General features: G+C 48.2%; 1 protein-coding gene across 1 annotated transcript; it reads left to right on the top strand.

Moving 5' to 3' along the window:
- Positions 1–21,626: 21,626 nt before the first annotated feature.
- On the top strand, positions 21,627–35,800 carry LOC120947920 (BCL2/adenovirus E1B 19 kDa protein-interacting protein 3). The gene is made up of 5 exons (XM_040363750.2): positions 21,627–22,833; positions 32,196–32,590; positions 33,439–33,509; positions 33,600–33,773; positions 33,862–35,800. The coding sequence occupies exons 1-5, from the start codon at positions 22,713–22,715 to the stop codon at positions 33,911–33,913; spliced, it is 813 nt and encodes a 270-aa protein (XP_040219684.2). The 5' UTR covers positions 21,627–22,712; the 3' UTR covers positions 33,914–35,800.
- Positions 35,801–72,089: the final 36,289 nt, after the last annotated feature.

Raw genomic sequence — 72,089 nt, 5'->3', positions numbered from 1 at the left:
GAAAGCCGTGGGATTTGCTGCTACTGTAAGTTTGCGATAAGTTGAGAGCCAGGCGCATGAAAATGAGAGAGATAAATCTGGCAATTCAAAGATAAAGTTTTGAAGATTTTTGAATCTCGATCACAAGTAGCAACATTGTAAAAATGGTTCCAAAAGGCAACAATGTTACATAATGTTTATGCTCTTTGGAAGATTGCAAACAATCGCTGTTCAAATACTCTTAACACTTATGGTAGCAATAACTATAAACTGCAATCGCTTCGATGCCATAATAAGTACTAGTACAAGCAATAAATACTCCCTAATCTTTAATACTAATAAGTACTAAAAGGTTTAATTTAATATCAAATAAACCATCGAGTACATTTTTTCTCGGAAGGTTCGCAACGCCATCTAGTATCAATAGTTCGTAAAAGGTGTCATTAGTGTCACACACACACTCAAACATATCTTACCAACTTGCCATCACGTTTTCAACTGTCCGATGATCCATCGCTTAACCGGTATCTTGCCGTTTAGCCGTTTAGGGACAGCCGAGAGAATGAGAGAGAAAGAGAGAGAGATAGAGCGAGAGAGAGAGAGAGAGAGAAAGAGAGAGAGAGAGAGAGAGAGAAAAGGGAGAAGAGAGCTTTCGCGAAGGTGATAGATGACTTGCCGCGGGTGACCGACGACCGATTGATAAGTTCAACAATTGCCCGCAATGTCGCACGTCCGGGGTGTGTCAGATTATACAATCTCGCGAAACGGTAAGTCAAGCCCCACTCCGCATACCGCCCCTGTACGTGCAGGAATTATGTCAGTGCAGCAGAATGCCATACCATTTACACACCCGAGAAATGTCACCGAACTGAGCTGAAGTGCACATTGCACAAAACCGTTGCATCGCGAACATCTCACCGAACATTCATCGCGCGTAGCTCGTTTCCGGGAACGGGGAGCGCAGATAAGCGGACGGCGAATGAGTCGCACCAAACTGTGCGAATCTTGATGGTGGCCTATTGCCGATCCGAGTTCAATGGATCCGGCAGTATGAGGCCCGGCATGGTTGCACGTTCCAATAACGCTGCCTGAAGCTGGAAGGTGAACGAGCTCACTCCCATCGAGCTCACCCGTCATCGGCTGACGTCATACGCGCGTCGCGATAACAGCAAACCTCTCCCCCCGGGGGCAGGTGTTGCTTGTTCCGGGGCGAGCGGTTGCTTACGACAATCACCACCGGCTTACCGGTAACATGGAACCCCACCCCAAACACGGCCCAATGTGCTACTTTTCACGCCTAACATTTCCAGCTAAATTGAACAAGAGCCTTGTTTTGGTGTACCACTTTGCCGATTAGATGATGCCGAGCGGAAATAAGAGTAACGAGGGCACAAATACTGTGCAAACACTGAGGTACGGTGCACGGTGCAAGCTGCATGCCCACCCCACGATCATCGCCTTCCACCCAAACCCAAAGCCGATCGCTTGCGAAGGTATCACATTTCGCTGCCCATTCACAGAGCGACTAATTTGCTCGCCGTTAAATGATCCTAATAAATTATTGTCCCTTCCTTCGGACTACTTCTTCGGTGTTGCTGGCAAAAAAGCACACCCCGAGGGACCCCTTTTTCAAGCCCGCTCGGCCACGCTACAAAACTAATGACCATGGTGCTGCCCAGGCCCCGATGCTGGCGTGTGTGTCACTCGATACGAATTATATTCAAATTAGCGAAATCATAAAAATTAATCAAATCAAGATAAAGCTGCCCGCAGGCAGCCCCGCGAAGGCATGCAATCGGCATGCACGGTTAATCTGCCGGCTTTATCATCCTCGTCGTCCGTCCGACCGACCGACCGTCCGGGAGGACACGGTGCTGCATGCTCCCTGGAAGGAATGGAAGATAAACTTCATTCCGTGCGGTTCCGTGCTTCGCGTTCGTCGCCATCATTATGACACTTTTGCACGCAGCTCCCTGCACGTTGGCGGCCTCCCGTTTCGGGGGAAATCTATTCCGCTGACTAGCGAACATTACGCCCGCTTGGGTGTCGTTGGATGTCGCGCAAAAGCAGCAGCAGCAGCAGCATCCGGCGATGCAGAATGGTCAACAAATTTGCACATTATTATAGAAAGAGCCCATCAGGCAAAGCCTAACCTTCGACCAAGGAAAGATTCGATTCCGACTCTTCCGATTGTGTGCGAAATTTGGATTCAAAATAAAAAAAACGGCTTCCAACCGCCACAGCCACGGGCATAAAAATAAAACAAATCACCCCGCAAAGAGCAGCGCTTGGGTCGTCACACCAGCAGCACAACAAGTCCTGAGTGTGATCGCAAAAGATCGCAACCGCTGCAGTTGACGGTGGAAGACGGTGAACAACGACCAGGAGTTGGATGGCTGAAGGTTTGCCGATGGGCCATAAAAACTCACCTTGCCTTGTGGTGGAAGATGTTTTACGGGCCCCTCTTTTGTTGTGTGGCTTCCCGTTTCTGGCGGTGCAGATTTGCGAAGGCAGATAATTTAGTACTCGCGAGCGTCACGGCGTTAATCGAGTTGGGCGAATTTTGGCGCGTTGAGTCGAATCCTTGCTTCTCCTGGATTGCCCTCACCGCGGGGCTGCATTAATCATGTCACGGGAGGGCCTGCGGAAGAGAGTCCAGGTTTGGTGGAAACAGTTCAGTGTGTGTGTGTACATTTGGGAAGTTTTCATTTACGTTGTTTTTGAGCGAAATGTTTTAATGGGATGCAATCATTTCGTACATTGAATGCTGATGACGTGACCAGGATACGGAACTCTTGAACTAAACTGTCTCTGTGAATGTGAGTAATGTTCAAATATTACGCCGACCTCACCTCCAAACAAACTAAAACAAATCGCCACAACATGAGTTTTATTATGCAAAACATGACATTTACAGCATGCACTAACAACGCCAACTCTAATTCCACCAAATGTATAGCAATCTTCATGGTGAACCCTTCGCACCAGAGCCCATCCTCGAATGACCTCCTGTAAATCTTGCTCAACCTTTCCCATAATGTGCTCAGGCTTTGGTCGCAGACCAGTGTGCAAGGGCGAGATGTCCTTACGACCTCTTCTGGGAAGCCATTATCCTTCAGTAACATTAGCAGCTAACAATGACGCAGCTAACAACTGCCCGAGCAGCAGCAGCAGCAACAACAGAGCAACAACAGAGCAACGTTTGCCAACACAGCCGGCTACCGGTTGTGAGGCTGGATGGCATAATGTCTTTACGGCACGGCTGCACCTCTCAAGGATGCCGCATCCCGATGCCTGTGGACGCAAGGGGAAACGGCCCACCAGGAGCCCACCTTCCGTTTATGGTGGTTCCCGAGCCCGACAGTAGCCCCGAGGTGCCCGACAAGGTCATTGTCATCGTTAAAAAGCCAACGATTGTTCTGCCTTCTGCGTCGCTGCTGGCTGCGATTCGTTCACGCGCACTAATCTCCACCGACTCCGGGCCGGTTCACGGAACTGCTGGACTACCGCGTGACTACCGACTACCGGAGCCCAAGGAAGAGACAGAGAGAGAGAGAGAGAGAGGGAGAGAGAGAGAGAGAGAGAGAGTGGAGCAGACAAAGAGCAATCCATTGGATTGGACATCGAATGTATCGTATCGTCTGTAGGCCTCTGCAAGCGCTGTAACGCGCACCAAGAACGCCGGTCAAGAGCTAATTCTACCGAAAGCAGCTTAACATCCACGGTACACGGTAGCACCGGTGAGCAATGTTTTGGTGGGCTGGTGTTTTGAGTGTCGTGCCTTCAACCTGTCGTGTTTTTGTTATCGTTTCCAGGCCTGTTTACGCCTGCGGTTCCCGAGAACGCCAAGAAAGGTCACCGGCTGTCCGACAGTCCCGGCTGCTCGTAACTTCTCACATTACGTCGGGTTGGTTGGTTGGTGGATGCCAAGGCTCGATCCAACTCGACACGGTTCTGTGCGGTTGGTGTGCGTTAATCGTTGCACTGTCGGATGACAAGTGCATCCGGCTAAACAGAGATGATGATGTGCTTGTGGTGTGACGCACTGTGGATACGGACAGGCGATTTGTCGGAGTAGCCTTAACCAAGGGAAAGACAACGCAAACATCAACCAGGAATTCCACAAACTGTTTTTGTTTGATGCAAAACATTGCTAAATAGCCCAAGACGTATGGGATAGCATTGACCTCAAATTCTCATTCAACAGTTTAACCACTCTTCTCCATCGATTTGTCCACTCTGTCCAACAAATTCTCCCTACGTCCCAGACGGGTTTTCAGCATTCCCAAGACATACAGACTGAGCATGCCGTCTGCATCTGCTGGTCTAGACTCACGCTCCCCCAAGACCCCAGGAGCTCCCGGTGAGACTCCCAGAAGAGGGCCAAGATGACAAGATGAAATGATAAAACATAAAATGTTCAAGCACATTGCCGCATTAATCTTCGTCGCCGGTCCATCCATTGCCTATTAATTTATCGTCAACGATTTGCATATTGGCATGTTTGCCCATACACAGCTGCTACCATGTCCCCAAGCCCTTGCGGGGGGGGGGGGGGGGGGGTTTTGCGACGGGGAATAGTGTCACCACACCATCGCATTACATCGCAACCGGAACGGAATACCGGAACGCTTTCGTCTTGAATTTCCTTTTCGTTGCCGTCACTAACGTGGCCCCCAGCGCCTGCAGGCCCGAGGCACCCATCGGGCGGTGTTTGAGGAGTTTTGCTTTTTGTCTTTCTCTGCTTTTCTTTCCCATGGGGCGCGTACGAGCCGGAGTGTTATTGAACATTTCCATAAACAAACAAGCGCCACTTAGCGAGTGTCAGAAGAAGTTTGCGGTTTGATAGTACACCATTACACGGTGGTAATTGTTGTTTTTATGGGGTTGCACTCGCGTTCGCACCGTACCGTACCGTACGATGGGAACGATCGGAACAAAATCGGAATGGCACCATCGTGCAGACCAAGGTGCGTGATCTAGCCCGAGGACGGTGGGTTTATTTATTAATGAAACATCTACGAGTGGCTTCACCGCGTCGAGAGGTTGGCTTCTTTCGGGTAAGCCACGGCACGGTAACATTGTTTCACAGCGGCAATGTTCATGCTCGCCCCCAAACTGGTGGTCCCTCTCTCGACGGAGGTCCTCTCCTGCTGCTGAAGAAGCTACTCCTCGACACACCTGCACAGCATCTGCTGCACACTGAGCCGTACCAAAGGTGCAACAAGTGGTCCTCGTGGTGTGTCGCATCTGCATCAGGGCCTGTGAAAAGGTAGCTTGAACCGCAGTGTAGTGGCGCCTCTATTTGCTTAACATCGGACCCCGTGTGGACAAGTTGTTTTACATTTACAGTGAACTCCTCGAAACGGACCATCGGAATCCCACACAGGACGCCGTAGCCTATCCGCTGTTAGTCATCTCACTCTCCCGATGCCTTACCCTTTCTTTCCAACAGTCACACACACGCACACACTCGTACTGGGAGATGAAATATGTAAGGAGGTATCTAATTTATTACTCTATTAAATTAATTGGAATTATATCAACTGTTTCTGATCGCAAGTGCCTACCAATTTTTATTATTTCCTCCTTGTGCCTCGTGGAAGATCCCACGTACCACCGTGCGCACACCGAACGCGTCCGCTTCACACGTCGGCATTTGTCGTGGGCTATTTTATCTTTCACCCTCCAAAACGGAACCGCAGCTCCGCTCGAGAGATCGGTTGTGGATCGGTTCGGACAATCTTTCAAACTGCCCCCGGGTTGGCTGGCGTAGGCCGCGCCTCGGGGAAACGAGTTGCAGAGGCAATCCTCAGCAAAGCTACAAGCCAAAGGAGCGGATCAGAGAGAGGGAGAGAGAGCACACCCAAAACCAGTCAAACGTATAAACACACAAACACGATTTGTTAATCAATCTTATCTTAATGTGTTCGCTATATAGCCTTTTTTCCACTTGCCAGTCCGTTCGGGGTTTGCTGAGCTGCAGCGAGCGAGGTTACATGCAGCGGCCTGGGCGGGTTGCTCGAAAGGTCGAGCTTTCGAGTATCAAGTCCCTCCGGTCCGTGTTTTGCCATCTTCTTAAGAAGCATCCGTTGCATATGTGTGTGTGTGTGTGCCATGTATGTGCCTTTTGGTTATTTATTTAGATTCTTCTGGTTTGCCACTTATGCCGCCTTCACTCGCGTCACATTCCTGCCCGTTGGGGACATGGTTCAAGACGGCTCCCGTAGGATTATTCGCGATCACACTGCTTCGGGGTGATGTAACGGGGAACGCTCATCGGCATACCAGTGAGATCACTGAGTCTGGCACATTTTGGCACAAAATAGCGATACAATTATCTCGCATTTACGATACCGTCCGATAAGCGCTTCCCCTGTTTAGGATGCGGAGGTGAACGTTCCTCTTTTTCTTAAATGACTTCCATCTGCTTGCTGCTGCTCCGGTGTGAGTGGCTTCTCGGAATCCGGAATCTTGTCGAGTGCGGGCTTAGAGGGCGGATTCCTAGAGAGGATGATTCCCACTTATGTTTTCACCCATCACTCATCCACGCATCATGTCCCGATCGAACTCGTCGATCCTTGCAGCGGCGTTGGAGTGGAATCTGTGGCCGTGGTGATTTATTATTAATTCCCAGTCCGGTGTTTGACTTGATCTTCTCTGCATCCCACTGCACTGCAGGCGTCTTCGTTTCGATCACTTCGTTTTTCCCCTGACCCCTTGTACGTCCTCCCCGGCATCAAAAAACCAAAAACCGTCCGTTCGAGGTCAGCATCTTGAAGCATTTTGTTTTGAGCTTCTCTCTCTCTCTCTCTCCGCCAAATCGGGGTAATCGGCTCGTACCGGCTCTGGGCAGGTAATCCACCCAGAAGCCCACTGAAGTTGGTTAATATTCGGTAGTCAACCAACTGTCAGATTCGAACAAAAGCGCAACCAGACGAAGAATAACGTGTGCGAACGTGTGGTCGGGCATAATACCCAATGTGCGCGTTCGTGGCGTTTGGCGTTCACCCGTTCGGGGTGTAATGTGCCTACGCAAATGTGCCTTTTCGACTGCCATCAGAACGGTCAGAGGACGTGGGCCGTGCAGCACGATGCCTTCGGACCATGCCGTGTTTGGACCTGCCACTCGTTTGCCAAAACGAGGCGAAGGCAAAAAATATACACCGCGGATCCGCGGATATAATTCGCCCATTCGTGGCGTTCCAATGGAGCGTGCGCGCGCACGACCCGAGCGCTTGAGCGTCGACCCTGCCAGCAGGGGGTGAAGGAGGTTTGGATTTATTTTTTACGACGCTGGTTGGTTGGTCTTTACACAAATTAGTCATCATCACATTACGACAAATATTTATTGCCCGGCGCATGGGATCGTTGCCTCCCGGTTGGATCTCGCGACTGCGAGGATCGCGTCCCAAAATGCGAACCCATCCCAGCCACGGAATGCTTAGGAGCGGTCGGAAATGACGTGATAATTTCCTATCCTAGTCTGATGATGGTGGTGGAAAGTGGTGGCAGTGGCTGGCGCACGGGTGAGTGGATGAGCTTCGACGCCTTGGTGGAATTTTATGATCGACTGCACGTTTAAGGGTGCACATCGTGGACATCGATGCGCTTGCCTGGCATTTCCAGTGGAACATTCCGGCATTGGTGGTAAGTCGAAGCTGCGCCGGCGTTTACTGAACTGCGGACCACAAGTGCCCTCGACGTGCTTGCGATTGGGTTGAAGAATCGGCACTGTTTGGATAAACGTGGAGCTCGATGTCATGCGTGGTAATTACAAGAGAACAGATAACTTGAAGCTGCTGGTGCATCGTTTTTTAAGTCGATGTCATGGCTAACTACATTTCCTCATATAAATCATCAATTGTTGGAATATTGCACTTTTTGGACATTGTTCGAAGGTGTGTTTGGTCTTTATGGTAGGAAAAGTAATCTAAAAATTTCATTTTTTGATTATCCACTAGCATAACGCGATCTGGGTAGCTCAGGATATACAAAACAGTTCACATAAAAACTAAAACAGTTCTTCATGATACTAAAAGTGTTTCGTGAATTCGTCTCGCTATCTCACTTCAATACTGTTTTTTTGGTTTGTTTTGTTTTTCCCCAGCTTGGGGCCTTTGTTGGTCACGGTATGCCTATATACCGTGCCACAAACAAAACCAAACAACGGTGGCGTGAAGACAAACGCGCCATAACGCATGTCCGAACCGATTGCGTCTCTCCACTCGAAACGCCGTAACCGAAAGGAATACCGCGGCAAACGCTAACCGGCCCAGAAGGCCGCACGGTCAATATTTGCCCGGTAATCGATGCGCATGGTCGCCAGCGGATCGTCTGGCGGAACGATCTTCAGCGTAAGAGCGGCGGAACGGGCTCGGTAAGCAAACGCCTGTAAGCCGAACGATCCAAAGCCACATCGAAGATTGAAGAATGTTTTGAGAAATGGTATAAAACTAGTGACAATGAAGTAAAGTGTATTTCGTTTTCTTAACCTTCTTATTGATATTACTTCAAGTTAGTAGAATGGTTGTCTTCACACGAGCTAAACTAATAAAATGATGAGAAACGATCGAATCATTCCCAATAATAAGCTGTGTTCTCTAAAGAATAATCAGAAACATTTAGCACCTTTCATCATCCGAAAGTTTGTTGTCTTGTTAGGAAAAAAAGCATTCTTAAAATGACTGCAAACAACCAGCCAGCAAAGGAAGACTTCCAACCTTGGGAGAGAAACAACATCCACTAAGCGGGTCTTATTTGTTAGTTAGAGCAAGGATGTTCTCCCTCGGCACGGCGACTACTGTACCTTGTTTGCGCAGCCTCCGAAGAAGCCTCCAAAGTTCTAAGGACAAACCGCCAACAGCTTTGATCGTGCTTCCTAATGAGTTGTTTGTGGTATCCTTCAAGTGTGAACCAACAGTGGCATTCTTTCCCGTGTACACATACACTGCGCTCAACTGCTTCGAAAAGCCAACCAGTAGAGTTTGCGGCTAGATCGTGGCGATCAGTTTGGTCCTAAAGGAGAATCATACCAGCGGACCTATCTTCTCCGGTGGTAATCCTATTGTGCGATCATATCAAAGCGGCTTGCGGGACTCCCTTTGTTGGTCTGGGAGGACGAAAGGAACAACAAATTGATAGGAATCTTGTTTCTAGGTCTTGTTGATGATGTCTCGCTTGGTAGTTTGGTTGAGAATGAGGTGGTCTCAGCTGCTGCTTCTAGGGTAAACCACTGGAGGTAGGTTCATCCATACCTCGGCATGTCTTCCTTTCATGTTCAACGCCAACATACTCCTGGTGCTCGGTTTGTGCTCACTTTACTTTCCATTTCTCTGTGTGGCATGCTGTGCACTGCACACAAAAGGATCTCGATGAATGAAAGGAATGCTCAGCTGCAGCGCCTTCCAATGTTGTGGTTTAAACGGCCACATACACAAATAATTAACTTCGTTGCGTACTGGTAAATAGTAAAATTAACTTCAATTGCAGTCGAACACGAGGAGAAACTTGGGACTTTCATTCATAAGGAGGATTCCACCAACATTCAACCATCCTTAAATAATCCAATCAAACAAGCCACAGCTCTGCCCTTTTGTGGTTCGGCCGGTGCAAAGTCAACAAAGCTAACCATCCTTGGCCGTTTGGTGGGTTGGTCGGTTGGTATCCCTGTTTAGTGAAAACGGGCCTGGCCCGGGGTCATGCCGCAAAACATCAATCAGGATCCGGATCCGAGGGGTCTGGGCTGTGTTCGAGATCTCACGGAGCCAGGTACGCCACCCGGTCCGTCCGTATTACTTGTTCTTGAGGCGTGCAAACAAAGCCGCAACTGCCTAGGCGAAAAACGACATTCAACCCGGCTACACTCCGAACAGTGCCCACCGGGGGAAAAAGGGACAATAAATCCACACACACACACACACATACGCAGAGGAAGGCAATGCCAATGGCAATAAAAATCAATCGATGTAAATCTCCCTGCGGGCTCTCTCGTTGCAAGTAGCGAGAGAATCGTTTCGGTGCGCTTTTCACCGTCCCTCTGGCCGTGCAGCATCCGGCGCGTCTCGGGCGGATGAATGAAGAAGCCTCCGAACCGAAACCGGGCGAAAGCGTTTGGCCCAAAGCGCAGGCCAAGTGATACTCGACCCCAGAGAGGGGCATTAAAAAGTAAACCAAGATAAACAAACACGACTCCTCGATGGCTCCTAGTGCTGAGCCACGGCCGAGCGGCGTTATAAAACTATGTGTGAGGTATTTTTCTGACCGTTTTTTGCCTTCCATCCCGCACCATAGCACTGATGTGTGTGTGTGTACTTGAGGCTATGTTTCGGATGCCCTTTGGACAACCGTTGTACACCGTTTAGGTACCGGAAGATAGGCCGCTTCCCAAGCGCACTCTCGAGATCGCCCATATCAACCTCGCATCGTTTCGTTTTATGGGGTAGAAAATTCGAACATAAAACACGGGCGCTTGAAACAAAAGCTTCCCAATCGTTCCGAGCCCCGTTCCATGCTCGATGATGATGATGATGATGGCGGTAATGATGATCGGATAGGCTACCTATCCACAGCCCCCAAAACTCAGACGCCCGGTACGCCCGGGTGTGGCTGACGGTGTGTGTGTGTGTGTTTGTGGAGCGGTAAAACTGTCACTTGGCCTCGGCGATGCGAAGGTGCGTTTCTTTGTTGTCCACTCGACACCCGATGACAACATCTTATCTTTTTAGCCCCGATTGCCCCGAAGCTTATTGACACTCGGAGCAGCCAAGAGTGCTGCTGAAGAGGTGCGTTAGGTTTTTTTTTCGTCGTTTTTGTTTCCCTCGCGCCTGTTTATCACTCGGCAGGGCGTGTAAAGAGGGCCCTATGAAAGGAAATTGGCTCACTGGCGGGGTGCGGGAGCTCAGGTTGTTGGATGATGTGGGTTTGATTCCGGATCTCTTTTTAATTGCTCCCATTACTCCAAAGTCGATGAGGCATTTGTCGCATCAAGTCGCACTCGAGAAGTGACGGACGAGGATCCGAGGTCCGAGATCGGTTCGTCATCGTCATCGAGGTATCAGTGAACAACAACACTCTAATGCTGTGGATGCTACAGGGGATTTTCGATTGGTGATTTATATTGCTCGTTGAGGTTTGTCTGCTGTGCGACGTTATTAGAAGTTAAGCTTTTGGTAAACTCTTATGTCATCTTGGTGCAGTAACCCACAAACTGGTCTTGCTTGCATCATCGCAATCCAACCAAAAGCATGCAATTTGTTGATTAGGATTACTTATTTGTAAGCTTTCAATCACTGCAAAGCAACAACGAGCAATAAATGGAGCATCGTCATTCTGATCGTCTCATTAATTGTTAATCATTATCACAGAAAATATTCCCTTTTTCGCAAAAAGACCAAACAAAAAAACCAACGTTCATTAATTTGCTCCTTGTGATTGAGACGTTTTTAACCCATAAATTATGAGCCAGCCCTCATGTTTGTGACCACAACTTACAGCTTCCCCTGGGCCCCGTCAGTTGCCGTAAAAGTCAGGACCTCATCTGCGCCGTGAGATGGCTTTGTGATGGATTCCGGGAAGAGGGCAACAATCAATTCGCAATCGACTGTGTGTGTGTGTGTGTGTGTGTGTGTGTGTGTGTGTGTGTGTGTTCGTCTTCCTCTATTGTTGTTCAATGCTGCGGTTTGCCTGCAAACAACAGCGTGCTTGACTTCTGGCCTGGTAGCATCCTCCGACAGCATCACGAGATTCGTCAGTAGTTTTCTGCGTGAAAGTTCGATGGAAATTTGGCCCTTCTCAATGACTTCCTAATTCCTGGTAAACAGTTACCACAAAGCTCTGGCGAAGTCTCAGCGGTCCTCCCGGGAAACACCGGGCATTTTCATTCATTCACACCGGGATGGCAGACTTCCCGTTGATTCCCGATGCTGCATTGCTACCGGTGCTCCATGATTCCTTCAGTGTGTTTTGAGCTTTTTTTTCGTGCGTTTTGCCTTACAAATCGGCGACCACAGAGAGACACGAAGCTAGATAAAGCGACATAAAAGAACCCAACTGGCGAATACCGTACCGACTGGCGAATTGTCACCCTCGGCACTCTGTTGTAGCTCTAATTTTGATCGTATTGTTATCTCGGCACCCTATCGAATTGACGTTTCCTTCACCGTTCGACGATGGTGGAGAATAGGGCATTGAAAATTGGCCAAAGAAAAAAAGCAATACACAGATCCCCGGTTCGTTCGCAAGGATCCGTTGGTTAATCTCGGTCCAGGTGCTCGAGTAGAGCTCACAGAGGACGGCGACACCTGGAAACCAATTGCTGCCAGGCAAGCTGGTTCAACACCGATCACCAATCGTACCTTTATCCCCCGGAGGGTGTACAAAAGACAACGAGACAGCCAATGTGCCATAAATATTTGTAAACACCGGTGCCGCCTTGTCATCGTCGTTGTCTCTGTCGGGTTTTCTGTCTTTCTGCCTTCGAGCGCGACGTCCGGCCGGGATCCACAGCGCCGGGAATTTGTTGTGCCAGCGCATTCACACATTCTCCCGCCTCCATCCAGTGCGGAGGTTTATCGCGCCGGAGATACTTTCTTCCCAAGCCGCGCCACTGGACCGGAGGCATTGCTACTTGCTCCGGTGCCTTTTGGAGACGGTTGTAGAGCGCATCATCAACGCGCGACCAGAACGTCTCGGTCGACGCTTTTGTTATTAAATATTTGGATAATTTAAATAAAATAATCATTAAGGCCGTGAGCTTTATTGGCAATCGTTTAGCGGGTTCAATGGTCACACAGTCACACACATACTTTGATCTGTGGATGGAGATCTTGAGGTCCAACGAGGGCCAGGGATCCAGATAAAGTCCCAACACGGTGCACCATTCTGTTTGTATTTGTAGGTTGGAGCTATGGTGGCACCATAAAATGGAACGAGGTGTGTAAAATGAAGAAGAACTATGGGTGCAGCAGGCAGTAGCATTCCTTACAAAATATGTTCAAGTTTTCAAGTAAACACAGAAAACGTTGCGCATTGGCTCAAAAGTTATGTGATACGCTTCAAATTTAAATAAAATACGAACGATACTATTTGTGTGCAAAATCTCTCCAATCACTATTCTGGACCATCATATGCAAAAGATCCATTCGATACGATTTACTTTTACAAAAAGACGTTCGATAAATTAGCAAACACCTTCACTCAAAAGCCTTGAGCAGCAGCACAACTCTCACCCGCTGTGCTGGTGCGGTAACACGATCACGATGCCGTAAGCGCTCGACATTTGCCTAAATATCGTTCTAATCGACCTATTCGGGGGCGTCCGTACCATCGACAAGTTCGATCATAAAACCACAGGTATCGTACGCTCTACCACACTCTCCATCCTTCCAAAGAAAGCGGAAGGAGTCGGGAGCACCGATCGACAGTTTCACCAAGTTAGTGAGACGACCCAAAACTGAACCCACAGTGCCTGAGAAGATCTCCGATGATCCGATGATCATAAACCGCGCGATCTTCGAGACGCTGCGTGCGCACTGCTCGGGCCAAACAGGGCGAAGTTAGCGGAATGATATACGTATCGAGATGTTCGTAGGTTTCGTATAGTTTCTCTCACCCCCTTTTACCCCCTTACGCGATTATGAATGGTGCCGTGTTAACAACCGGTCACACCATCGGCTAGAAACACGCACACAGCGAGCGAGCTAGACGAGATGGAAGATCTAAAACGAAACCAAAGAAACGGCGCACCATACCATCGGTCGGCAAAAGAAACGGGGCCGACCTTTCTCGACTGAAGTCTTCGGCGTCTTTGGGGGAAAGCAATGGAGCGGGAGGGAGGGAGAAAAATGGCCCAATAAAAGCACCCCCAGTGCTTTGAACCTGATGCGCTGCAGGACTTTTGGAGGTGATGAGGCATTTAAATTGATTTTAATTGTGCACCGTTTTGAGGCTCGTTTGAAAACGTTTCTTGTTAACACATTAGTTTGTGGGAAGCAGTTCCTTGATGTGTCTGCGCGTGTTAAGACAGACAGGAAGAAGGACGCATATTTTGCTGAAGGATCTGAGACGCGCCTTACAAATCGAACGCTCCACAACATGCCCACGCGTCCACGATGTACCGGCCATTGTTGTTTGTGGTCTAGCTTTATGGACGCATCCTTCGGCGCACTTCAACCACAGCACATCCGTTCCGTTCTTGCGCTATTCGAACGCCATTCGGACCCACGATACCGCAATAAAACTGTAAAACCTTGGGAAAACCGCACAGGAAACGGGCGAAGCCTTATCGGGGCCCGAGGCTCAGCGCTCCCTATCCCGACCGCCGTGTGTTCCAGAAAGGGGCGGAAGGGCTCTTTCTCAACAACAACAAAAAATCGACAATATTTACCCCCAATTAGCCATTTGCCGACACCGGAGCACATGCTGCGCCCGGTGCTGGAGGTTGACCTGCCCCGCGGGTCACAAAGCCTACGCCCAGAGCTCATTAAACCAAGGATGCCTGTGGTTGTTTTAGGGTGGAGTGCTGTTGTTTTTTCGTTCTATTTGTTGGTGCTGCTTTTTTGCATTGTCTTGCTTTGTGCGCGGAGCCCTTTAAACCTAACCAGCGAGCCCACCGTCGTAGTGGGAAAGCGGGAACTTACTCAATACATTTGCCAAAACTAGGAACCCAACCTGCAACAGCAACAAAAAATCATCCTACACACACACAGCCCTCAACATCAACAAATCACACGAACCCGAACACAAAGGCAACACACAAAGGGAGCGTCACGAACGATCGCAAAAATCAAACGCTCGACACCGGCAGCCGCCCAACCTGACCCCGGGCGGAAAGGACGACACAAAGGGAGGGACGGGGCGCGCAGCAGGAGCGGGCACTATCCTGAATGGTTGAAGCCTGCACAACCTGACAGGACCACCGAGGCAGCCAGCGGCCCAAGCGATCAGCGATTTGCGTGCGCGCGGCCAACGTCGAACGCTTTTGACAATTTGCCGCCCCGTTCTCACAGGATGCAGGCAGGCAGGCAAGCAGGCAGCCTGACGGGCAGTGGCGTCTATTTTGACACATTTCTTTTTCCCGTTTAAAGTGGACGGGTGTGTGTGTGTGTGGGTAGGAAAATGGTGGTATCAATGTTTTGACACACAGCTATCTTTTCGGGATCGGTAAGTGGCCGCAAAGGGCGGTTGGATGAAATTGGTGCGGACTGGCTTGGCCTTTGTTGCCTTCCTCTTTTGCTTGGGCGGTTGTGGGAAAGGGATAGGGAAATGCTTGGGAGTTTTGGGTTATAACACATAATGTTGCAGTTATATTTTATGCTTAACTTAATGAAAGTCCTTCTTTAAAACGATGCAAATAATTAACTTTAAGCACACATGACTTCAGACAACATTTAAAGAAGGAAGGCTTAGCGACCTCAGCGACCTAAAGTAACATTAAGCAACAGTATTTTCACCTTCCACTGCTTGAAACATTCAACGCAAAGGCGCCAGCAAGCGAATTAAATTGGAATGTCTCACCAGTTTCGGGTAGCACCAAACACGAAACGCGGAAAACAACCAAGAAACCAGACAGGGCCGCAAAAGGGGTGCCCAAAAATCAATTACCTTATTAAAACAGTCCCGAGAAAAAAGAGAAAAAAAAACTGTCCGGGACGATGGCATGAGGTACGGAAATAAAACATGCGAACAGACACTCACCCACGGGCCATCAACGGGCCCCCGTCGTCTCGGAGGGAGTGGGCAAGCGAACGGGCCAGGGCAGGGATAGCGTCAGGTTAATAATCAGTTAAGCGACGCTGACGCAGTTTTAGGGGTGTGAGATTTCGGACGAAAACGGAACTTTAGGGCGCAACGGAAGGGACGACAGAAAGAGAGAAACAGCACAGAGACGGACTGAGAAAGCGAAAGGGAGGGAATAAGAAAAAATGACTCCGTAGACAACCGTATCGATGCTTAGTTTAAAGTTCATAAATAAAACACCTTAAAGAGCGGACGCAGCTCCCATTGCCCGGTTGCCGGCCTAGTAGCCGCAACTATGTGGTCGTGTATTGGTTGGGCTTGCCGTGGCCGACTAGCCTTGCAGTACGCCCGACCGTAACAAATCGAGATCGACATCCCTGACAAGAGGATGCAGCAGTGCTTTGCGCGAATTTTGCGCGAATCGCTCCAGCGCAGAAGGCTCCAAACAAATTCACCAGAAATGAATCTTCCGTCTCCGCTGGCCGGGGACGGAGCTGCACATTCGCTGGACGCAACGCTGTCGTCCCTCCTTCCCTCCTCTGTGGAAGCTGAGCCGTACCGTGCCGTACAGGTATCGGTTCGATCGCAAACGTCGGCCGGTCGGTTGGTCCACTTGTGCCGTTTTGCCCAAGAGAGAGAGAGCAGCCTTTAAAGCGGGACAGTACGTTAAAGTGAAACGAAAAGTCACAATTCTGCTGACGTTGGGGATGTGAATAAGTTGAAATTATTCTAGAAATAGGCTTCTACATTATTCTGCAAACATTACGATCACTTAGCTATCTGTAAGTGACCAATATGAAGGTAGCATTTTTGTAACACAACTTATCTTTCGTCATCTTTTCGTAATGCTAACGCTTCCTTCCACCATATAAGCCTATCTTTTAATTAGATTAAGCTTCCAACAGTGTTTGCTCTGACAGTTAACCCCCTTGAAACGCTTATTTGCATTCGCTCTGTAACACTTCCTTTTACATCCAACGGCGTAATTTGCCGTAATTGCTCAACAGAACCGACGATCGTTGATCTTCAGCTCTTCCCAGCGCAGCGGTATCGCAGAAACATCTTCCACGCAGCTCCCATCTATGCGGCCTGCCTTCTTTGGAGCGAGTGTCAAACGGAAGATAATAAGCGTGCCAATTAGCATCATTTAGATAGGCTCTAACTGAAAACTGGAAAACTAGGTCCAACCAAAATCACTGCTAATGAAGAGAGCGGGACATACGATCGAGGGAGTGCGGTTTTTGGGCATCGCACTGGCTCGGCACCTTTCCGATCCACCTACACGGGACGGTGCCTGGGCTGGACAAACTGGCGGGCGTATCATTTAGCATGGTTGGCTTCCGTCCTTCCTGCCCGCCTTCCGCATGCCTGCAGTTGCTCCTGCAGACTCCCCTTCTTCGCTGTCCATCTCGACGATCACACCGTGTAGTGGTGTGTTTGTGTGTGTTTGTGTGCGGGTGCGGGAGCAAACCACCAGCGGACGGATACTGTCCGATCGATTTTGCTGTTCCTGTTGTTTTGTTGCGTTTGCTGTTGTATGTTGCTTGTGTTGTTTTTTTGTTTTCATTTTATTTTCATTTTATCTTTAGTTTTATTCTCTCTCTCTTTCTCTCTCTCGTTCTCTGTGTCTTTCTTCTCTTTGTTTCACTCTCCCTATGTTGCTTGTTTGCTGCGGGTGTTTGTGTTTTGTACCTTTTTTTCTCTTTGTTGTTGCTTTCATACTTCATATCTCTTCTTTTCTTCTCCCACATTATCTCTCTCTCTCTCTCTCTCTCTCTCTCTCTCTCTCTTTCTCTCTCTCTGGCTCTTTCTTTCACTTTACCTTTTCGCCCTTTCTTCTTTCCGTGTGTTTGTTTCGTGGTTTTTTTTTGTTTTCTTCGCCTCTCTTAAACTGCTGTTACTGTTACACACAAACACGCACACACACACACACCGTCTTTCCTTCCTTTCTGTGTGCCGGGTTTGTCGGGGTTTCCTTCGCAGCTTTATCTTGTTCACCTTTACTTTCCCGCTCCCGCTACTACACGGTGTGCATGTTGCCCCGGTCTGCCCTTCTTTTACTGCCATGCCCTGCCGCCCTTCGGGCCTCATCTTCCCACCGTCTTCGGGTCCGGGCGTCGTTCGGGTTCCCGCTGTTTCATGTTTTCCCATTCTTCACCGCTTCACACACAACACTAATATTCAATTTAAAATATTTTGAAAGGCCCATCTCGCAGGCAGAGGGTTACGGGCGAGGGGCGGCCAACTGCCGACATTCCTGTGGCCCAGCGCACCACCACCACCATCACACGCCGATACACAGAGCCCGGGCCAGGGGGTTTCGGCACAGGTTGACCCCTTGGTTGGTTAGCAGGGGAACCGTGCGGGAAGGGGGAGGAGCAGCGATGATGCTGGCGGGTGCAGGACCGTGGAAGGCCGTGTGCGACGCCAGGGGGAAGGGGGCGTGAGCAGTGGGCAGCAAATGATCTCAACGGGGATGAACGAGCGAAGAGCGGGAACAAAAGCGAATCAGCAAGAAAGACGGGGTCGAAGCGAAGGGAAGTGATCAAAAAAAGCGTACCGACGACGGTGATCGCGACTGACAGGACCACACACATACAGGCACGCGCGAAACCGGCTTCTCTTCACACCGCAGGCAGCCAAGTGGCAGTCAGAATGTTATGTTGAATGTTGCACGGGATCTGGAGGGGCACGGGACAAGGGCTGACAGAGGGACAGAGGGATGGGTGGAGGGGGTGGGGGGTATGGCTGAGAGATGCACACACACGCACCCCTGACTTGCTGTTGGAGCGTGCGAACGGGAGGCGGCAAGGGAGAGCCCGTTTAGGAGGTGATGACGATCGGACGGGCCCAGTTAACGATCATGGGAAATGTGCAATGATTATGGGATTTCGACCGTTTTCTCGTTGCTTCGTCCTTTGCTTCGCTTCCACCGCTTCCCTCCACACCACACCACACCCCATCTCCCTTTCCCTATCCATCGCCCTGCCTGTTTGTTGGGCTCGTTGTCACTGGTTCCGTTCCGTTTTGCAGGCCGAGTGGATACTTTTTGTTTCTTTCCTTGCCGTGGCTGCTCCAAGTGGCTCCACTCTAGCGGGGTGTTGTGACCAGCCACTTTACCTTCTCCGTTTCCCGTCCCTCCTCCTCTCCCAGCGTCCCCTTCCGATGGAAAAACGATCTGTACACATTGCAGGAGCAGCAGGAGCCGCCGCGGATCGAGCAACCGAAAAACCAGTGCGTCCATCATTGTCTCGATCGGGTGGCGGTGGATGGGTAGGTTGGGTGAGAGAGGTGGTGGGGGTGGGAAATCGTGTGGCCGTTGAGACCAGTGTTTGTGGCTGATCTTTACCCTTGTCTACGTACACACAATCTCTCGCACACATACAACGAGTTTCGGACGAGAGCTACATGCAATGGATCATGCTGCATAGACGCAATCGCTTGAAAGCTTTGCTCCCGATTTACTAGAAGAAACGGAACGAGAGGGGCACGAAGGGTGAGGAAGGGGAAAGTAGTTGATGTTCCCGAAAAGGGGGGGGGGGGGCGAGGAGAGAGAGGATCGGCTCAAGGAGCATGAGATCATGTTGTGAGAAGCCGTTGTTTCTCCGTGGCCGTTGTCGTAACATGCATTCGATTTCCGCCGGCTTGCGACGGTGACGCTGTGACCTGCACTGTAGGCTGTTGGGGTTTCTCTTTCACTCCACCAGCAAATCCCCTCCCCCCCTGGTTCGGTAACATGGTGGTGACCAAACGTGCCATTTAAATTGAATGTGGCAAACGTGTCCGATCAGGTTCCTTCGGTGCGCTTTGCGTCTGGTGATGTGAGTGGTTTCGAGCGCAGAAGATGAATGGACTGGTGGCAGATGAAATATGGGCCTTTTTGGTGGGTGCAATCGGAACAGTTTTTCCGCTCGGAAGATTTGTGAAAATGGCTCCATTTCGGGTTGTTTTATTGCGTCTTAACGTTCGGCATGGAGACGGCACAAGCACTGGCAGTCAAATAACGACCGATTAAAACGTTGTTGTTCTCATATTTTCAGTCACGTTTTATGGTTTGTGTGAAAGTGTTCCTGGCATCCTGGCTTACAGCCGTAGGGTAAACTGTTTTTAATTAAATCGAGCGGTCAAAACCCGGATATAAAACAGCACGATCAGATTCAGATTCCGATTCGACGATGATATTAGAACATAAGTGGCTTGATCTACCTCATTCTCTTCCCAACATTAATATGAAAAGAGTGAAAAGTTCATCTTATCTTTTTTCATCTATAGATCAGATGTCAAGGGTTGTATCAAAGGTGTCAAAGTCAGAATTACGAAATGTTACTAAAATATACAGCACATAGTAATAATTTAATTGTATATTACTTAACATGTGTAGATTGCATCGTTGTCGATCTTTTCTTTGCAAAACTGTTCAAAGCATGCAACTGTATTTTTCCTCTTGTGTTGTGTGGTGTTTGACACCCTTGCTAAAGGCCGTTGGGACTTTTACACGCAGCGAGAATCGGAGCGGAAATTGATTTGTGAGAAACGTACATTTCTCAGTAACGCAACGCTGTCGACATTGATATTAGTTTAAATCAAAGAGCTAGAGATTATTCGTTCAAATGTAAATCAGACAAATAATAATTTTAGCGTAACGACCAAGAGACATTTGAACAATTTTTTAAGCTGCTCGATTGGTGCACGAAATTCAATAAATAGTGGATTTTTCCTGCGAAATTGCCAAAAAAAAAACGGAACGGAATTCGGACGGTTCCAACAAATTTCGGACTCAGTTCTAAAGGTTCAACCCGACAAGCCGGAACCGCCCAGAATCTGGAATCGTTGATATTCTTGACAAGCCTTTTGCAGTGACTCGCAGATCGCGCTGTGATGGATGTTCTTTCCATCGAGATATTGCGATCTGGATAGTTGTTAGTAGTAGTATGCACTCTGAAGCTATTGTAGTCCGATTTCGTCTCCGACGAATCCGGGGTTAGATTCAGAATTGCAGCGGTCGCAAATGCCAATAAACGACCACTAAACGGGTTCTTATCGGCTGTTGGTTGGCTGCTGGGCCATCTATTGTTGGTATAGTCTCACAGTGAAGCATTCCTCGCTTTGAGAGCTTTCTCCTTCCCTCTGTACTGCTTTGCTCGAAAAATTAGAAGGGTGTATAGGCAATGAATAGATAGAGCTAGACGAAACAATTTGCATAAAAAGGACAGCAATATGGCAAAACAATTTGCATGAAAAGGACAGCAAAATGATGAGATATTAAACGCCATCTTTTAAGCAAACCTGTGTAACTATGGAGCTTTCTTTTTTTCGATGGATATTTGATTTTCCAGTTGTATAAGCGTAATCTGTGGCGCTTGGGGTGAAAAGTGGGAGTTGGTGACTCCGACTCCCGACGACGACTCTCCAGACGATTAAACAAGGCTCGATTTTAGTACCAAGCGAAATCAATATTCAAGAAACACAATATCTTTAGCGTTCTTTCATACAATTGCACTAAAAATATGAGATTGAAGGTTTATTTATTTAACCAGTAATTATTATTCTTCATATTAGGTGTTGTACTAAAAACTTTACATCATAATATGTGATTGTGTAGACGCGATCTGATGCAGCCAATATTTTTAGGGCACTATGGGCAAACTAAACAAACAAAATACTTACAATGAAATACCGTCAACAGTGTGCGATAAATAATCTCTTATCTTCCGATGCTCCACTTCGTAAAAATGTGTGGTTTGTGAATTTCCAACAAAACTTTTGCCAAAAACATGTCTTTGCTCCACCTGCAGTCAAATGTCACTTCAACGGAGAACTATGGGCCTATCAGCAACTGAGGAATGGTCAAAACTGCCCCGGTCCGTGACAGCGTACAGGTGCACACTCGACCGCGGAAACGAGTCCAAAATATCATTGTGACGAAGATAGGGGCATAGAATAACAGCTCAACGGCAAATCTTCGCACTGCGGATTCAACCGAAAAGCAGTAGAGAGGGCGTTTGTTGACCAGATGAGCAAAGATTCGCTTCTTGGATGTGCCGTTTGATAGTGAACCCAAAATCGCAAGCCAATTCGTGTGGTGAATGATTTAAAACGATTGTTGTGCGATAAATCACGTAAACATTTGCTGATAAAAAACGATACAAGCGTCGGTTGCTGAAGACCCCAAAACGATATTGGAAATTGGAGTGGAGCTTTGTCAGCGTGTGTAGGTTGAAGAGTAGCTTTTAAAAACGCACACATTTAATGCGCATCGGTAGAGTGTTGTTCGATTTTACCCTCTCGTGAGATAGTGTGCCAGCTGTTTACATTGCCGTTGCGTTTCCGAGAACGTCCCGTTTCCGATTGCACGCATTAATCACACCACACTTCCGTGTGTGTGTTTTTTTTTGAGAGCGCAGTTTGTTTTTTCCCCCCATCCCGGAGTGCGAGTGCGAGGTGACGCGGTGGAAAATTTGGATCCGGAGCGCCGAGCTGTGTGTATTGGATTCCCGCTGGCTGACGAAAAAGCCCTGCGCCATTACGTTGTAAACAAAGCCGTCGGTCGTTCGGTGTGTGCGTGTGTGTGTGTGTGTGCAGTGCGGCTACACGAAAGGTGCGTCTCTTGGAGGGTGCAGTGCGCGTGTGTGAGTGAGAGTCTTTTGTCTTTCCAGCGCGGTGCAGGGCTGTACGCGAGTGTGTGTGCGTGCAGTCGAAAGTGGTCCGAGCCCGAGTTTGTTGTTTTGCAGCGCGGCCTACGTGACGTAGCGCGCGAACGTTTTCGGGGTGGTGAAAACGCCAACGGTTTGAAGCGTACGCGTCCGTTTGCTGGCGTTCTTTGTTTACAAAACAGCACCCAACCAGCGCACTCACGATTGGAGCGGAGTTGGAGTAGCGAGCAACAGCCAAACACAGCGTTATTGTGTGTGTGTGAGTAGTGTAGTGGAAAAAGGGATCACGCCACAGAGAGGAAAAAGGGGGGATCTTGATCTCGCTTTCCCGTGGAGAGAGGCATGTTCCGTACGATAAATCTGTCCACCGATAAAAACAGCCTGCTGAGCAGCAGCACCAAGGCAACAATGGCCACGTCCACCAGCAGCCAGCTGACGAAGATGGGTCCGGAAGAGCTGGGAGGTAAGTAAGCTGGGTGGAGTGAATGGTTGGCCGCGAATGCATCAGCGGACTTTCCCCGCTCTCCCCACGATCACGGAAGGCGCAATCAATACTTTTTCCCACGCAACAAGAACGTGCGTCGCCGTCACCGGGAGAGAGGAGATGCCTTATTGCGTCGTAGGCGATAGCGTTCAAACACTGTGTGCATGTGTGTGCGTGTGTGTGTGTTTGTGGGGGGAGTGTTTACCTCCCTTTGCAACGCTTTTTTTTTGTAGGGCCCGCGCCGGTGAAGCATGCTTTGTTGTCAGTCAACACTCATCTCATCGTTGTCGTCGTTACGGTCGGCTGGCGATTCTGCGACGAGGGCCTTGATAGGGAATCTAGCAAAAAGTAGAAATTGAAACCGACCGCCGGTCTCCTTTGCCTCGCCCACCGGCAGCAGTGGCCATTGGAATGCACTTGCCGCGTGTTTTCTGTGTAACGACCAGGCGACGCCAAAAACGCCGGTTCCGCCTGTTCTATTTCTGTTGTTTTCGATACCTTTTTTTCCTTCCTTTGCGCTCGCTGTGGCTGTGTAGCGATAAGAGGAAAACCAGTACACGGTGGCAATGGTCTACTGAGCACGATAGTGCACAGTGTCCGACAGCACTCACTCAGTGGGACGATGACCTTCGGTTGGTAGGAAAACATGATAACAAATACGTTTCGTGCCCTGCTCTCCCTGTCTCTGCATAATTTGGTTTCCGGTTGCAGTTTCGGTTGGGCTTCACAGCGGTGAAGAAGCCGTCGAAAAGAGGGAACACCAAGAGGGCACTTTTCCTTTGCCAAACCTGTTTCGTGCTTTTACACCGGCCAGGGTTTGACATCCTGTGTGAAGTCCTGCAGAGTTCCTTCGGTAGCTTGTAAGAGTGAGTCACATGCAAAACACATGTGGGAATGAATTTGGGTCACGTATTATCAACAGCGAAAAAATGTGCACAAACGAAGCAAGATATAACATTCAGGCAACATCGTTAGCAACAGTGTTGCAGTGTTGTTTAGCTGGTTGTGTACGTACATTAATAATATTTGAACAGTAAGTAGCAGAAACACACAAAGTGTTAAGTGCTTGTTGTTTAATTACACCGTTCGCAGGAATAGAACAAAAGAGAAAAGAAGCAGATTAAACAAACAAGCGAGTTGAGGAGCGATAAGAAACCACAGGCACCACCACCACAACCATTCCATTCCGATCGCCATCGCCTGGGTGTCGCGCAATGTTGCGCAAAACTAAGGCCGCCCAGACACTTTCGCCGATCGAGCAACGGGGGGTGATGCAAATGGTTCGTTTGTTGTGGGCGAACGGAGAAGATTCCAATGCCAACAGGAGGCGAGGGAGGGCAAAGGCGCGCGATAAGAGCGAATCACGATTCGATGCTATTGCTCTCTCTCTCTCTCTCTCTCTCTCTCTCTCTCTCTCTCTCTCTCTCTCTCTCTCTCTCTCTCTCTCTCTCTCTCTCGGCCTACGCCGTGGTCGCTGACGCGTTCGAAAAGCGAATAGAAAAAGGGTCTTTCGATCGGGTTCGATCGGGTCACTGCTAAGGGCTGCTACGTTTGGTTTGCTGATAAGATATCATGTGCTTAAACCCGGCGAGACGAATGATGATGGGGGAGCTGTACGACGGCGATGATGATGGTGATGATGTAGTTGAAAACGGTTTTCCAATGATCGACTGTGCTGACGATCAGCTGTGATGACGAATTTCTAATTCGACTGTAGAATCAGGAAGAGAAGGGAATTCTATATCTAATCGAACAGGATTCTTCTAGATGCAGCAGTGTACTTGTATGCTTGCAGTTTGCACAGTTCCAGTAGGAAACCGATCTTTAGGCCCTTCACCAGGAAAACGATCAACGATCTGTGAAGAACGAACATTGACACAAACAGAACTCTCTTTGTTTTGTTTCTACTGATCGATTTCTGTGCTGGTCGCTTCACACTTTGCCACCAACTTTCCAGCTGAATCGCCACAAACAAAAGACGTTTTAAAAAGGAAAGCATTTAAAATTAGCAAATGTGCCAGCGAGGCGCGGGGCCATATGTTGAACTGCTCTGCCAGCGCCGTTTTTATGTCTGTTTATGTGTTTATGCACTTTTTTTTGCGCAGGCCAACCCGCGCCCCATCAACCCGGTTTGGATGATTTACAAGCGTATATGTTTTTGTTTTCCATTGCGCCACGGCTTACTCTGACACAAACACACTGGCACGGGGCGTGTACTGCAAGTGTGTGTAACGCGCCCCACCAAACGCACCAAAAAACCGGAAACTGGGTTGCATTTGCTCCATTGCCAATTGCACTAAACATGCAGTGCAGCTGTGTTTGTGTGTGCGTGTTCGTATCGTGTGCACGATCGGTGAATGAACTTCGCCGATGATGATGGCGATGATGATGCGCCAACCGAAGACTTAGAGGCGCAATTTTAAGCGCCAATAGAAACCGAATTGATTGTACCTGTTGGGGGGAGGGGAGGGTTATTTTTATTGCATGATTAGTAGGAATTGGTTTAATTTTGAACGTAAACACGACCTACGAGCATTTGATACCGGCAATGAATGCAACGGCACACGCTCTGAAGAGGGAAACCCAAATATAGACCTCTGACGACGTAGTTGTAACGCTGTGTAAACAAGCAGAACGATTAACGTAGGCCTGCGAAGAGCGGGGGGGCAATTCGGGCTCGTTATTATTTTGACACCATCTGGACGGAATTCGTGTGCGAATGCAACGCAAGCGCTCGAAACAAAAGCACGTTTTTAATGATAAGCGCCATTTAATGCAGTCTGTTCCGTTGCAATGTGGGTCAACCGTTATCAAGAGTCAGTGATGGTATCGTTGAATGCGTCAAAACACCTTTTTTTTAACGTAAAATTTGCCTACAATGACGATGAGTGGAAACAGAGATTGGAAACGCTGCTCCTCAATTTGATCGTATTTGATCTTGTTTTGCAATAATGTCGCCTTGTTCTGTGCTACATACACACACCAGTCTCACCATCGTCAGTCAATATTAACCCAGATGACAAACGTTCAAATGGTCAATAAAAGTGGGACATCATCATCATCAGCGAATGTTCCGCCACGTTCTCCAACACAACACAATGCCACCACTCAAGGAAGCGTCGTTTCCTTCCCATTTTGCGCGGCATTCGGTGGCGTTGTTGATGGATGCCATGACACCTGGCCCAGCCCCCTCCCCTTCCACCAACGTGTGTTGTTTTGAAAGAAACTGCGACGAATCTGTGACGGTCAGTTTGCCTCCCGACCGAGCACAGACACACACACCTGAGTCACCCCGGACACACGGGAGCTGGTGTTGTTGTTAGGTCGGATTTTAATAATCTCCGGTGCAAATTGCAACTGCAGTGCAATGCAGCGTGCGGTAATGGCGGAATTGCTTGCCCATCCCTTATCACGCATTAATCGTTTGGCTGAAGGGCGAATGCACCCCATGCTCCCTGCTGGGTGATGAAAGGTAGGAGGAGGAGGAGGAGCGAGGACGGTGCATTGTTGTTTGTGTGGCGAGTTTGAGAGCGCTTGTATATTTATTTGTATACGAGATCCAGATCCCTCTGTCGGTCCAGCCGAGTCTAGACGGGACAGAGATTTATTGTCGGCTCTCCGTAGTCGTTTGTGTGCGCGGCAGGAGGAAAGAGTGTTTTGGAGGCGGGGAGGAAAATCGCTAATTCACCCACGTCGCTCTACTTCGCAATGTCCAGTTTGCGAGGCGCTAGTAAAAGGAAGAAAACGGTGTTTGTGTGTACATTGATAGCGGTTACGCTTCGAGCGACCAGCGAGACGTTTGCGTTTTGAGTGTGTGTCCTCTTGCTGTTAGTTTCACTTGCGCCCAGTCTTGGTGGACCCTCCAAATAAGACGAGCGGCAGGCGGCCACCCCAACCAACTGGCACTATACTGATAAAGAAAAGGTGGAGGTTCGTTTCTTTTTTGGCAGTTTGTTGATGTTACGTTCGTTTTCTTAAGTCGTCGGTGGATTGTTGTTGTATGGTTTCATACAGTGTTGTTGTTTCACGTACTTCACGCCTTCCGTTGGCCGGTGGAGGTAGATAACCGCCACAGAAGAAAAAAAAACATACAAAACCGCCATCAAAACCGACCAAGGAGAGGGGAATTGAACTCAGTAAAGCGTTGGCTAGTTTGTTTTGTTTTACAATTTGAGTTTTTTGTGTGAATGGTGGTGGTGGTGGGGGTTTGAAAATGAGGTCAACACACATTTGAAGAAGCGCATACCCCTGGTGAATTGTGAGTGCGAGTGAGGATAGGGGTGGTAATGTGTGGTAATGTGTGTCTTGCAACGAGTGTTGCCTTGTGCCTACATACGGCTCCAAAAATGCGTCGATGCGTCGTTGGGTTGTGTTACATTTTCCACACCGAAGGCGGGAGAAGGCGTGAAAAGTAGCGTTTCATATGCGTTTGATTTGAAGGCCCGATAATCGATTGATCGTACGATGAATGGAATGTAAACACCATTGCAGGAGAGCATAGAAAACGTTTTTCCATTTGATTTGTGTCGAAGAGTGCCCAGTCCAAGTACTGCAAAAACTCTTGTGTAAACACAAAAGTAATGAACTGCACCAATTTAATTACAATTATTTTGTGCAATTGGTCAGAGCAGCATAAAAAAGGGAGTAAGCAGAGTAAGCTGATACGGTCAATTGCCTTAATTGTGCTAATGTCTCATTAATAAGGGAGGGGATGAGAAAAATGGGCGGTGCAACTGCAATGGCAATTGATTTATGTTTGTGTCATTTACTTCACAAGGGCAACGGCGAGCTGCACCACAGTCATTGGAAGAGGTGCAAACCCATCATCATCAGCATGTGGTGCATGGAAATTAAAGCTTAAACTGCGTAGAAGAAGGTGTGAGAGTAATCGTCCGAACGGGATGGTAGATTGGTTCAATCGAAGCGTAGTAATTAATTAACTACGCCTGCTTGCCGGATGCGTTTCCGTTAATTTACGTCATTAAACCGATGCAACATATCTAGTGATGTGCTGTCTGGATGTGCATCCATGACTCCGACTCTAATTATTGTTAGTCCGATTGCAACTCCAGCAAAATCGGAACGACCAGTTCCACCCAGAGTTGAAGTTGTCCAGAATCGAAGTCGGGTGGAGCTGGACTCGGCCGGGGTTGGCTCGGGATGACTCTGTGTCCGACTACGGATGACTGCGACTGCGACTCTGGATTACTTCGACTCGGACTCCGGATGACTCCGATTGCGACTCCGGATGATTCGGACTCTGGATGACTCCGATTTCCAGATGACTCCGACTGCGACTCTGAATAACTTCGACTAAGGCTCCGGAAGACTCCCACTACTACTCCGGATGGCTCGAACTTCGACTCTGGATAACTCCGCTTCCGGATGACTTCGACCCTAGATGACTCCGAATACGACTCCGGATGACTCCGACTCCGACTCTGGATGATTCGGACTGTGACTCCGATTGCGACTACGGATTTCTTCGACTCGGACTCCGGATGACTCCGACGGCGACTCCGGATGACACCAACTTCGACTCTGGTTGACTCCGATTCTGACTATGAATAACTTCGACTAAGACGCCGGAAGACTTCGACTGCGACTGCAGATGACTCTGGCCGGACGTCTCCAGCCGGTTCCAGATAATGCTGGTCGTATCTACCTTCCGGGAGTAGGTTCCAAAATTGTTAGAGTCATAACGGATTCGACTCTGGATTTTTGCCACCTTACCCATCACTACATCACACCGATGTTCGAGCTGGAGCCAGCAACACCTTGTCTCAATGTCATACATCCATCTCTCCACCACCAATCACAGTCTGGCTTTCCACCTTCACCCGCTAAGTCTGGAAGGATTAGAAAGATTAGAATGCAATAACTTGTGATCCACGGTGTGATGCGGTGTGATCCACGCATGCATCCAGGCACTGGTACAACGTGGTAGTAGCGCTGGACGTGCTGTGTTGAACTCTGCCAGTCTATGTTTCCTTGAACTTATCGGCATCGGGGCTGGGACGACGCGGGGTGCGGTTTGTTTTGTAATTAAACTTGCTCGCGCGTCAGTCTAGACAACGGCCAGTATCGCTGAACTGCCAGTGTTGTTGCTGCCTCTCCTGGTGGTGGGCCGTTTCACTAACTTGTTTCTAATCCCCCAGTGCAGTGTCCGTACATCGTGGACGTGATCACGGAAGCACCGAAGTGGCAAAAAAAGAAGGAATGATTTACTCTCGAGAGGTGTAGAAATGGCACACATGGTTGCTCTTACACTCACGGCCAGGCAGGGCGGTTATTGCCTCCTGCGCGCGGTTGATGTCCGTGTGGGGGTGGATTGGATCAAGCTTGACCTACGCCAACACAACGCCACAAGCGCCGCATTGGCTTCCTTTGCTCTCTGGCGTACGTGCTAATGTGAGCACACGAAAGCGCATTTACAATCAAAGGTGCAAACGTGCAATGCGCGCAGTGATTTGTTTGTTTCGTGGTTGGCGACAATAAAGGGAATTCCCCCACATCACGAACACAATAGGATGGTTTGGCGTGTTGCCTAGAATTTACTTGGGATGTATCTTTCCTTTCCGTTCATTCATTCACAGAGAGAGAGAGTGAAAGTTTTGGCTGTGATTAGACGATTTATTAATAGGTTGCGACAACATACGGGAATCGTTTTGTTTGCTTGAAGAAAAGTGCATCCAGTCGGTTCATGCGGGGAAATTTGTATGCGCAGTCTCCACTTTGTCGACGAGGCTGCTGGCCCTGGAATGTAGGACAAAGACATCCCAATTGAACTGAACTTTTCATGGCAAGTTTTTTTTGACGACCAGACAACAAGCAAAATGGTCTTTGTTGTCCTGACTTGCTTTGGCTTTTCTTATTCCGTGCGATAGACAACACGCATGCATCGATGGTCATTGACGTGTTTTCCATCGTTGCTCCCATCACACTGGGAAGGATGTGTGTTTCCTTGCTGTCTTCGACTGGGGTCGAACGGATTGGCATATTATGGTGTGTCTGTTGTGCACCACCACGTCGGTAGTGTGCAATTGACGTCATAGACGCTGGGAAAAGGGAGACGTAAACTCCCTTGGGAACGGTGCTGGATGATGCGGTTTTGGTACATTGGCTGGCTGACGTCTTCCCTTGAGCTGGTGGTGTGTACGAGTTCTTGTCTTGTAGCTTCGTATATTCCCGTCAAAGGGTAGAGGGAATATTTACTTCTGTTCTACTTTGTTTACGTCGCTTTGTGTCCCCGGTGCCGCCCCAATGCAGGGCTGGAGGAAATAAGGTGCTAAAGGAAAACAACACGCCACCTCCTCACTGCACTTCCTCCAACATACATAGAAGGTGTCATTTTAGCGCACAATCGAGCTATTTGTTCGGTTCTTTCTCATTCTCCGGCAGCGTCGGCGGTGGGAGTTGTGAAGAGGTACTTAAGATATTACTCTTTTTGTTTCCATTTACTGCGTTCTATGAATGTGCAGCGGTGGCGTATTATCAGCCCTGTTTGATGACCTTACGAGTCTCGAGATTTTTGAATTGCAAGTTGAAGTTCGAGTTGTATGCAACTTATAGAAACTATAGGCACTTGACTGTTGCTGGTTGAATTGTACAGTAGCATTGTTTTGATTAAAGTGTAGAAAAAACAATAATATTGAACCAGGAATGAACAACAGTTTGAGTGGAAACAAAACTATCTCGTCTGATCGTGCCAACGTGGTCACGTAATAAAGCAGATGGTAAATATCGTTTACGAGCCACGCAGCCGATAAAAAACGGGTTAATTACAGGCCTCGCGAGTAAACACAATTACTAAAGTCTAATGAAACAGCGGATAGGCGACAAATCCAGATGGCGATAGCATGTGTTTTGCCTCTCTCCCCCAGAGGAGGGTGTGTGTATGTGTATGGTGCGATTTCCTTATAGAATCGTGTAGTTGGAGGTTGAGTTGGGATTTATTTATTGGTTGTACGGTGTTTGTTTCGATGCTTTTGGCTTCGCCCTACCTTCACTTTGGAATGCACGTGAAACTCGCGTGGCATAGAAGAGTAGGTAGTAGTAGTAGTAGTAGGGGATCATGGATAAAGCTGTGTTAGAGAGTGAGGTTGAAAGGCCTGTCTATTTGTTTACCAAATTTTGTTTGATTTTGGAGGGGGTCGTAGATTAGTGTGTGACTTCTTCACCAAGCTGGTATTGGTAAGGCAGCGATGGTGACGAAGAATTTTGGAATAATAATTTGCTCAAGTTGCTTTGAACATCATGCCACATTGTTCTTTTTTTTCTAACCACGAACTTGATGCTCTCCCTTTAAGCACATTCATCCACGGCCATTGTTGAGTTATGGAGCGAGCGGGTTTTAAGTTCTTGAAACAAGTTTCATGGAGATGACCTACATTTAGTGTGTGCGTTTGTCTGTCTAAGTTTAGCTACTAATAATTTAGCAAACAATGCCCCAATACAACCAGTGGAGGAAGAGGGATGATCGTCTTGAGCAGGGTTCCTCGCTTGCTGCACTCTAACGAACGATTCCACCATTACAAAGGGTGTCGTTGTGTGGCGGACGACGCGTGTTATAGCGCATTTGGGCATTGAAGTGTATCCGATGCGCAAACTCTAATGGTACATTGTCTATCGAAACCATTCATCCTCCAATGGAGCTCTCCCCTTCCACCCTTCCGTATCGTTCTTACTTCCTGCAGTGTTCTAGTGTTCTGGCGCTCTGAAAGCACGACATCCCCAGCACACACTAATCAGTATTCCGAGCTGACCGCGGGCAGTGGAGGAGAAGGAAACGAGCTGCTTAACCAGTGCGCTGCGCGCTTCTTCGTGATAAATATTAATTTGTGTGTTGCCCTTCGGCTTAGCCTAACGGCAAATCACACGCACACACACACTAACAGGGGCAACAAAACGTGAAACTAAACGAAATGCAACAACAAAACACAACGAACGAGCACGACGCGGGGGGACGGCGACGCTGTAGACCTTGAGCTGGGGCAAACCGCATTCGTGGCTGGGATTGTGAGCGAAAAGCCAACAACACCCCTGAACGAGTTTCACGAATCAGGGGATGAAGAAGAAAATGTGGATAAAAACACAAAATGGATGATGTTGGTGGCGTTGTTGCCAATGTTCAAGGTCACACCTGTTGTGGGGGCTCCTCCACATCCGATCCGATCATACGGCCGGAGGGGAAAAAGGTTGCACAATTATAATTCCCATCTTCCCGGTTTGCGCAACGTTACTCGGATTTGCCATTTCTTTGCTTCTTCATTTTGTTTTTTTTTGTGTTGGTTTGTCGTCATGCTTTAATCTCAACATTTCTCTTGTTTACATTTACGCAGAGTCCTGGATCGAGCTGTCATCGAACACAAACACGGGTGGAGCAGCAGGAGCGACGAGCGGATTAGTAGGCGCAGGAACCACCGCTGCTGTTGTTGGTGGAGGAAGTAGCAACAATTTCGTCCCCACCGGCACCACGATGCTGGCCGGTGCTGTTGGCACGAAGAGTCCGGACCGGACGACACCGCTGGCGTTTGCCTCGGTCGAAGAATACATAAGACTGCTGCGGGAGGCTCAGCGCGACGAGTCGAAGGAATCGAGCCGGGTCGCGTCGCTGACGAGTACGCGCAAAAACTCGCCCCGCGGAAGTCCCAAATCACCGCCCAACAGTCCAAACACGGAGCTGGCCGCCACCGAGGAAGATCTCCGGAATGTCTACATCAACTACGTCAACAAGGTAACGCTAACGCTTGGTGCAGAGCGTGTACAGTTTGATAAACGGATGCTGTGGGCAGAGAGAGAGAGAGTGCCAGTGCGAGGTGAATGGGGCGACATTTCAAATGTCAAACGGAAACTCAACCCCCTAAAATGCACACACATTCACGCGCCTGCCTGTTGGGGTGGTTGACGTAATGTGAGCGGCCTTTCGGTTGCGGTGTGGCATTGTTTTTGGTGGTTTTGGTTTTTGTTTTCAACCATTTGGTAACATCATCCGGCGAATCAGATTCGTGGCGAGGTTTTGTTTGCGGTCAACTGGAGCGTAACAGAGCTGTCGGGGGAGAGAGAGATAGCTTTCAAGCGCAACGGAGCTGTTAGAATGCAAAATGAGGGAATCCATATTAGTTTGAGGGAAATTGGCGACCTTCAGTTGGAAGTTTTCAAAGCGATTGTTTCTACTCCAAACGGTCTGGAATATGAAGGGGAAGAAGGGTGTTGTTTGCAACACAACATGGATGTATCGACATGCTCTCTAATTGCTCTGTGCTATCTGTTGTTTTATATCGACAGATATAAATGGTGTTGTTGTTGTTGCGCCGACTTTCGTTCTGCCCGGCCACACAGTCCCTGGCACAAGCTGGCGATACACAGGCACCCTTCAAACGAACGAAGGGGATCACGTTCCTGTTGTAGCCTCTGTTTGCGATAATCTTGCTAATTAACTGAGAATTTATTAGAATTGCATAACGTTGTGCGGGCGCTGATAGCATTGGCGGGACACGGACAGCACGAACGAGCACGATATTGCTGCAGCCAAACCGGATGAAATGAAGCTTATTAATTGCTTGTTTTTCGTTTTTTTTACAGGACGGTGACATTGTGAAAGACACAGACTGGGTGTGGGATTGGAGCAGCCGGCCGGATCAGCAACCTCCAAAGTGAGTGTCAATTGACGCGCGCGCGCGTAATTCTCCGCTGCTAATCTAATGGAAACACTTTTCTGTCTGTGTCTGTCTACCCCTTCACAGAGACTGGAAATTTGAACATCCCAATCAGACGCAGGAAGAGCGCAACAAACCCATCCACGCCGGCTACTCCATACGGCAGGTCCGTGTTGGGAAGAATTCCCTGTTCTCGCGAGAGTTTCTATACTCGATCGTGCTGACGAACGTCCTATCGCTGCTGCTGGGTGCAGGCATTGGGTGAGTTTTTTTTTGTTGTAATTTGGAGGCATGGAAGCTTTTAAGCGGATGAATGGTAACGTCTGATTTGCTTTGGTTTTTATTCCAGCGCCTGGCTACAGAAACGAGGTTTGTTGCTAACTCGCGTCTCGATCGAGTAATGTTGCACCCGAATGCAACTCGAACCGTCGAACCCCAATTTGGAGTCTTCGCTTGTTTGGGAAAACGCACTGTGTAGTTGATCCGTATTACGAGCGTATGCGAGTGTGTGTGTGTTTCTGTGCGGACGATAATAGCAACTTTACCCTGAAATTGGCTTCAATGCAGGAGACATTCTAACAACACACATCAGCAGCGCAGTTCCCCAATAACACTGCTGTACTGAGTGTGAAAGTGTAGTGCAGTAGAACGCATTTATTTTGTAATCACATTCGAGGAAATCAGATTGGTATATCATCCAGGCTCAGTGTTCCAATTTGAAGCTGCGAAAGAGAGGGGGCGTGCTTTACGCGACAGACAACACTGATGCAGGAGGATAGTTGGCCAAAATCATCGTTATATGTGTGGAGCATTAGAGGATGAAAGAGAGGAAGGAGTTGCGAAGATCAATCGTAGAAGCCCGCACTTTCGCGTGGAAGAATCTTATGGTAGAGGAAAATGTGTGATTAAACCAAAACGAACGCAAGAATTTGAACACGATTTAGCTAGGATGGAGTGAAATTCGGACGGACCACGGGGACACGAGGTGTCGGCAGACATACAGTTTGACGAGTCGATGGCGATGGAGGAAAAGTTGAGTGTATTTCTTTCGATAGGCTTCAATTCTAGAGAGAGAGAGAGAAGCGGTGATCAACCGCGTGCATTAGGTGAATATAGAGAAGCGGATAGAGAGGATGTTAGCTTTATGAAGAAAAAAAAAACAGAAAATGAAAGAGATTATACTGGCCACGGGAGTCTGGGGCGGTGTGTGTGCGCATTGAGGAAGGGGAACAAGAAGTAAGATTTCGAACGATTTCCGTCGAGGGCCATGTGCCAAGTGGGTGCCGTTTGGAGCGACACAGCTGATTTCCACGGAAATCATGGAGAGAGAGTGTACGGAAGCAATGTAATCCATTCGAGTAAAATTCCATTTTTTTCATACATTACGTAGCGGACAGTTTTTAGCCGTGTTGTGCTGTGTGTGTGTGTGCAGGTGGTTTTGAGTCCCACATACCACAGCAACGCACAGCAACGACACTAACCGCTTACAAAAGCGACAGGCCAAGAGAGCAGGAGTAGAATTAAGAACACGTATACATATACCGACCGGAAACGGAACGCGCGCGCGGATATTGTCGCGACAGGATATTGCTTTTCGAATGTTGAGCTTGATTTTCTTTTATAAATTAGCTACCGCTTGTTATACTTTATAACCATTTTTTCAATAGTTTCTGTATGTTTTTTTTCTTTCTTAAAATGTCGCACGTTTTTATCGTAATTTTAATAACCCGAACGGTAGCGCCACCTAGCGGGCTCGGTTGTCGATTCGCGCGTGCGGCATCTAGCGGAAGTTGATGGAAGCAGTCGAGCAGTGGCACTGTCGACACGAACCATTTGCTCGAGCAGTTTCGTTTGAAACCGTCGCTACGCAAGGGGCCGTTGCGCCGGACCGTTGGGGACGAGCTTGATTCGTGCGTTTGAAAATCGTTTATTAATTTCTATGTTTTACTTAACATACTTAGACAGTATCAGGATGGTTAATATTTATATTGCTTGCTTACTCTATTGTTTTGATTGTGTCGCTTTGTTTGCTACGTATCCTGCGTATCTTCGTCTATCAAATCTGCGTCAAACATCTTGACTAACATCACACAAACACACACACACCTATACTGGTTCATCTCCCGATGCCAGCGTGAAAACATTTGATGGCCATCATTTCGCTAGGAAGCGTAGGAGGGGATCCCGATACACACTAATTGGTATTTGTAATTCAAACGACCATTACTTTGTATTATTCCTTAAGCATTATACACATGAAATAATGAAATAAATATGAGAAAAAACGAGCAACTGGATGATCGCTTATTGTGAAAATGTTATGAAACGGTCATAAAGGCAATTCCATCTGAAAAGGGCGCTTGTGAGCAAAGAGAAGAAGCGATTCGAAGCTTATCTCTCTAAGGAACGCCCTCCGAAAGGAAGGATGATTTCTTTGCTGCCGCACATTGCACGCTTTTGTGTGGAATGGAATGTGTTTCTCTTGCACGACCAAAAATGTTGCCCCCTTCCCCCCCCCCCCCCCCCCTTACTCGAACCGTGTCCGTCTGTTGCTGGTGGTTGCAGCATGATGATGGCAAGTTATTGGGAATGTTTCATCGGTCGCTATTAGATACCTGAAATTGAAACCGATTACGCTTTCGGGCCCCATGATCAATGATTTCCCAAGGACATTCGGGTGCCCCGTGGAAGCTGCTCCGTGCTTCGTCGAAAATTCCGTTGCACTGCAGCAGCAGCAGCAGCAGCAACAGCAGCAAGAAAAGGGACCAGGTTTAAGTTTAAGTAGCTTGTTTGTTGCGTCGAGTAATTGAATTCGACCGAACACAAGGGGCATTCCCTTCTCTCTCTCTCTCTCTCTCTCTCTGTTGAGGAATGCTGCACCTGGAAAACTGGGCAACCGGGTCGCAGGAAAGAGAGAGAGAGAGAGATGCATGAACTAAATATTATCAACGATAATCAAATATCTTTCATTTTCGACCATGCTCGAACTCAGCTCGGTCGGGTCGGGCCCCGTGGGTCGGACCCCTTTGGGGTGCACATTCGATTGTGTTTTACTAGCCTCGTAATGAAATTTGCTCGACCCGACGACGACCAAAAGACAAGACAACGGAGCCGAGCCGGTCGAAGATGCTGCGTGGAAAATCTGTGTGCGTCCACGTGCGTGCGTGCGTGGACACAGAACCGAACCCGGGGCACCTGGACACAGCAGAAGGAGGAGAAAAAAAGGTGAACAACAGCAACGCTTCTGTTTGGGCTTTCTTCGCTTTCGCTCGAAAGCTAATTATAAGGGACAATCAAATTTCGCCCCGTCGATCGCTGAGCCACATCTTTGGGGACGGGTGGGCGAGTTATATTTAAACTTTGTCCCCCCCAGTCTCGCTCAGCGATGAAACGCGCAAGAAAGTGCTGTTTGCGTGTGCTGTTCGCAGGCCTTAGTTTGTACGCGCTGTAAACGCAAACCAGCAGCTGGGATGATTGATGGGATTGAGCCCAGCACTACTAGTACTACTACTACCACTACTGACACTCACCACGTGTACCACCCTGGCTGAGAGTGTGGTCTAGAGAGGGTGCTCGTTTTGCAATCAGCCTTGATTACGCTTATTGACATGTAAATCATCGATAATTGACTACGCAAGGCAGGCTGCATCATGTGTGTGTGCAGTGCGTTGCACAAATTAATCGATACACATAAATCAGGGCCACATCTACTGCAACGAGAGAGAGTGTGTGCGTGTATGTACGGAACACGTTGCAAGGATCGGCCGACTGTTTCGCCTGGCTTGTTCGCTCGTTCGCCGTTCGCCAGGATCCCGGTGCCCACAAATTGATCAAACATTCGATGGAAATTAAATCCGGGCATGCAATTGCCACGCCGTCCGTCGCGTACTGCTGGCTGGCGGTGGTGCTAGCGAGGACTAGAACCCTCCCCTCCCTCCCCCCGAACGCGATGGTTGTTGATGCTTTGCGTGCAAGGAAGCTTGTAAGTGACCTCCTTACAGACAGACCAACCCGGTATGTGTGTGTGTCGGCAAGGATGGATGAGATGTGGGCGTGCGCTTCGGTGAAGTGTTTGTGTGCTTCGTTGTTCATGTTTGCCTCGTTGATTTACCAGCCCGAGCGCTATAAATCTCGTCTAATGAACGATAACGCCCTCTCTATCGATAAGAAATCAACCGGTGGAAGTAAGTAAATTTACATTACGGATACACACACACACACACAGAGGGCCAACATTCGTGTGCCTGGCGCGATCGTGCGAGTGCTCTAGTGGACCTGGATTGCGACCATCCCCCACTACTCCGCAAGGAGGTTCCTTATTGCTAATTAAAGCTACACTTGTACGCCGGCTTTCGGCTGCGGTGACCGGAAGTCAAATGTGAAGGAAGGGCCGCGGAACACGCGGACTAGGATGCAGTCGGTGGGAAAATTATGACTGGGAGCGATTTACGATCAACCTCCCGGTTTAGTGTGGGTGTGGAGCTTTGTGTGGTTCATTGGTGCAGGCAGGAAAAGTTATGCCCGATATGCTGGCCGTGGCCTGGCTGTGCGCCCAGATCGGAATAATGAAAGTTAATGAATCGGAATAGGAAGTCTGTCTTCGGGAAGCGGAAGCACCCTCACACACACACACACACACACACAAGAAGAGTGACGAAAGCGATGGCAACATCGAGCATAAAAGCTGGTTGGCAATTAAACGATTGGCTTTATTGGAGTGTCGGATTGGGATTTCCAGAAATAGTGACTCAAAAAGCTAATTGCTGCAGTACAGGGAAGCAGTTTTCTACGGAAGAGCTGTCCGTTGAAGAATGTCTGTGAAGAATGGCTTGTGATTGACACTGTCACACAATTCTGGGGCATGTGGTTATCAAACAGAATTGACAATGTAAGCTGGCTGGAGGTGGCCTCTAGGTGAAGGGAATTACTATTTTTGGGGACCTCCCAGTGTATCGCTCACTATTGTCACTCATTCTATTTCGAAGAATCCGTCACTTTCCAAGCGAAACCGATGTATTGGTAGATGTTGAGGTCAAATTGATTTGTGAAATAGTGAGGTACATTGAATGTTGAATTTTACATCAGTAGCAGCCGCCACGGTACGCTTAAGCCAAAGCGAACACACAAAGAAGGAGCTTATTTGCTAGCGAAATAACCTAAGTGAAGAGCTTTGGTGACAGTTATGCAAACATTCTGCAGCACCACCGCATACAGTGAGCTTTGGCATGCTGTCCTGTCGCATGTAACCAGGTCTCTGTAACCACGTCGCTGTGTCACGTCAATGTTGAATAATGCAGCGGAGGGTGGAATTATTACACACACACAGGCAGGACTGTCTCGGTCGGTCTTGCCACATCATCCACCCGCCTTCACCAACGATGCACCTTCGTTTTGCCACATCAAACGTCACTGTGCCAAAACCCCCAACGCAATGCCAACGGAGGCGCGGGCTGCACAGTGTCGTCGATCCCCGGCGCAAGGCAAATAATTTCACGTGTCGATCCTGCTGCTCTGCCCCCCTTTTGCCTCCGGGGCCTACTCCTTGGCTGGCAAAACCATTGGTTTCTCATTAGTTTACCAAGAATTACGAAGCACTCACAGTCTTAGGCAGGGTGCAGTGCTGTTGGTGGTGCCACTGCCGGTAAAAGGACGAAGGATGAGCTGTCGCAGGTTGTGGAAAGGGGGAGGATGAAAGTTAACCCTTTTCCAATGGGGGAGGGGAGGGAAGGAAAGGGAAGCCCGCTACATCCGGTTGTGGTTAGAAAGATGTCAAATCGAATTGACGGCAGCACCAAGCAACGTCATTCGCGGAAAAGGAGGCGCCCGTCTGCTTCGGAGCGCATCAACATCGTCTTACTCACGCACACACACACAGACAGACACTTTGCATGCATTTCCGCGGGAAACGAAAGCTTTTGGGCAAGGGCATGGGTTGGTGTGTATGTGTGGAAGCTGGAAGATCTGTCTGCTTGGTTTGCTCGCCTCGTGTGGTGAGCGACAGACACATGCTCGCTGTTTGCCAGGGTGCCCTTTATGCTGTTAATATTAATATTTTAGTGAGCAAAAACAAATAAATTAATTGCTGCAAATCCCGCACCAAACAGTGAGGTGTAAAGGCGTGTCGAAAAAACAGCCACACCGTTGTTGTCTCTATCTCCATCAAACTCCGCGTGGAGTGACATTAAAATCTCACTAGCTGCGGTAATCTCCCCCGGGGCATGCACGAGGCGAGGGGATCATAAATCAAACAAAATAAATGGTCACACCCACACACATGCACACCACACCGAGAGTGGCGGTGAGATTGAATCGAAGACAATTTTCTACCCCATCTAACGCAATTTCCGCGTACGCCTCCGAACGTTTCGAAAAGGATTCCCAAAACGACCTGACCTGACCGTGCTTGTCTCCTGTTCAGTGTCCAGTTTCAATTTTCATACCGAAAGCGCTCCATTACTTAATGATTTCCTCAAATTTATTTACGACCAATATTTCCTGCTTTTCCACTCCCCCTTTTCCCCCCGGCCCCGAAGATTCGTCCAGCGTTGCTCGGTGTGTCTCTCGGTGTTGAGCAAAACCTAATCTTCAGTTGTAGTTTTCATCTGTTTACATTATATTCCCATACGTCACCGGATTACGGGTCACTCTGCCCTTCGTTCCCCCTTTCCCCTTCGTCATCCATCCTTAGTGCATGTGCAATCTAGGGGGTCTCGTACGGGTACGTACGAATGGAACGATGATGCTGGCATAGCACACGACATGCACAGCCCAACCGAGGACGAGGGAAATAAACCGGAAAACTGATACGCTTGCTTGGGCTTCGTTTTTGATGCGCAATCGTAGGGTAGGACGATGTATCAGTACTGCAGCAGCACAGTGGCACTGGGGTTTGAGGTTTGGGGGATGGGTTTGTACACCTTTATTTCGATTGGTCGTGTCTCCCCGGACAGCGGCGTCCAGTGGCCAACTGCTGGTTGCTGTGGAGCTGTGTGGTTGACGAAGCTCTGAATGCGACAGGACCACCAAACAGGCCGGCACCAGGCGGAGGTAGAAAGGAAAATGGCACACGATAATGTACGCTCGTGTTGGTACCATCGAACCGGAACCGTAAGTGTCGGTCGGTGGTAAGATTATCGAAGCAAGAACGTCTCGGAACACCCGTTTGGACGATGGTCGTCTAGATCGCTGGATCCAATGGAAAGGATGTGAGCGTGTGTGTGTGTGTGTCTGTGTGTGTTTGAGCATTCTTCCACCACCTCCTGCTTCTCCCAGCGGAGTTTGAAAGGTAAGTAAACCACTCAGTGGCGAAGGATTATGGTCAGACAGCCACTGCTGTTGGTTGTTGGTGGCGGGACGAGTGACGCGACACAGCACAACAGGACGCTCACGTGCCAATAAATGTACGCAAACGGTGCCAATGATGAGCCTGCAATGACGCTGGTAGTGGACGGACGATGGCTGACATTAATGACGACGACGATGATGGCAAGCACAGGACCGTCGAGCACGGCGAGGCAGGCAGGCAGGCGAGATTCTGGGGACAAGCTCTTGAGTAAACATTGTTGTTACATTTACGAGCGCATCTGTCAACAGCGCGCCCGTCCAGCCCGCGCGGTGTCCCAGCTGTGTGTCCCAGGCCGAGCACGGGGCAGAACACGCGACGTGTTTGTATTTCCTGTGGTTGGGTTGATTTTTCGCTTCGGGTTTTGATGATTCATTCAAGAAGCAGTAGAAGAAGGGCAGCGCTTTATCCGTGTCCTGGGCGAGCAAATAATCCATCGGTCTGCTCTTGGGTGGACTTAATCCGATTGAAAATCGATAAGTAAACTTTATCGCGGTAAGTTTAATGGGAGGGGGGGGAGTGCTTCGTTTTGATGCTTCTGTCGCGGGTATAAACCAGTAGTGCACCTGCAAACAAGGGAGTGGTCTAGAGACGGCTTTTTAGTGTATAAAAGGACTTTGGAACTGTACTGTAGTTGAATCCTGTTTGAAGAGTTATAGCTTCAAACTTAAAGTCAATCAATCGCTTCGTCGGAAATCAATATGAAGAGAGCTTTAATATTAAGAGAGCTTGTACAGCAACAACACTGTATCATACCACAAAGAATGTTCCTATCTTACACGCACAATCTTCATTCCATTGGTTGGCGTAAGATCAGCACTGTACGATAGGATTGTTCCACAGCAAACAGCATGCGTGTGTTGTGGTGCTGCAGCATGGAAACACCCACGGCCCGGATTCGGATCCAATTTGCCACCAAAGCGTGCTGCATCCGTTTGATCTGTAAATCTATTTTATAAATTAAACTGCAAGTAATAGCATTCGAGGTGTAAAGTGCAGCGTTCCCTGGGTGTGTGTACGAATGATGGGCCGATGCACAGTAATCAATCACTGTCCAGATGTGTTGTCCGTCCGTCAGGTTCGTCCCCCCGAGGTCGTTCCATGGCAAAACGCCCTCCAGAGATGTATTTAATGAAAAACGGGGGAGCATTTCAGCATTGGTGAGATGTGACCCCACCGACAGCACTTGGGTCAGACAGATGGGGTTGTGGGTGTCGTTGGCACGTGTATGCCCACTTTCCCGTAGGCGACAGTATGCGATTGTGATCGAACAATCGGTCGAGTGGGCTGCGTAAGTGCACTTGGGCAGGATGAAAGGATGCAGCTTGGCAGATAATGAAACAAAAGCAAAACTCACAGGAGGAGTATCGAAGGAAAGTGGTGTGTGCATTGATTGGAGTCTAATAAAATGTGGTATATTTGGAGATCTATTACCAGAGTAGGTGCAATATGTAATTAAAATTCTTACTCTTGCCTTGATTACAACGACTAAGCAAGGGATGTGTGAGCCCAGTTTTAGTTCAAGATTGATAGATGCATTGCTGGTGATGCGTACCTTTATGTTCCATAACAATTCTCCTTCTAGGCGCTTTTTTGTACAGCGCCATCTATGTAGCATTGCGTTCTGCTTTAAAGACATTTTTTCTATCACAAAACCTTTTGGAAACGGAGATGGAAATGCAATTATTGTACTGTTTTAAAGCCCCTCAGCATCAGTTTGTGTAGCGATTACGGTCGACAGGGTTGCGTTTGATGCGTTTCTCCTAAAACTCCAAAACCATCAATTTCCGCCGATCGCCCGGGCGAACACTGGAGAAAGATCATCTCGCGTTTCCGACGCTTTGGTTTTCCGCCAGTTGGTTGCGCGCGTACTCCTGCGCGTGCACTGCCTGTCGGGTTCGGCCGCAATTTATGGCACTTCTTTCCGATGATTGTTTCAGTCGTTGTCGGGATCTTTGCCGGCAGGATTTATTGCCGGCCTCTTCCCCTCTTCTCACGCTCTCTCTCTCGTGCGCGCGCGCTCAGACCCTCAACAGGCAGCGGCTCATCCTGGACCTGGTGAGATATGGACCGGCTCCGCACAACAGACAAAAAGACAAAAATCAACGGAAAACACATCCCAATAAATTTGCTCACTATCACATAAATAATCGATACTTTTTTTTGTGTTTTGTTGTCGAACGGCGGGGAAGGTTGTTGTTGCTGTTGCGGCTCCATCGCTTCTCAACCGCTTTTCGGTTGTTTGTCGGTGCGGGCGTTTTCGAGTAGCTATTCGCTCATCCTACACTCGTAAGTCGACTAGTGAAGTGAAGCTTAGTGGAACCGCTTACAAATTTATTTATTGCCCTTCTCACACACACACACCGGCTGCTGATGAAGCCTTCCCGGGGGCTACCGCGTTTACGGGGTAAAACTTTTCTAAAACTCATTTATCATGCTGGATGGGAAAGGATGTATCGAGCGCGGGAGAAAAAAAACATCGATCCATGCCGGGGCGTCACCACCGTTTGCAGCTGTGTGTTGTGGTCGGTCGGTCGCCGATTCATTGTGTCTATAATTTGATTAACCCCAAAACAAATCGACCATTTGTGCGGGAACAAGCGTTTGCCCGGTGCGTAAGCAACGGTTTACGTCTAATGGCAGACAGTTGGGAATGAGTTTGAGCGGTGTTTTCTTCCATCCGCCGTTAGTACCGTTTGATGCTCACTAACGAGGTGTTGGATGTGATTGTTTTTAATGGTATCGTTTTTTTGGGAAACCAAAAAAGAGCATGCAATAATAAGAGATTATGTGATGCAATTGTAATGAGATGAGGAGTTGTTTCGGTTCCTTTTGTTTGAGAGCCGTTTTGTTGGCTTTAAAGTAAAATTAGTTCCTGGAAAGTACATACTTATTTCCTTCTTATTTCGTACCCTGCGTCTGCACGACACAACCACAAACGATAACTCCTTTGAAAGCAAAAGAAAAAAAGCCCTTTTCAACGTAACCTGCCAATGCCAACGCCAGATTTGAGTTTCGCCAATGCCTTAGCGGAAGTTTCGCTACCGACTTTTAAGTTAATACCAGTCCTCTTGCTTGGCTCTGGGAGGACTGCTATGCCAACCGGGAATAGTTCTTTTCGCACTAGGAGCAATCGTGAGCCCCAGGGCCAACTACCGGGGCGGGCTTCAGCACCTTCGTGGCATTTAGTTTCCGCAGAAGCACACTCACACACACACACACATCTTCCCACATACGATAGAGACAACCGCTGGCAGAAGAAAGAACGCTGGCAACGGAAGCTGCTGTAAGATGGGCGATGAAATTGAGCTACGCCTGCGGCAAAGTTATAATGAATTTACAGAAAGTTTAATGAGCTGCATGAAAGGTATACCAACTACCTACATACACGAGCCGTGCAAGACCGCGAGCGCGCACACACACACACGCGCGACTCGGAAAAGCCGCACGGAAACCAGTGGTAAGCAGCTTTTCTCTGTTGTTTCATGTGTAATTGTGGGTGTTTCTGTGTTCTGTGTGGGGTTGTTTGTTGGTTGTTTTTTTCGCACACCAGCGAAGGTGTATAATTGAAGGTCCATTGAAAGTGAAAAAGGTGAATATTGTTGAGAGAAAAATGGCAAAATTATTCAGAAGATCTAATAGAAATTCAATGTTTACCGGAGAAACTAATCAAGATTGATGCAAAATATACTGAAATTTTGTAAATATGTTAAAAACTGAGTAGAATCTCTTCACATTTTTAGCTCCCAATCACACTGAAGCGTGTGAGATTTGCAAACGCAAAGGGAAAAGCTGAAATCAGATAAGCAAACTCCGTGGAGTCCTTTCACATTTGGTCGCTCGTTGGTCTATCGCAAATGGTGCTCAACTGCAAAGTCTACTGCACCACGTTAATAGGGTGGATAAACCAGTGGTACAAAAAACCTCAATGCTAAATGCTAAAATGTAAATCTGATTGTGGTGCTGGTACTCGTGAAACAGCTCCAGCAATGCAACTGCCACACAAAAAAACCCACACGAAAGGAAGTCAGTAGTGTCGTCCCCACACAAACACATACACAGCATGTGCCGTCCGTCTGTCAGAAACAATCCAGCGACAACACATCAGAGAGCGAGAGCCCCATCGTCGCGCACAAGTATACCGCATAATGGCATCAAGCAGATTGAAGAGTCCACGGTGTGTACGGTGAGTCCAAAAGTCACCCAAGTCAGCAAACCCGCGTCGACCCCTTCCTGGCGCGGGAATTAAAAGCGAAAAGATTTAATGCACTCTGCACACACACACACACTCCAGCAACTCCCGGTAAGCCCGAGGTTCCCGAGTTCCGGACAGCGAAATGGTTCGGGGAACGAAGAATTGAAGGCAAAAAAAAAACCAGGGCGGAATTTTACCGGAATGCAAGATCCGAATGGGTGCGCCAGCGACGGCCGGGAAGATCCGGGCATCGGGGTAAATGCAAACAAACGAAACACACAAGAACAAAAAAAGACGGGGGAACCAAAATCCTACAAACTTGTGTAAGATCAGTAAAGCGAAGGCCTCATTCCCTCTCCCGTGGGACACCGACGATAACCAAGGGCAGAAGAGAAGGGCAGCAGCAAAGCAGCAAGATTCATGGCTGCATAGTTCTGCTCTGCATAAATCCAGTTAGAAGCTTTTGTACTTACTCCGTCACATGCATTTTCCGTCTGCATGTGTAATTCCCCGTGTGCAGTGCTGGTGGATGGTTTTTTTCTTCGTCTTTTTTTGTGTGTGGTGCGTTGATGTGCCTTTTTTGTGGTGCCGAGGAGCGGTAACTCACCATTCTTTACCATTCTCTGGCCTGTTCCTTCATTGGGACCGTAATGGCACCGTTTCGCGACACTGCCCAAATGATGACCTTTGGTTTCTTTTCTAGAACGCACACACACACACACACACATACACACACACACACACACACACACACACACACACACACACACACACACACACACACACACACACACACACACACACACACACACACACACACACACACACACACACACACACACACACACACACACACACACACACACACATACACACACACACACACACACACACACACGGAAAAAGCACCCAGGACACAAGCACTACTGCTAGTGACCAGCTTGTGGGTCCTTCTGTCCACTCTCCCTCCACAAGCCCCAAGATGCGCAAATGGTTTCGCATGTGATGGAAATAAATTTTAAAGTCAAATAAGGATGCGACGGATGCGTCCAAATGCAGTGTGCAGTGTGTGTGTGATGGAAAGTACTACCTGAACTGTGCTATGATAGAAAGGAGTAGTTCAGCAACTCTCCAAAGGATTGAGTGAATGGCTGTTGGAGTGAAAGTCAACGTTTTGCGATGCGTTCTTCAAGTGGGAAGGAAAATAAAATTTATTCTGACTGACACACCACGATTCAATTGATGTTGGTGCACAAACGCTCTGTGAAGAGTATCTATTTCATGCTGGGTTAATGGGTCTTCGATGTACCGTATTGCATATTTTCCAGGTAATGTTGTTGATAGCCTGATCTTTGAGATGAGCAAATCCTCTAGGACCATGGCATAATGATAAGTTTGGCGCACTTCGAACACTTCATTGTAGAATTTCTTCTTCAAACAGGAAATACGATACTCACAGTACAACTTGCCAAATGATTCTCCGATAAAATACAAAACATAAAACTTTCCAGAGCATCAGATCCATCCATGCAGAACAGGTAACCTGACCTCACACCTGAGAGAGAGATGTGAAGAGCTTTCTGATGACTGAAGTCATCACCCTAAGGATATACACACATATAGGTACGCAACTCTCACCGAAGGTGGTCCCAGCAGTTGCCATTACCCAGCGGACATCACAAGCCGAATGTTATTTTAAATTACCTCTCGGAAACTCGAAAAGCTCCTCCCAAATGTGAATGTTTGTATTGTTTTTTGCTTCAACTTCAACGTATTTTTGTTGATAAATTGCAAACTTTTCCCACTTACCGTGGAGGTGAAATTGATTCCAGGGGCGCGTTGTTGACGTTTGCGTTGAACAATTAAGCAACCCACGCAACAGGGGTACCGGATGGCAGTGCTTCTAGGGGGTGCTTCTGTCTCTTCCCTTCCCGCTCGTGTCATGCAGGGACCGCGAAGAGAAGCAATCAGCACAGGAAGTGCTGACAGCAGCAGCAGCAGCAGCGTAGTACGTACACCGCCTTCACGGAACGCAGCGCAGGTAATTAAAACGCAGAAAATTAAAAACAAATAATCACTTCTTTTCCAATTTATTTATTTATCTTTTGCGTTTGCGGATGGGCGGACCGGCAATCCATCAGGCGGGGTTAGGGGTTCGTTTTGGGCTGTTACGCAGGCACGAGACCTCCGTGCTACCGACCGTGGTGAGCTGGAGGTCTCGCGGAGTAAGATTTATGGCCACCCGACACAGGTGATCGACGAAACTCGACGCATCAAGTCATGTGCCCGGAGGCGAAGTAGCGAAAATAAATTAGCGTCTTGGTGTTGGTCGTGGTAGCAGGGCAGCAGGGTGTACATGTGTGTACCTTTGCCAACTTGCCAACTTGAGTGGTTGGTGGTGTGTCACTGGCAAAATACGGTTTGACGAGTTGAGCTGTACGAAATCGATGCTAAAAGTGTGTGTTTTTGAGGTGTTTCATTTGCTGCCGCACTCGAAAGTGCTTCTGGGCAGGGGTGTAATGTAAACTGTCTCGTAGTGTTGAGCAAGTGTAATAAAATGCATCACCATTCCCACCCATCCGCAGGCGTGTGGTCAATCGAATGAAGAAAAAAGATCTATAAAGCTACCATTAAAAGAGCCCATCGGTTCTGTGCCCCTGCTGCAAAGTGCACTATTGACTACTTTACACCTGATGCCTCCGTGCTGGGTAAATAGGAAAACGATCGCTTCTTCTGCTGCAGCTCGAAAAGAGATTCCCCTCAGAGGCAGAGAAAGGATTGCAGTATCTAAATTTACAAGCAAACTCATCCCCCTTCGGATTCATTTGCGTAAAATATATCAATTTGCACCGATCTACCGACAAACAAAGCCTCGAAAGCCCAGGCACAAACACACAGAGCGTATGGGGTTTGGACATTCTTTGGATGGAAGAACCACCATTTGCCGTATCGTACAAGTGCAAGCGTTGCGTGATCCACCATCCCACCCCTGCCGAGTGTAAGGATGTGTTGTAAACAAATGCAAATGCAGTCCAAAGTCAGTGTCACTGGCCGCTGGAATGGTTTTGCTACTGCTGCTGCTGCTGCTGGAGCTCCTACGACGACCGGACCAGACCATTCCGAATCGAACGTGTTTGGGTACGGGCTCGATATGGGCCAAGAGTCTTTGGCCCAAACCATTGCATTCATTTAGTGCAGAATGCTGTAGCATTTCATTAGGCACTGGCACTGGCCGGGTCGGGTGCCGGGTTTTGCCCCGTTGTGGTCTTGTTCTTCTGCCCCATGAAACGCACACGTCCATCGGGGTTTTCACAAACCCGTACACCCATTGTACGTGTTGGACGGTAGCACGACGATCCTGTTCTTTGCTGCTGAACTGGACAGGCGCAGGATGTTCAGGAAGGGGAACGAAATTTGCTAAAACAATTATCGTGATTTCTTCGTCCATTCGGTAGCCCGGCCGGGTCTGTCTGGCAGTTGGACGAAAATCAAACAAAGCATTTACAGTGCAGGCAGGGACAGGGTGAAAGGTAGAAGAGGGAGGAAGCGTCATGCTAAAGTCCGAGCAATCGGCCGTATGACCGATTGAAACTGACATTAATTCTGTTAAGAAGGCAAAGATGTAACTGTGATACTGATAAACCCTTCCGGATCTTTCGGTTGTGATGAGAGTACCAAGTACCTCTCTGTGTGTGCTTTTGCATGAAGAGACGGGTTTCGGCATAAGCTTTGGAGCAATTATTTTTCTTGAACTATCAGTTCCCGTACCTCCAATTTCATGAGATCTTTGTGTCTGTGAGCTGCAATTTAATTGAGGATGCTTTGAGGATTGGAGCATTCGGCATGTGTGGAGCAGTGTTTTCGTAGTCCGAACTGCCGTAAACCTAAACTTATTGTTTGAAGTATTCGAGATACCACTGGATAGCTCCATTTCATCGCTGGGAATGCCTTTTTATTCCCTCGAAAATCACATAAACAAACAATTATCGTTCCCATGCATTCAAATCGTCACGCACACGACAGCATTGGGCATTAGCAGGGGCGCCTTTCTGGCCATAATCGTAACACGATCAAATAATGGACAAGTCAATAGTTGACCCTTCTTCGTCGAAGGATGTCGAGGATGTTGTCTGGTGCCCGCACGGGAACGCCCCAAGATGCGGTGCCGCTGTGTCACGTCCACGGTGCGTGGGACAGCAAATTCGCGCCCCGGCATAAATCACATATCCTTATCGCAAGATGACACCGAATGGGTTCCACGTGACCTGCCTCTCAAATGCTGCCTTTCTGTGGTGTGGCCATTATAGAAAAAAAAAACAGGAACATTCCCCCCCCTCCCCAACTACACCGCTGACGACTGTTCACGACTGTTTGATCGTCTCGGGCACGCTACCCTTCAGCGGTTTCAGCGCCACCGTGTGGTGACCGATTGTGACAGTAAATCTCGTTCGCTCGCACTGGTAAAAGAGACATCGAGGAAAAATATGATGAAAATAAATCAGCTCGTTTGCGGGGTCTTTCCTCGCTCAAACTACCCCCTTTTTGTTTTTTTTTGTCCCCGTCGTCCCCTGTTCCACCCGTTGTTATTGAACACCCACGGGTAAAAGGGGAAAAGAGAGCAAAAACACAGATAAACAGAGGCACGGGTTGGGTTGCAGGGATTCGTTTCCGGTATCGTGACAAATCAACTGCTGGCAAAATGGCGATGGTTGTGGCGTTGGTGTGGTGCGAGATGCGCCACAGCAAATGGGTGACATAAAAATGCCGATCCTTTCAGTCCAACCAGGCAAACGCCCCCAAACGGTGGCCTCGGGTGGGACATCCTGTTCCGAGAGCAAGCTGCTACAGCAGCGACTGACAACAACGAACAAAAAAAAAACGCTCTCCCCGAAAGCACAGAAAAATCAACCATAAAATAAAAGGGGAGCAATAAATGGAGACCACGACAGCTGGCGGTAATGAGGTTCCGCGATGACCTTTCGAGCATCCGGTCCCGGTCAAGGGTGCAAAATCAATACGACCAAGTGGGCGGGCGAGCGGTTGGTTGGGTCGTTGAAACTTCGAGAGGTCGAGAAGAGCAGCACCCGTTGGACGTTGGGTCGTTAGTCAAACTTGCGGCGAACGCAGCGCGCCCCAATTTCACTGCAAGGATAATAAATTCCAAATGACGCTATAATGATGTGCCTGACCGGTTGCATCAGCTGTGCCCGGAACTCGGTCTCCCCTCCTGCCTTCCTCTCATGTATCCACCCGCCCGATTTATGCCAGAGCGGTTCGGGGTGCCACTAACCGGTGTGGAATTCATCGATAATTTGTCGATTGCGTAGCGTGGTGTGATTAGAAAGTTTCGTTTGCGCTCCGGATCTTAGTGTCTTAGAGTCCTAAAACTGGGTGGAGAAAACTTTTCAGCAAAACTATTCCGACTCGAGAGGGGAAGGTCATTTGTATGGATTTGGCAAGCTGGCAAGACGTTCTGACGGCGCCTGTGGTGGCAAGACGAAGTGGTGAGCGCCGGCAGACTTAAACCCCTGGCAAAGGCGCTGGGACTGTGGGAAATGGTTCCAGCTGGCATTTGCTTGGCACGGCACACTGCCGGAAGTTATAATAGGTTTCGGTTCGGGCAAAGTTCCGGCCATTCGGCCCTGCACCGGACTGCAGCAACAGCAACAGGGGATGCGCATGCACCCGACACAAAACCAATGCACAAGTGTGTGGTGCAACCGCATCATAAATCTCATAATGACACTGTGTGCTACAACACCAGTGTTAATGGTTTGCTTTAAGCACACACACACACACACTGAGGCTTGGTTGGAAACGCATTCACCTTTTGTTGTCGGTGCAGCGACAGCTATCTGGCTGCCGGGCTCTGTCGGGACAATGGGCCCGGCAATGTCCAAAACCGGTGTGGCCGATGGGCAAAAAAGCTCCATTGTCTATTGTACATTTCCGGCAAATTAAGCTCCCGGATGCACAATGAACCCCGGATGCACATTTTTGGGATGCAGGGCAAGAACCGGGCGGAGAGTTTGTGGGTGAGCTGAGCTTTTGGCTGTAATTCCATCGTGCCCGTGCCCGACCGTGGTGAGGTGATTGTGTGTGTCTTCATTTTAATGTTTTAATGAGTACTTTTGTTCTCCCTTTTTTTTTGACTCGAAACTTTCGGCTGCGGTGCGTAGGAAGTGTGTATGGGTGGTATTGTTTCGACTGTGTGGGAAGTAAAGCAAACGCAATGATAGGGTAGATCAGTGAGGAAGAGAGAAATGAGATTTTTGCTGCATTTTCGGAAGAGATTCTATGGTATAAATGAAACGAATTCCAAGTAAAAATGCAAGGTTATGCGTTAGGATCATTGTTTGAAGTTAATTAAACAAAGTATGATTATGCCACGGAATGGGCCTTTTTGTATGGATCGTGTGGAATAGTAGTGAATTTTTATGAACAACGTAACATTAATTTTAAAAAAATGATAAGCAAAATTCCGTCGATGGTCTAGTTGGTCTAGGAACTGGAAGTACGTCTCATTGTCACCGAAAGCTACCTTACAGCGGATGTAATTAACTGCCAGTTTGATTGTTGCATCTCTCTTTCAAATTCTTCGTGTGTTCTTTCATTCTAATTACAAAAACTGAGCTCTGATTCGTTTTCCATGAACAACCATTGAGCATAAATGCGGGAAAAAGGTAACAAAACCATTATCGCTTCAAAAATCCCACAGTCTTAAACACTGTAACGGGAGTCACCACCAGCTTCACCTCAGTTTTATTTTACAAACTAATCCACACAAATTAATTAACTCGTCTCCGGTAGAATGCGCTTCCGGGCGGAATGGTGGACGCTTCTCAACCATTGCCGGGATTAAAACTTCAACACTATCATAATACGTACCTCGCTATCGATCCCTTGCTGGCGATGGCAGCAGGAGCGGTGGTGTGCACAAAACTGCAACTCCAAACGAAACAAAAAACCAAAACGAAACATCCAAAGCTTTATAAGGACTTTGCTCCCTGCCCACATTTCGCACGAAAATCGGACCAAATCGGATTATCGGAGCACGGGCCCGGGCCAATGCGCTTCGATGTCGCAGCAATGCAAGCTCACCTCGTTCCTCTTGAATGCCTCACCCCCCCACCGTGGATCGAACCAAACGAAACCTAATTGTGTCAGCGACTGGGTTTATCTTCGTCGCCCGCCGCGCGCTATCGGTGCGCCGGCAGTATCGGTTTAATTACGGCAACTTGTCTTACGGCTCGTGAAGGATCCGTACCGGGCTCGTGGCTATTGTGCTTTCGGCTTAAAGAAACAAAACGCACCGAAAACATGAAAGGTACAAAAGAAGACAGAGAGCGAGAGAGAGAGAGAGAGAGAGAGAGAGAGAGAAGGAGAGAGAAAAATGCAAAACTTTACCAAAGCCACAAGCCGAAATGAGCGATACGGGACTAGGGCTTCTAGGGCGAAGGGAAAGTTTCGGGCTGTCTTAATTCTTAGTCACTTGCCGCACTCGTGCGGAAACAAAATGGCTACGCATGGAGCGGAGAAGGGGCAGGATATAGCAGGCAAAACCCGATCCCTTCTCATCTTCAGCCCTTTATATAGCGTCGCGCACACGATCCAATGTGGCGGAACTTATAATAAAGCCTCTCACAAATGATGATAGGAAAAGAGGTCCGCTTCCGCGCACCTGTCAAACCAAACCACCTTCTTCACCTGGGCCGAGGCGCTCGCCTGGCTCAGGCGCCGGCCCACACACACACACACACACACACCGAGAGAGAGAGTGGGAAGCATTTCTGCTGACGATAGTTTATTTATTGGAGAAATACCGGAACGGCAATACTTCGTGCTTTGGTACGATCGGAAAAAGGAAGCCAGCAGCAGCAGCAAAGACACGGGGAAAAAGTTGCTCCTTTCATCCGTATTCAATTAAGAGCGCCGCGTTTTCCGACCAACCAAGACGGAAAGGGGAAGGGGGAAGAGGAAGTGTAGGACCTGGTTGGTGTTTTTTTCGTCGATCTCTCGAACGCAACGAAAGCGCAATAGAGTGTCGTCGAGATTTGGTGAGCCGAGGCGGTTCGATGGATGGCGAAGCGATAGAAAAGGATATAATGCCAGCAGTTTTCCGAAAGATGCGCTCCCTATCGTCGGGCGCTCGGGTTGTGCAAGATGGACGTTGTATAGTTTAATTAAATTTATTATGTTCCTTAATTTCTTCATATTTCCCGTGCGGCTGGGCCGCCCAGCCTTGAGTCGGGAAGGCTGGTGGCTCCCGTCTGGAGGAAATCCGGTTGAAAGGAAAACGGGCGCCAAATCTGCCTTGTCTTGTCTGCCCGAGCGGATTTTCTCCCGTATACTGGCCGGATTTTATCTGGTGGCCCTGGTTTGACAGTTTCTCTGTCGTTCGCTTCGCTTCCCGTCCCTTTAGCGTTTGCTTTGCCGAAAGCGTACCCTTCTCCCGGCGCAGTGCAGCAATTTTCAAACTGTCGCCTTTTCGGGGATGCGATGGCCCGAGCTCTACGATGGCCAATTTCTTTCACACACACAGGGGAGCGTGCGGAAGCCCGTCCCTGTGTACGTGTTCTTCCGACTGGAGCGCTACAAAATAGACAGAAACTCCACTTTCTTTCGTGGCGCGTGTTTTTTTTGCTGTCTCTTTGAACGAATTCCACCTGTTTTCGCTTTTTTGTGTGTGTCTCTGTGGGTGTTGTGCTTGTTGTTGCTTCATTTCTTTCAATTTTCTCTCTTTCTCTCTATGACGAACTGGAAATGAACCGATCGGTTCGGGGAGGGCAAAAAAAAAGGAAATCCGACAGAAGCTGGAACAGCGCAGTGCCGTCGAACCAATTTTGTGCCGTTGATTAGTGAAGCAGTCCTTTAGGTGTAGTTCCCTTTCCAGCAGGATGTGGAATATGGTTTGGCTGTCTAGTGCTGTGGCGCTTTTAATTAAACAAGCAAATCAGTTGAAGCATTCCACAAGCTCCAGAAGCGTCACCTGCTGTCTTTCTGAGCGTTGGGAGTTTTGTTTATTTTCCCCTGTCTTTCGGTGCATTCTAGGGAAGGCTGTTGTGTGTTTCTTTGAAGGCAAACAGGAGAGATTGAATGTTATGAAAATTGAAATAAAAGAGAAAAGGAGCACAATAAGAGTTCACCAAAGCATTGATGTTAAAATTAAGCTCAGGAGTGGTGGATATATAAAGGTAAATAAAATAGTATCCTACAGGTTGCATAAAGCGATAAATATGTGCTCTCTTGTGTGATCTTCTAAGCGTATCATTCTTCCAAGCGCTCCTCTAAATGTCCTTTTTCTAGCTCCTGCTCCAATGTAGAACTCTAATGAGCAAAACACTGTGTCTGCGTCACTCAATAAATAACAAACTTGTATCATTAAATGTAAAACACAAGAGTGGGTAGAAAGCCCTTCAGCCTCATTTTATCGTGTGCACTAAATATTGATAGTAAATCACCCGATCTAGCGCCACCCATTCAGCGATCTTCTCGCTTGCGCGCTTTCGCCAAGCCTAAAATGGCATGAATGGCCTGCGGACAATGAATTAAACCCCCCGTCAACGATCATGAAGCGCGCTTAAACTGTCGGCCATTTGCATTTGCGCCAGGCGAGCGGGCGGCGGCGAAATGATTTTAAAATCAAATTAATTACGCTCACTCGGGGTCGGTGTTGGAGCGCGAACGACCGCGCCACTTCAGAGCTATGGGGCGGCACGGGTTATAATGAAGCACCCTTGGCAGTGTGCACTGTTCGGAGATGGAGAGCCACTTGAAGTCGGTTGAGAAGGAAGGGGAGTGTTAGAAATATGTGGGTAGTGAAAAAAAATGAAACTCTCATTTTGTATCTGATGGGAATGCGCTTGGATAGTGATTTTCCACGTTCAATTTGCGGTGCAATAGTGGTAAAGTTTTCCACATTAATGTGTGCAGTTTCCTTTTTTATATACATATCGGCGCTCTTCTTCGCTTATCGCCCTTTTTATGCCCCTTGAAACGGGTTGTTGGCATGTTAAGTGCTTGACACGGTGCTTGACGGAACAGTAGTGCTGCGAGTTCGATCGGGCGGGCAAAGCTGTCGCTGGCCTGGTGGCTGATGAGTCAAAACTCCAAAACGACACCGACACGGTGGAAGCGTGTTTATGATTATTGCGACTGTGAGGTTTGAGGTCGTTTTCGGAACGGGAGTCAATTTCGGCGTTGTCATTAACATCTTTATGATAATCATCAAACACGAGCTATTCGAGTTTAACATCTTTTGGACGGGTGGTGTGGTTTTTGTCACCTTTAAAGCTCCGTTCCCTTCTCTCTCTGCTGCCGTGCAGTAGGTAACTCGCGTTGCACTCGTTCCCAAAGATTAAGTCCAGGGAGGATCATAAATGAGGGCAGCGCACGGAGCAAAGCATGACGCTGATGAAGATAGTACCGGGTGGGACCGATTATCCCTTCGGTTGGTTTGATGGACGGTCGGTAAAAAACCCGTTTCATTTGTCAGATTTGGGCTGGCACGAGTTAGCGGACGTTAATCGGTTCGCGAACAAATTATCGCATGACCTGTACCCGGTCTTCTTTTTTATTCACGCTCCTTGAGCCCAGACTTTGACTCGGCGAGCCAAACAGTTCGTTAGGTGAGTGTGGCGCGCTTGGTAATCTTCAGCGGTCAATGTCTTCCGTGTCTTCTTCAATTTGTTCGCCACGATGCTCAGGCACACCGGTCTGCGAGTCTGAAGCTCATCTCATTAGCGGTGCCACGACTTAATCATCTTCACTCTTGTTTGAGCACTTCTGACGGCAAATCGAGACCCCTGGCACTGGCGGATCGCATCGGGACGGCACGGGAACGCGTCAAATTTGTAGACAAGAAATTAAAAGCTAAATTGGTAGCATCACCTCCAGGACCGTGTGGACCGGGCCTGGCACCGGTCTTCGATGAATGAAAGCGAAAACGGAGAGCGAAATCGAAACAGAGCTCAGAAAGTGACTGCTCCCAGGGATCCTTCCAGCGGTTAGACGAATGCCAGGGAGAGAGAGCCAGACTGGCAGAACCTCAATCACAAACACCGGGCTCCGGGATGAGCTGTCCGTGCAAACTGTGCAAACAACGAGGGGGGAATCGGGTTCTAAGGGGAGCAAAACTCATCCTCATCGGTCTCGTTTGGCTAATCCGAAAGATGATTAACAAGTTGCCGACTTTTCGCGCGTCTGAGGGACGGCCGATGGCGGACTTGGTGAGGGTTATTCCTGCGCGCACACGAGGCAACCTAAACCCCTTTCTCGCAAAAGAAGGGTTTTTGCTGATAGGAAGGAATTTTAAGAGCATTTATAATTACAACACAAAGTTCTATTCGCTCGTGACCCGGCTGCCGGTGTGCTGTCAGTCGAGCGGGATGAGCAAACGGTGTTGCAAAAGGGTTTGGGTTGCCTTCGAGAGCCCTTACTTGTACGGACTCGATCGAAAAACCTCCGGACAGGTAGACATCATAAAACGAAACCACTTGGTCGGTCTGGGTTGGTGTGAATGTTTGGTTGCCTTCTCTCGTGTACAGGAAGGAGAAGGGAAAGAGAAAGAGCGCCCAAAAATGCCATAAACCCAAAACGGTGAATCGGATTTTATGTGCAGTGGAAAGCAAAAGGTTTAATAAAGCTCCAATTTTACGATGTTTTAAATTTCGTTAATTGACTCCCGGTTGGATACTGTCATCACGCTGCGGCGGTGGGAGTGAGGACGCGGTGCGTTGAAGAATGCTGCTCTGGTTCATTTCATCGCCAGACTACGCAGACGGCACTGCACATTATGCGCTTGGAACGGCGGCATGTCTTGCTTGCCCATGTGTCGTGTTTATTAACGGAGCATATACCGCCGGTGACCAGAGGGCGCTTCAGGCTTCCAGGCGCTTCATTTGAATGCAATTGGGTTGAAAGATTAAAGCGCTCTGCCCCACTCAGCAGGAGTGCGGACAATCTCCACCCCACCGATTGTTTTGATGGCGTCGCTGACAGTCGTAAATTATTGACTGGTTTTAATTGATGGGCTTTATCTTTATGATGTGCGCTCGGAGCGGTGCCACGTTGCGGGCTGATTGCGTGTGCGAACGCACGGAACAGCACAATTAAATTACTGTTCGGTGCGGGGGGCGGAGGTTTCGGAATGAAGCGTCAAATAAATTAGTGTACCATTTTATGGCACACTTCCCGCCAGGAGTGCGTTGCTTGGTGGCGCTGTTTTTTCGGGGTGACACGCTGCCAATGGTGTTGCTATAAAACTATCACTTTTATATGATTTTACCACACCAGCTTTACCTCAATTGTACTTGTGTACGGTGTAATTGACGGAGGGGAGGTTGTGTATGCAGATGCATTGATTTTATGCAGGCCCGGACAATGCACCTATTGATGTGATTGAATATTTCAGAGAGCATTAAATGAGCATAAATGTGTTCGAACTTCAGGATTATTAAGGCATGAATGTGTGGCAGCTTATTAGGGCTATGCGAAATGTGTCAGCATTGTTTTTCGTAATTCTGTGGGACATTAATACTTCTGAGTAGTAGAGAACAATGAGAGTGCATGTTAGAACAGATGCTTGGTTGTGGGGTCGTATTAAATTACACAGTTTTAAATTTTCAGATGAAAAATTACACAAATAATGTTCATTTAAATTAGTCGGTTCTCTAAATAACATGGAATGTGGAAACATTTTATTCAGACTGTAATCTAGTTGCTACAGCAGAATCATGAAAGTAACAGGTAGGCTGATAAGTCCCCGGTCTGACACATAGATGGCGCCGCTAGTATTAAATGCATATTTTTTTATATAGTACCAACCTTCAAATGATCCGTGTCAAAATTTGACGTCTGTATGTCAATTAGTTTGTGAGACAGAGCGTCTTTTGTCAAGCAACTTTTGTGTTGTGTTGTTCCACCAAGACAACGCACCGTGCCACAAGTCATTGAGAACGATGGCAAAAATTCATGAATTGGGCATCCTTTTGAGGTCTGAGAACAAGAAAAAGTCGCTGGGGGCCAGATCTGGAGAATACGGTGGGTGGGGAAGCAATTCGAAGCCCAATTCATGAATTTTTGCCATCGTTCTCAATAACTTGTGGCACGGTGCGTTGTCTTGGTGGAACAACACAACACAAAAGTTGCTTGACAAAAGACACTCTGTCTCACAAACTAATTGACATATGGACGTCAAATTTTGACACGAATCATTTGAAGGTTGGTACTATATAAAAACAAATGCATTTAATACTAGCTGCGCCATCTATGTGTTAGACCGGGGACTTATCAGCCAACCTGTTAGGCCATCTGTTAAGTTACAAACGTCACTTTGCGATCCTAGAGGTACAGACGTTCTTCCCACGTCCGTTCGGAAATAGGACTCTTAAGCCACTTGCTTGTTGGAGAATGCCAGATCAGTGCAAAATCATGACCTAATGATTCATTCAATCGATAGCCTACCCACTCCGTTCCCAAAAAAAAGGCCTGCAAAAATATGTAAAAGCACCTGCCGAACTGTGCCATCAGGTCGTTTTGCGTGTCGCGTCTCTAGGCCATCGCGTCGCGGAATGCTAATAACTCGTCACACCGAACAACCGGACCACCGCATCCCCCCTTCATAGCTGTTTGTTCTTAAACATTTATCTAGCGCTTTTCCGGTATTGTTTAAAATTCATGGAATAAATTTGCTGCACGCTGTTAAGGATTTGACGCCATCGCATCGACAACAACGGGAACAACGTGGTGCGTATAACTCGGGCCCGACCATTTTGTGGCGCTGTTTTCGGAAAGACACATTTTGTACGGTATTATGAAGTTCACACTTTCCCGTATCACGCGCGCGTTGATTGTTGCTGGATGGTTTCGCGAGACGGAAAGGGTTTTTTGGTAGAACAGTTGTCCTCCGGAGCCTCAGGACTCGCAGTGGAGGGCCAGTTTTATCTCTTCCCTGGGTTTTTTTGTTCTTTTTCGTTGGGTTGTTGCTGAGCTGCTGCTGTCCTACTGTGATGGTATTTTTCAAGGTAGTATTAATCCGTCACTCGCAGCAGCTCTGTACACGGTTGGGAGCTCCGGCGTCCGCTGGTGCGGTCTCGGAACGCACAAACTGTCCCCATCGGGCACTCGACATTCGAATTGATTGAACAATCAGATGATGAATCGAGCAGTTTCGCGTGTTTTCTGTCACTTCCCGCTGTCGCTGTCGGTTCCCCGCCAATTGTTGCTGTTGTTTCTGCCGCGCCTGTTTTCCCCACTTCCGGAATGCGTGGAAACACCTGTCACCTTGCGTCAGTGCGTAACGCACACACGTGGAGCGGGACAAAAAACCCGCCGCCAGTTATGGGAATGGATCGCAGCAGGATGACGTCGAGACGTGCGTAACCCTTTCATCGCTGATGGAGCCTTCTCTTTCGCTCTCTCTCTCTCTCTCTCTCTCTTTATCTCTCTCTCTCTCTGGCTATGAGCCTTTTTGTAGGTTTGTTTGTGTGCGTGTGTGCCTCCGACAGATCGTAGCACACAATTTGAATTTGGTTAAAAATGCAGGGCTTTTGTTTGCGCAGCCACTTTGCTGTCACAAAAATCCACCGAAAACCGCGCCCGCGTTCGCTCGGAATCGAATCGGGGGAGCGCGGGGTTAGTATTTTTGTGAAAATTGGCATCCATCACACTTGGCCAGAGCATGGGGGAGGGGTTGGAGCTATGGGAGAAGAGAACCAGTGACAAAAAAAGTTGCCCCGAGGGTGGTTGTGAGCCCGAATTTCTGTCGCGCGCTTATTTACTTTGGTCTCGTTTGCAATTTGAAGCGTAACGCTCGTGTCCCGGCCGTATTACTTGTTTGTTTCCTTCCGCTTCGCTTGCTCCATTCCCGGGTTGCTTTTGAGCGACCTGGGAGGGGAGGGGGGGCAGATATCGATGTGGTTTAGTTGTTGGTGTGTTTCCGCTTCCGGTGCACTAAGCCCTCCGCCGCTCGGTCTGTATGTATACTGATTGTTGCACCGTGATTTGCCATTTGCCTTTCGGCACAAACGAGGATTATGGTTTTCATTTGTCCTATCGGCGGATACGAGCAGGAGGGGGCGGAAAGCGTGTGCGGGGATTTTCAGCGGTTTTTTGCCTCACGCTGGGACATTTTGTTTCGCTTTGGTTCGTACTGGATACAGAGGAAGCGGATTTACGATGGTAAAGGACTTTTTGGTTGTGAATTATTGTAGCTCAATCGTTGTTTGGTGAGGGGAAAAGGGTTTTTTCCCTCTGTTGCTTTGCCTCTCTTTCGCACAGTGCTTAAACAATCGCCCGGGATATCGTTCAGGCATAATGATTGCATTTTTAGACTATTGTGGTACGGGCCAGCGTAGATCGGGCAAATGGATGGAATCTGGAGCAGCGCTGGCAATTCGATCCAAATGGAAAAGTGGTTGGTGGGAAATAACACAAAAAATTGGATTCATTTTTGGTCGTTTCGGAGCTCTTTTCATCAGTTCAATCAAAACGGAACGTTAGTGTAAATACATTAAACGAATGAAAAATCGGCTTTCGGTGGCCGGCTTATAAAAAGCGATACTCTGGTAATTCTTTCAAGAGTGTTTGGTATTAAAGTACGTGAAGCTCTGCTAGCTATGATACAAGACAGGTCATAGAATTGTATTTTCATTATTCACTTTAAAAACATATTTTTCAAAATGGTTCCCGAATGGCATAATGCTGAAACTCAACATGCAACGAACGAGATTGAAAGTATATTTTTTCTATTAAATTGCCTCCCCTCTTATCATACCTTCCCCATAGTCCTACTCGTAATCTATTCTCCATCAGTATTGCAAATCACAACCAACTAAAGGCGAATGATGGACGTATCGCTTTCGCACACTATGGTTAAGTGCTGAAGTGAATCATTTCATTCGCCCCAACAAACGAATCGGCCTCTGACACTGTACGACGCAGGGGTTGTGCTGTGTGGAAAAGGGAACCAAACAACAATAGAAGCAAGCCCGCTGTTAAAGCCCCTCAGCCCTCCATCATCTCTAGTGCGGGAGAACTCAGAACAGGGGGGGGGGAAAGGGGACATCCTTTTTGTGTCAAAAGTTCAGCTGCCTTTTGGAAGCCAATTTATTTTACTTACACCCGCTCCCGCTTTCCTTCGACTCCTGTTGCAAATACGTCCATTTACTGCTGGTATAAAATGGGGTGGGAATGGGAAGGGAGAGTGGGAATTGGAAAAAAAAAGTCAAGCAGTCCGAAATAACAATCCACCACATGCCCGCCTGCCAACGGTTGGCGAGAGGTCAAACCGTTCGAAAGAGTTCAAAAACATGTCAAAGACATCAAGAAATGTGTGTATTTGGAACCTTTTTTGTCGGAGCTTTGCTTTTTGTGCCGGGAACAACAAACGTCCCCGCGCCGTTCCCGCTTCCCAAAACGGGAGACCAGTCTTCTTGTTTGCCTTTTGCATGTTGGCTCAATTCGTAAACCCCTCGGCGGGGTTTTGTGAACCCTGCTCGGAAGAAGGGAAAAGAAGGGAGTCCCGGTGTCGTCGAGGTGGTACCGAACTTGAAATGTCTTCATCAATACAGGCACACACACTCAGAGATACAGACGCCCACACACTCAAAACTGTTATCATTATTTTCATCATCCCATTCCAGCGGGGCCATTTCGAGGTTCGGGAAAATCGGCTTTCCTTTCTTCGGCTACCCTTTTATGCAAAAGGCAAAGGGGACACACTCTGAGGGGCAGCAGATGGATTCAACTGGGAGGGAAGTAGGAGACATGGCAACGCAGGCAAGCAACAGTAAAACTGGGGTAAAATGCCTGCGCTCCCGGGTGAATCCGAGAATTCTTCCCATTCAGGCGACCTGATTTGTTCCCCAAATCCCGATAAACATTTCCCCAAGGACCGGCCGGCTTTTGTGCTGCAACACTTTCCCAGCTAGCCAGCCAGCCAGCCAGTGGGCGCCTGAACCTGGAATAAAAATGTCTTTCAACGACCAAATCGCCTTATGCCACGTGGATCACTTTCTGTTCAGGTCGGTTCAACTCGGACGGGTTCAAGGACGGCACAGCACAGGACGGCACAGGTGAGGCGAGAACACGATTGCAATCATCGCGAGAGCCAGGACAATGTCGATGTGGCAGATTGTCAAGACATGGGCCTTTTCCCGGGAAGAAGAGGCTGCCGCCAGTTGCCCACTGACACACATGCGAACGCGCTCGCTTGAGAGGCTTCCTCTGTTTGTTTATTATTGTCATAATCAATAAAACATACCCTTTCGGTCTTCGATTCCTGCCGGTGCTGCCGGGGGGAGGAGATAAAATATTGCATTGAGGCCGGGCCTGTGTTATTGAGTTGAGTTTTTGTGCTCGACCGGACCGGTTGCTCGGGAAACGAACAACAATGTGTCTGTGCGTCTTTGTGCCAACACAGGACAGGGCAACGAAAGCACAAAGACGCTCACCCTTGTCACAGACAGATAAACTCCTCCAACCCATCCCGGTGGCCAATGCGATCGGTTTGGAATAAATATTTAAAATTGAAGATATTTTTCCAATCCTCCCTAACGTGTTTCCTTCTTCTTCTTCTTCGCCACCACACAAACCAAGGGCCGAGGGAAAATGTATCCGTATGGCTGCGGGCCGATTTCAAAAATTGTGAGTTGATTGAAGATTAGGCGAACGAGCGGAGGAAGGGAAGACCTGCACGGAGCTCCCGGCGAGGTGCTTGACGGGAGGCATGATAGTTGGCGGTTCGTTTGTTTATTCGTTGATATAAAATGAACAAGGAATGGATTTTTCCATTGCCTTTCCATTTTTCCAACGGCAAGGGGAAAAGAAAACGGGAAGCGTTCTGCGCCGGGCGACCAATCATCGGTTGTCATCGTTTTGTTCCGTTTTCCTGCTGCTGCCCGGCGGGTGATTGCTTCCAGATTTGTACGATTATTCGAACAGAAGGCAAACAGAAGAACGGATGAAAACCGTTCAAAAAGCCCAAGCAGAGGGTGGTTTGAGTTTTCTTTTCTACACCTCCCTCTATGCTGAAGCTCATGGCTTCATGGGGGGGGGGGGGGGGAGGAATTGGTATTTTTCTTGGATACGACTTAATCAAACAAAGACATTCGTCTGCGCTTGTGTCGCTGGGCCGGGCTTTGCATGTCCCTCGGCAAGGATTGCTTTCCCACGGGCGCAGGGAGTGTGTTGGGCCAGCCAGAAACAGAACGCAGAGAAGAAATGGAAAACCACGACGAAGAAGGAAAAAAGAAAAGCGCGAAAGGAAAATTGTTTACTCAACGAGCGCTGTCCCCGCAACCATTTTCACCATTGCGCTCTTTGTGTGGTGCTGAAGCAGTGTGAATGGGGCATTTTTCCATAATTTTCCCGTTTTCGGCAGTGCTTTTTTGTCGCTCAAATGGCAATTGGGGTGGAGGGGTGTGCAATTGTGACACGACAGCTTGTAGTAATTTGTTTACTATTCAAACAAGTAATGGCATCTTTTTTTTTCGGTTGGAGTTGGTCTCCCTTGGCTTCGTGGAAAGCTTTATTGTTGCCGAAGGAAAGAACGGACCACAATTACATTAGGGGTAAAGTGCTTGCTATTTGCATTGGTGTAGGGATATGACCGAGAGAGCTTTTAATTGATGTGATCGTTTCGATGTGACCGTTCAATTCAATTCCAATTACTAAATCGACCCCAAAAATAGTCAAACTCAAATACGCACCATTCATTCACTCGATACAAGCGATCGCTTCGATGTAAAACTATCAATTAACGAACCATCGAACCAAAGGTTACCAGATGTTAATTATTTAAATTGATATCGGTTTAAACCAAACACGGCCGACCGACCGCCTTTCCCGACTGTTCCATGTTTCGCTTTAAGCTTGCTCGGGGGATAAAAAAAGCGGAACGATACTTACACACGGTCGATAACACACCGAACAACCGATCGAAACCCCTTTCGACTCCCCAGCCAATAGCACACACACACTAATGAACCATTTAGTCTAATGAAAATTTGATCAGTTTATTAAAACTTTGCCTGCCGAGATTGCACCGCCCGACTTGCGGAATCACTTATGGGAATCACCCTCTCTCTGCGTCTTACCGGGGCGAACCCTGCGAAATCGGTGTGTAGAACATTTCTAGCACTCAAAGTTTTCGCCTTTACCGCCAGGCAGCTTTACACGAAATGCGTCAGACATAATTTTTACATAACTTTCGCCTAACGACCCATGAACTGCGAGATGGATGTTGATGACGTTCTCCTTTTTTGTGTTTCGGGGAACACCCATTCGGTTTAATGACAATTTCTTGTCGTTTAAAGAGGAGCACGAGAGAAGCCGGGGAAACGAACTCGCCCCATCTCCCATCTCGGATCGGCCCCTTTGGGTGGTGGAAGATTATTGGCTCGCGTCAACATTCCCGCCCCGAAATAAAATCAATTGATAAAAATCAAACTTCCTTTCCCCGGGTTTGTCCTGCCGCCCATTCTTCCACCGGGGGGGAAAAGTCGATGAAATTGCACAATGTTGTTGTTGCCCTTGTTCTTGTCATTTCCTTTTTGCCAGTTTGAGTGGGAGTATTTTTTTTCTCTCCCCAATTTAAGACACCGAAAAGACACGCCAGTGGGTGGCAGGCGCTTTCGGCTCCGCTGTTCGCTGTCATTATCCGGACATTCGCACAGCTTCGCTCCACCCCGGACACATTGGGTCCCGCTCCACCGGGTCGAAAGCAGTTGATTATAATCGTTTACCGACGTTTTGGCAAAGGAAAATGTTGAGAGACAATAAAAGGAAAAAGGAAAAGTTTTTCCGCCTCACTTGCATTTTCGTTGCCAGTTCCGTTTGGCGAGGACGGTCGCGCTGCGCGTTGTTCACGCGCGTTTCGACGACCGTCTTTCGAATTTGGAAGGTTTTTTGTTTTTTCCGCCTTTTTTACCGGGGCGGCGTCGTGTGTTTCCACTTTGTGAGTGTGTGCTTCGATGGGATGGGGATTTGCTTTCCTTTTTGTGCGTGTTTGTGTGTGCAGGAAGAGGAGAAAGGAGGGTATAAAAGTGAAAAGAAGGCTGCAAAGCTTAACGCTACGGACTGTCACTCAATCGACTGTCAGTCCTTGTGTCATCTTAATGACTGGTGATGTGATGGGTTGGGTCTCGGGCTTCGGGATTATATGCCGGTGAAATGTTTGAATAGACAGCCGAGAGGAAGAGCAAACCCACCACTTTAACCGAGGGATAAATTTGATAAAACAAAATGAAAAAGGTAAGAGGGAAAACCGAAGGAAAACACCATTTAATAAGATAGGAATGCATCAATTTTTAACGAGGATCCAAAAGCATTTGACAGATGTTTTTCTCGTTGGACCGTTTCAATCACCTTTTTCCCGGGCTTTTCTCTCTTTCTCTCTCTCTCTTCCTCTCTCCACGCGAGCCACTTATCGTGAGCGTCCCCGATTTGCGGCATACGGGAAGTGATGAAAAACTTACTTACCTTCGATCACCATCACCCATCGACAGCACATTACGCTAATGCCCCGGACCTTCTCGGGAACGCCGGGATAAGTCCGGTGGAAAGCGTTTTTTTGCTTCGTGCTTTCCTCGAAGAAACAGGGAAAAAGTATTCAAGCATGCCGGATATCGGAGTGGAGTTTGGGGTCGACAGGTTCCCCTTCCTTCTGTGGGTTGAACTTTTGCCGAACAGGCAAACGGAAATCGGAAAAACGGTTTGGCCGTGGAAGCAATTAAATTAATTCGATTCCAACCTGGAAGGATCTGGTGCGGTTTCTTAAGCCGCTTCAACCGGTGTGCGTGGAAATATCATTCCGTTGTGGATGAAGGGTGAGCGAATGAGAGTTCCCACATGAGAGAGTGAACGAGTGAGGTAATTATACTGGTTCAGGGGGGGATGGATCGGCCCCCACCTGACTGCGCCCAATTAAAAGTTTGATACGGAGGAAATTATGGGTTTGCGAGTAATAAATGGTATTATTTCAGCTGGAGCTGAGAGCCCAAACCACCCTTGCAACGTTGAGTGGAACACTCCTGTCGGATTAGAGAAGCAGTCCGGTGCCGAGTCGGTTGATGGTTGATTGGAAAATATCGTGGAGTTTGGGCTGAGACTGGGTGGAATAAGAAGCAGCAGCAGCAGCAGCAGTTTGATCTCACCTTGACGGGGTACCGTCATCATCCATCCAACAGTTTGGCTTGTTTGGGTCGGAACGAGCGCCACGCCAAGGAAGGTGGTAAGGTGTTGTGGTGTACTTTCTTCCCTCCCATTCCCTACGACTGACCTGAATCGACTCTCCCATGCGCCAAGTGCTAAGTGGAAGGTAACCAAGCAGCAATGTTTATCGAAGAGTAGCTCTGGTAGAATATCTGGTCAGAATTAAGGTATTAAGGTGTGGGCTAGACCACCTTCAAGGGTGCGGTTTTTAGGGTGAACCCTCTCCTCGCCCCGCGGGGTTCGCCTTCGCATGCAAATCGGGTCTTGAAGCATCGTTCGGGCGCAGCACACGAGTGTGGCGAACGGGTTCATATTTATGGGTTTTTTGCTGGTGGGGTTTTTCGGAAAGCACTCGGTTTAACGAACTGCAGGTTGATGAATTGGCACATTTTCAAGGGGTTTTAGGGGGAAGGGAACATCGTCCTTAGTTGAGAACGTGGGTCGCTGAATTGCAGACAAGTGCGATGACGCTTTAACCGGGTCAGAATGGTTAAAAGCTGAGCAGAAGTTTGATGAACGTGTGCAGAAAAACATGTTCTGTGAAGGCGAGGGTAATTAAATGATTAGGATCGTTTAATTAGCTATATTTAAAGTTTTTGCCTGTTAAGACACATTCCAAGAATCACTCATTCAAGTACATCGAAGCGAAATTACATGATATACAGCAAAGCAATGCTCAATGCAGCAAAAACGAATGTTCTATTCCATATCAATTAGATCCTTGATTGATGTTTTTTAAATCACTTTTCTCAACCAACCAAGATGTTGATCTTTCAAACAAATTCTCTTTTGCAAATGCACGACCTTCCCATACGTGCCTTGATGTGGTTGTAATTGAAGAACTTGAAAGAAAGAATGAAACCCTCTCCATCACTCATCCGGGTCTTGCATCAAAGCAACCAGCGCATGACCCACCGCCACGGGGCGGGCGGACCCCATTAATTCTACCATTTGCGTCTACTACGGGCGTACCTTGGTAAACTAAACACATCACCACATCATGAGGAACTGCCCAAAGTTTTTAATCCCCATCTGCAACCATGTTTTGATTACGAAATGTGATTTTTGGCGGGTTTGTTGGTAATCTTCAATTTCTTAAACGCTCCCACACAACCCGCCGCCGCCGCCGCCGCCGCACGCGCAGCAAACAAAAACATCACAAGGAAACACAAACACGGAGCATAAATCACCGCCTGCCGCGCGATATGGGGCGACCTCGGCGGTGGTGCGCACTCTTCTTCCACAGCGCACAGTGGAAGATCCTCTTTTCTTGGGAAGACGTTTTGACGCGCAAACTATGCGGTAAACTAGAGCGAAACTTTGACGGAACGGTGCTTCCAGCAGCATAAACAAACGCACCGAAATGCGCGCAAAGCAGCGAGGAGAACCTTTGCTCGCTGGAAGGTGGTAAAAGAATCGAAATTCTTTCCCCATCACCGAGCTCCTCTTGGGGGGCAAAAAGGAGGAAAATGCTTAAAATTGTTAGATGTGCAAACAGAAGGGATGGTGTGCGCGCGGTACGGTGTAAAACACGCGAGCTCAAAGAGAGAGAGAGAGCGCGCGAAAGAAAGAAAAAGTTACACCAATAGGCAATTTAATTTAAATTTAGATTAATATTTATTTTAACTTGATTTCCTTCTCACTCGAGTCGCGCTCGCGCGAGTTTGTCGGTGGCGTGCCGTGGCCAGGTTGTTCTTGGTTGGCGTGAGTGGGGCTTCGGGCCGTGGAAAGGATGTCTCGTGCTCGTTTTGCTCATTCACACCGCTACCACTTCCTCCTCACGCGTGGCATCGTAACGGTCGTTCGCCATGCTCGCCGGCTGCAACGATTGCGCACATCCGCCCTTTCCCGGGGCGTTGGGGAATAAATCGAAGGAATAAATCTCAATCTAATTCTGGTTGGTGCGGGAGTATTTTTTTCTCTCTCTCGCATTTCTCCACTCACGTGCAACGTTGGGCGCCTCGCTTCTTCTTTTTGTTTGGTGTGTCAGACACACGGTGCGTATCTTGAAGTGGCGCTGCTCATCTGCATCCGCGCGGCAAGATTCATGTCTACAAAGTTCGAACGTATTTTCTCGTTTCGCTCGCAATGTTTCCTGTCTTTCTAATCTGATTTGCCTCCATCCCTCCTCCGTGCGTCCAGGTGCCGTGTGGGGTGTGGGCAGATTCACCCCCCCCAGCGGGACCCACGAGCTGGTCACACGGTTCAAGAGAGTAAAGCGAGTGAAAGAATTCGCGCTCGCCGATTGCCGAGAACTTTTGAAGCGTGCTTTGAAACAATTTTCATTTATTTCACTCGCTGGTATTGTTTGAGCGCGCAATGGAATGGAATTGGCCGTCTGAAATGGTGATCTCGCTTTGCAATGGTGTAGCGAGCTGTGTTTTGTTTCGTGCTGAGCGTTTTCACTTTTGGTAGTTGCAAGCTGCAAGCAGCATCTTAACGAGAAAAATATTTAAATCCAGAAGTTCAGATAATCAGGGAACAGTTGTTTGAAGAAAAGACTTGAAGTTGACGAAACTAACATCAAATTGAACGCTTAAAATTCGCTGCATAAAGTTAAGATTCGTATCTTTTCTCTCATCAGGTTTAATTGCTGAGTTTTCCACGCACAAAAAATCCACCCAAACACCCTAATGCAAGCAACGGTAAAGTATGCGTGAATAAAACAACTCTGTCCCCTTCCCGAATCTCCGATGTTGCGCTTGCTGCCTTGCTTTCTCGTCTAAAACTTCTTCCACGGGTGGGAAATCTTACCCATCCCAATCTCCCTGCATATCCTCCACCTAAACAGGCGCGACCAGAAAGTAAGCAGAAACCACGAAACAGACCGAATTACCACCGGAGGCTGACTGGCGGATGATTTATGACAATCGCGTAATGCAAAAGATGTGTTAATCCCGGCACGACCCAAGACTCTCCAGAGGGCCACGACCCACGAATCGCAACGCCGCTGCGTTATCGACCGTGACAGTGAACCTATGTGGCTGCGTCCCCAGCGCGGCCCAGTGTCAAGGAGAAGGAAGAATGAGAGGGACAGAGGAACAGAAAGAAATAATTACTCCACAATTACTTGGGCCTGAGCCTGAGGGCCTTCCCAAAGTGCGATAGTCCCCAATGCCCCCATTGCCCTGTCTCGCTGGATTGGAGGGGTGTGGGAAGTGCAGCAATGCGGTTAATTGTTGATATTCATGATCGGTGACAGATCCATTACGGGGCCCAATCAAAGTTCAGCGAGTTGAATAAATTAATTTACTTTGCCCTTGGCACACCCGCGTGAGATGGAATGGATTGAATGTCAAACTATTTCTTTTTTTTTTGCTTTTCACTGCGCAAAGAAGCACAACGGACACATTCCGCGTAATTCAGGCGTAACAATCTTGTTAAAGTGTATCCGTATCAGTTAGAAAAGGCCCAACTCTCCTCTTAAGCTGTTTTTTTTGGTTCTTTCATCTGTGTTTGAGTTTGAGCTGACTTCATCCACAACCATTCGTCCATTATTTGCCCCTTAAGGGAGAAAAGGTATTTTTGCTGGTTCACTCCCAACCTCCCCCTCTGTGTCCCGTGGGAGATGAGAGGACCCACCGTGTCTCAACGGCGGAAGCGCAGCGACCATTAATCGATTTTCTCTGTTTCATTATTAATGTAATAAATCGTTCAGCGTTTGGAGCGTTTTGGTTTCGAGCACCTCGGTTGCTGCTACATTCAGGCGGCCCTCCAACAGGTTGGTTGATCTATTTGCACGTGGCTGCGAGCGAGGGAAAGGCAGTGGGTGGGTGAGTTTCATTTTCCCCTGTTCAAACAGGGCCGGGCACTGCCGGGTGGGCGTTTGAAGCACGAACGCCCGAGCACATCAGGCCTACTCTTACTCTCGTTAACCATCCCAAGAGTCCAATCTCGAGAAAATGTTGGCTCGTTTTTCCACCTCACTTCTTTCCCTACCTCCTTTGCTTCATTGCTCGTTCCCTCAACTAAGGTCGGTGCGTTTTTCTCCTGAACCCAGTTCAAGGAACCATCCGAAAACATTTCCTCTCGCCCGGCCAATGTTGTCCAGGCGGTTCCAAAGGGCGGAAAAACTCTCAATGTGTCTACCTTTTCAATCATCCCAGCCAAGGGTAAGGCTGGCTTCGCTGATCAGGGGGGGCCCGGATTGGCTATTGAAGGCTATTGCGAAGAAGTGGCAGGGGCAGTGGCCCGGCGCTGGTGAAGGTGTTTCCATCAAATGGCAGACAGGTTTCAAGTTGCCACCCGGTGAAGCGTTTTATTGCACACTCAGCTTACGGTGGGATTTGAGGATTCTTGTTTTCGGTTTTTTCGGTGCACAGCCTCCGGTGGTGGCTTTTCACCGGGCTAAGGTCGCTTTTTAGCTAAGTGCTCCCTGTTAAACGGGTGTGCACCGCCGCTCGCCAAACACTGTTACGATCGGGCTGGAGTGTATTCTTCCTGGTCGGTTGGTTCGGTGGAAAACTGAAGGGGAAAGGGGATGCTTCACTCTTGCTTGGATGGGTTCGAATTCTTCATTTTGCGCCGATCAGAGCGGAGCCTGTGGGTTTGGGGGCGAGAGAAAAAGGTGAATGTAATCCATTCAATGCCAGGGCGTCTTTAGTGGGTACGGCTTTTTAGCTGCGTTTCAGCGTTAAAGTGTAGCGCAGCTTTCGGTGAAACTGAAACGTGCTGGGAAAGTAAGAAGTCAATGCTCAATTGAAGTATTTTCTCTTTGCTCTGCCGTCTGTCCGAAATTGGATGTCGATGGTTTTAGAGGCGAATCAAAATAATCAAGCCGCTATTTAATGATTAATGAAGATTGTTTAAAACCCCAAAGGATAACTGAATTGATGAAATTGGAAGGAAAAATAAGTTTCGTTGATGAATTACTAGAATCTAAATAATTCCTCAAAGTCAAAGAACTTTACCAAAGAATAAGCAATTAAAAAATAAATAATTGAAAAGTTCTACCGAAATCAATAGTGCTTGACGTTCTATAAGCTTTTCCTAAAATGCTGCAAAATGCTAACCTTGATTGCAACCCACTTTCTGATGCATCAGCTCAACCCGTTTTCGCCTACTACGATACTGAGATACTCTACTACGCCAACCAACCTGTAGAAAGCCTTTATTCTCTTGATGCATCTCCCCTCTCTCTCTCTCTCTCTCGCACGCTTCAACCGTTCGACAAGTCCAGCATGGAAAAAAGGGTTTGCTCGCGGGTGAGGTCACGGGGAAAACGACTTTAAAACTTACCCTCACGTACGTGCCGGTGTAATCGGAGTTCACCGCCGGCGTGTGCTTTAAATGCGCCACTCCAAATGCATTAACCAAACCGAGTGGCATAAAGTGCAAATTAAGAAAAGTTTGAAAGCAAGCACGCGGGCGATCAGAACAGAGCAGCAGCACCAGCAACAGTGGCAGCATTTTGCCGCAGTGGAAGCAAAGCTATCCTAGCCAAGGCAGAGCAGAGTGCAGCGAGCAAATTCGGTTCGGTGTAAAAGTCACATTCGAAATAATTTGAAACGTAATAAAACGTTCGGCAGCTGCAAATTATGAATGCAAGGGCCGTTCCCTAAAACAGATTATGGTCAAGGGGGGAGCGGGAGAGAATGAAGGACAAACGGGGGAGGTCATGTACGTGTGCAGAGTGTTTCGGAGTGGACAGTTGGGACTCGTACTTCTGCTCAGCATTTTGTTCCAGTTCCCTTTTCCGGTGATCATGTACCATCGCCATTCCGAACCCATTTGACCTTACTTCCGCTTGGTTCGGCTCCCACGTTTCACGGGTATGATGATGAAGAAGAAGACCAAACCGGAGGCAGATTATGGGCAGTCAGTGTCT

This window comes from Anopheles coluzzii, chromosome 2, assembly GCF_943734685.1.
Source record: "Anopheles coluzzii chromosome 2, AcolN3, whole genome shotgun sequence".
Lineage (NCBI taxonomy): Eukaryota > Metazoa > Arthropoda > Insecta > Diptera > Culicidae > Anopheles > Anopheles coluzzii.
The sequence above is the reverse complement of the archived record's forward strand: the minus strand, read 5'-3'. Positions and strand labels throughout refer to the sequence as shown.

What these genes read in the sequence shown, in the direction of transcription:
- LOC120947920 (XM_040363750.2), top strand. Translation starts at nt 22,713, where the DNA reads ATGTTCCGTACGATAAATCTGTCCACCGATAAAAACAGCCTGCTGAGC. An exon ending in GGGTCCGGAAGAGCTGGGAG is followed by an intron (nt 22,834 to 32,195) that starts GTAAGTAAGCTG and finishes ACATTTACGCAG; the next exon opens with AGTCCTGGATCGAGCTGTCA. An exon ending in CCGGATCAGCAACCTCCAAA is followed by an intron (nt 33,510 to 33,599) that starts GTGAGTGTCAAT and finishes ACCCCTTCACAG; the next exon opens with AGACTGGAAATTTGAACATC.